Genomic DNA, 72,089 nt, shown 5'->3' with positions numbered 1-72,089 from the left:
AGAATGCCTATTCTATTATTAACAAGCTTCCTGTCATATTAAACACATACCCTCCTCATACCAATTATTTTTTATATTTTTTATATTCATTGATATTTACACATGCTACTCCATCTCTCCACCATCTTAGAACCAAACTTCTGGAGGGTAGGAACTCTTCCATTTTGTTTTTATATTCATAGAATCTGGCACAGTGCCTGGTCGTTAGTAGTTGCTTTGTGAATTGTTGTTGGATTTAATTAATTAATTAAACATGATTTTGTGAGAAAAAACACCTCATAAGCTGTCAATTGCCATAGGAATGTAAACTATTGTTACTTCAGAGCAGCCTCTCTGTGCTATATTCCTACTAATGATACTGTGATGATTGTGATCATGGCTTTTCATCCATGAGTTCTCACTCTCATTGTCAAAATGAGACATAGACTCAAATACATATGATGCATTGTGGTGTGGAAACATGCTTTTGAATTGCAAAGTACTGCGAGAAGACTAGATCTCTTTTGGTGGCAGCAATCAAAGAAAACTACATGGAAGGAGTGGCATTTGAAGTGACCCTTGAGGGATAAGATTTCACCTGGTACAGGTCAGAGGGGAATCTAGGCACTAAGACCAGGTTGAGAAAGGGCACGTTTATTTTATTAATTTGAACATAGATATATGTGGAGTTTCTTCAATACAAACTCATAGATAGTCAGATAGATACATTATATGCACAAATGAGTGATTGAATGCATGCATGAAAAGCAAAACAGTGCTTACTATGTGTCAATCACTGGAAAAACACATGCAAATAAATAAACCATTACTCTTCCACAGAGATATACAAATTCTCATACCAACAGACACATAACTATATTTATAAGTACACTCCCAGACATTTTTCTACAGACTCAAGCAGAACTACAAATGGTCCTATATAAACTAGTCCATGAATAAAATGATCACGAATAGAAAACATGTTCTCTCTCTCTCTCTCTCTCTCTCTCTCTCTCTCTCTCTCTCTCTCTCTCTCTCTCTCTCTCTCTCTCAGATACACCCACATGTACAGAAATATACAAGCACTTCTACTTGTTGTTCTTTAGTTATGCCTAACTCTTTTTGTCCCCATTTGTGGCTTTCTTGGCAAAGATACTGGAGTGGTTTGCCATTTTCCTCTCCAGCGCATTTTACAGGTGAGGAACTGAGGCAAACAGGGTTAAATGATTTGCCCAGAGTCACATAGCTATTAAGTTTCTGAGGCCAGATTTAAACTCAAAAAGATGAGTCTTTCTGGTTTTAGGCTTGGGTCTCTTTCCAATGCACCACGCTACTGCCTATCATACTTTTTCACAAAAGGGATTATGTATTCCTATGCACACATCCTCTCCTATTCCTTAACAAGAACACTCCTGACATCTTTTCCTCTTGAGTTCACACTCTCTACCTCTTTTCTGTTACTCTCCTCTCAAGCATCAGTGATCTCATAAATTTTCCATTTTAATTTGTTGCTCAATAACTGATTGATGGAGGAAGACAAACCCAGAGGGCTATTTGTAAGTTATGTTTTTCAGGTTCTTCTGCTCTTTCAGTCTGTGGATAATTGAAAGTTTCATATATTTTCCAATGTTTTCCATCTTCTATCCACTAGAGGAAGCTTACCCTCTACAACCAAAACAGTCTTCAACAAAACTGTGATGAAAATTCATTATTTTTTTGCCTTAATAGACTGTGTCCTTCTTTGTTTTGGTTTTTGTTTTTGGTGATGCACATCCACTTTAGGATTTTCTGAATACTATTGATGGATAACACTGCATCTTAGTAAAATGAGTTGTAAGCTGCAAGTGCTATAGAAAACCCCCACCCTAAGGATTTTAAGTTTTCACCCTATCTCTGACTTTGAAATGAGTGACCATGTTCTCTTGAATGGGTAGTCAGAACTCTATCAGGAGACAGGTGGCACAGGATTGAGACTGAGAGCTGCAGACAAAAGGAATTTCTATTGAGCAAATGGTCATTAACTCTATGAATGTGTAAATCTAGGTATAGATAGACACCAAAGTAAGAGTTATTGGACTCCATACAAATTCAACTATGTTGAGTGATCAATCTCATATGCATAGCTGGCTGGATGCATACATGAGTAAGTGGGGTTATGGCATTTTGATCACTTATTACATCTAAATGGGGCTCTGTCAACCTTAGAGTCCTAAAAAAGTAAGATGTTCCAATCTTACCTGTATATTTCATCCTTTACCCTCTTCGCAGTGAAGTCACAATATGTTGACTCTCATCCAGATTCTGACTGGCCCACATATGTGTCTCAACATTCTCTCTTCCCATTTTCTTCAGAGTTACTTTCTCACGCACACATTTACATGCACATATACACATGCACATACACCTACACAGTCCCTGGACATTTTCTTGGCAATTCACAAGAGGAAGTAATTTTCTGGAGGAAAGGAAATGAATGGTTGGTGGGTAAAGGAAGAAAAGAAAGGAGAGAATGAGTTTGGACAACAATAAATATGCCATTACGTTCTCTCCATCACTCCTCCCCAGGAATTAAAACCTTTGCTTTGCTCAGTCTAGTTCAGTCTCACTGACGTGTACATTTCTTACTTATTAACTTTAAATTGGCTAGGGCTAAGCTTAAGCTCATCAGCCTTTAAGCAGGATGTACTCTTGAGGCCACTTTTATTCTCAAACTAATAGACTGTTTTTTGTTTTTAATAATTGATTATTAGGCACCATTAATCCATTAAATGCAATTTGTTATAGTCACTATTTGAGTTCTAGCCACTGAGCGAATGGCCAACATTTTATTTTTAAAAGTAGTTTGAGCTGAGTTTGTTGACCTAGATAAGAAGATAGTCTTGTACTTTCGTTTATTTGTTCCAGTTCCTAAGACTTTGAGAGGAAGAGGATAGCAAAAACCATACATGTGTCAGTTTAATTGTTTATTACCTTGTATATATCTGCTACCCAAAGGAGAATATTCTGTAAAGCACACTTGACTGATGTGAAATGCAGTTCTCACTGGATTATTGTTGGTTAAAAATCCTAGAAATATAAAAGATGATATTTTAAATTCCTAGAAATATAAAAGATGATATTTTAAATTTTAAATATTTTTTTCAGAAGCTCAGATCTCTGCTCATAGAAAGGCTCATATAAATTGTTACCCTGTTCTACTACTTTCTTGTTTCTGCTTCCTTCTTCATTCCCTGTTGCCTACAGTGTTTATGATTTAAAATTAAAATATAATCATGATATATATTTTTGCCAACCTCAAATCCTCTGTTTTTGGAGCTCCTCACCACCTTGATCTTCCTTCACTGAATTTATTTCATACTCAGGTTCTTCATCACCATCTTCTTCTTCTTCCCCTACCCTACATTACTCATTCATTAGTCTTTATTGCACTCTTTTCCTTTTGTTCTTACCTGCCTTTTTCTTCTTGCCACAGAGTCCACCTCTTCCTTTACCAAGGTGATAACTCTGAGCTCTTATGCTGTCATTTTAAATCCCATGGGTCACCTTGAGTCTTTAATAGACTCTGATCATTCCCTAGATCCCAATCAAACAAAATAGGCCTTTCTTTGCAGAAATTTCTCCTTCTGGTGTACATGACAGGGGAGGAAGAGGGGTAGAAAAACTCATTTATGTGTTGCTTCATTAAAGGAATTTCAAGAGAGCAACAGAGGTTCATAGCCTTTACCCATTTATGATACCCCAAATCTTCTCCCATCATTAGTACCTTCTGTTTTTCTCATCCAACAAACGTATGCAGCAGCTGGAAAAATAGCCTTTCCCTTGACATGTGCATCTTGTGCACATTTATATTACCTCTGTGTATTTATTCTATTTCTATTAATGATGCTTCATGTCATATATACGCTTTCCTAATACAATAAAGGTTTAAAATAAGGAAAATATGAAATTCAGAGTGAAAGAAGAAATAATTTTCCTATGCTCTACTCTGGTTTGAACATTTCTTGAGTTTTGGTGTCAGTTTTGGTTGACACATTTTATTTATTTAAAAATATATATATTTAATTTTTAGCACTCTTTTTCTTAACAATTGAATTTTGTCCTCTCTCCCTTCCTCATGATCCTTCTCTATCCATTGGAAAGGCAAGCAATGTAATAATAATTATACATGTGAAATAATGGACATATGTCCAAATCAGTCATATTGCTAAAAAGAAAAAAGAAAGAAAAAAAAGAAAGTTAAAAAATGTGCTTCAGTTTAGACTCAGACTCCATTGGTTCTTTCTCTGGGGATGGACAGCATTTTCCATAAGTCCTTCAGAGTTGTCATTGCTGAGAATTCCTAAGTTGTTCAGAGTTGGTGATCATATAATATTGCTGTTCGTATGTACAATGTTTTCCAGGTTCTAGTCACTGCACTTTGCATGAGTTCCTATAAATCTTCACATCTTATTTCTGAAACAATCCTGATTCTCATTTTTTTTATAGCACAATAGTATTTCATCACAATCATATACCAAAACTTGTTCAATCATTTCCCAATTGAGCTCATCCCATCAATTTCCAATTTTTTGCCATCATGAAAAGCTGCCATAAAAATTTTTATGCATTTAGGTCCTTTTCCTTTAACATCTTTAGCACAGAAAACTAGCAGTGGTACTGCTGGCTCAAAATGTATGCATGGTTTTATACAAATTCCGAATAAAGTTCCAAATTAAAAAAAAAAGTTCCAAATCGTTCCCCAGATTTGTTGGATCAAAGCACAACTCCATCAACGCTCTATTAGTATTCCATTTTTTCCACATCCCTTCCAATATTTGTCAGTTTCCTTTACCATCATATTAGGCAATCTGATAGCTATGGGGTGAAAAGTATTTTGTAAAAGTGCTCATATACTTCCTGGGTTTATCTTGGCAGGGAGAGTTTCAAAGTATTTAAAATGGAATTTCTCTTTTTATCTCTTGCTCCTGGACTTTGTTAGCAATATAAAGAGCTGTTTTAACTTGTATTTAACTGACTAATAATGATTTAGAGAATTTTTATGTGACTATAGATAGTTTTGGTGACTTCATCAGAAAACTGCCAGTTTCTATGCCTTGACTGGGAAATGACTCATATTCTTATAAATTTGACTCATTTCTCTATATATTTGAAGGTTAGGCCTTTTTTTGTAGAAACTTTTTGTAAAAATATTTTCTCCAATTTTCTGCTTTCCTTCTAGTCATTGATGCATTGGTTTTGTCTGTGCAAAATCTTTTAAATTTAATGTAATCAAAATTATACATTTTATATCCCATAATATTCTTTATCTCTTCTTTGTCATAATTTTTCCCTTGTTCATCTATCTGTTAGATGGGACAGCTAGGTGGTGCAGTAGATAGAGCACCAGTGTAGGAGTCAGGAGGACCTGAGTTCAAATCTCACCTCAGACACTTGATACTCACTAGCTGCGTGACCTTTGGTCAAGTCACTTAACCCCAATTGCCTCATTCTGGGTCATCTCCAGTCATTCTGATGAGTAGTTGTTCACTGTATTTGGATGGCTCTGGAGGAGAAATGAGGCTAGTGACCTGCACAGCCTTCCCTCACTCAAAAAACAAAGTCAAGTGCAAGTCATGTCATCATTTCTCTGATGTCATGGTCTTCAGCAACGAAGGACAAACGCACATACACTAGATCTGATAGGTAAAATTTTCTACTCTCCCATAATTTGTCTATGATATCACATTTTTATCTAAATGATACATTCATTTGGACCTTATCTTGGTATATGCCATGAGAGGTTGGTTTCTATCTACTTTCTTCCAAACTGCTTTCTGGTTTCCAACAATTTTTGTCAAATAGTAAATTCTTATACCCAAAGCTTGAACATTTGGGTTTATCAAACACTAGATTTTTAGGATCTTATGTTACTGTAATCATTTACATATGATTATTATGTTATATATTGTGTACCTAATGTATTCCTTAATCTATTTCTTAGTACCAGATTGTTTTCATTATTACTGCTTTGTAATAAAATTTAAGATCTGATACTGTTATGCTACCTTCCTTCATACTTTTTTCAGTGATTCCCTTGATATTCTTGACCTTGTCTTGTTCCAGGTGAATTTTGTTATTATTTTTTTTCTAGCTCAATAAAACAACTTTTGGTAGTTTACTTGGTTTGGTGCTGAATAAGTAAATTAATTTATCTAAAATTGTCATTTTTTATGTTGGCTTGACCTAGTCATGAGCAATTAATATTTTCAAATTGTTAAGTTCTGACTTTTTGTGTAGAAAGTGTTTTTTTTTTATTGTGTCCATATAGTTTCTAGATTTGTCTTGGCAAATACACTCTCAAGTATATATATATATATGTATATATATATATATATATATATATATACATATATATATATATATACATATATATATACACATATATGTATATATATAATATATAATTATTTTTAAATGGAATTTCTCTTTTTATCTCTTGCTACTATAATTTATAGGTAATATAAAGAAATTCTGATTTAGTTTATTTTATATACTGCAAATTTGCTAAAGTTGCTAATTGTTTAAACTAATTTTTAAATTTGTTTTCCAGGGTTCTCTAAGTATACCATGCTGTCATCTGCAAAAAAAAAAAAAAAAATAGTTTTTTTCCTCATTGTATTTTTTTCTTGCTTCGCCTTCTTTTTGTTTTCTAATTACTTCAGATAACATTTGTAGTACAATATTAATAGCAATAATATACATCTTTGCTTTACCTCTCATCTTATTCAGAAGGCTTCTTTCTATCTTATTCCCATTACAGATAATTCTTGCTAGTCATTTTAAATAGATACTACTCATTGCTTTAAGGAAAACTCTATTTATTCCTCTGCTTTGTAGTGCTTTTTTTTTTTGAGGAATGAGTTTTGCATTTTGTTAAAAAAAATGTTCTGCATCTCCTGATATAATTTTATGATTTTGCTTGTTATATTAATATTATCAATTAGGTTGATGGCTTTCCTAATATTCAACCAGTCTTGCATTCCTAGTATAAATCTCACCTAGTCAGAGGATATGATCATGGTGTATTGATGCAATCTCCTTGCTAGTGTTTCATTTAATTTTTTGGCATGAATATTCATTAAGAAAATCAATCTATAGTTTTCTTCCTGTTTTCTCTTTTCCCGACTGAGGTATCAGCACCATACATATGTCATAAAAAGAAAATTTTAAGACTATTTTGCCAGTGTTTTCAAATCCTCTTCACAGCACTGACATTATTAAAACTTACTTGTGAATTGATCTGGTGGCTTGTTTATTTTTTTTCTGAGATATTTAAGTATTCTATTTAGTGTTCTGTTCATTTTGGAAATTTATATTTTTGTAAATATTTTTCTATTCCTTTTAGATTGTCAGATTTATTGGCATAAAATTGTCCAAAGCAGCTCTTAATAATTACTTTAATTTCATCTTCATTAGTGGCACATTCATCTTTTTGACTTTTGATAATAGTAATTTGGTTTGATTCTTTCTTTTTAAAATCAAATTAACCAATGTTCTTTTTATTTTTTCCATACAACAAGTTCTGCGTTTTATGTAGTGCTTTAATTTTTTTCTTTCAATTTTATTGATTTTCAGGACTTCCAATTGTATGTTAAATTGAGTATTTTAAATTTGCTTCTTTTTCTAGTTTTCCTTAGTTGCTTGCACAATTCATTGACCTATTCTTTCCCTATTTTATCAATGTATGTACTTAGAGATGTAAATTTTTCCTTTAATATTTTTTTGGCTGAATTTCACAAAATTTGGTGTGGTGTCTTGGCTGTCATTTTCTTTAATGAAATTATTAATTTTTTCTATGATTTGTTCGTTGAATCACTCATTCTTTGGACTAGATTTTTTAGTTTCCAATTAAATTTTAATCTATGTTTCAATGGCTATTTATTGATTGTAACCTTACTGCATCATCATTTGAAAAGGATGAATTTAATGTTTCTCCTTTTGCTGCATTTGTTTTTGAGAGGTTTATGCCAGAATATATAGAATATATGATCAATTTTGTGAAAGTGTCATGAACAGCTGAGAAGAAGTTATACTCCTTTCTATTTACATTCAATTTTCTCCAGATACATATCACATCTAATTTTTTCAAAAAATTATTTATCATTAATTTCTTTCTTATTTATTTTTTGGTTAGCTTATTCTAAGTCTAAGAGGGGAAGGGTGAAGTCACCCACTAGTACAATTTTACTGTCCATTTTTTCCTGTAACTCATTAGACTTTTCCTTTAAAAATTTGGATACTATGCCATTTGTTGTATATATGTTCAGTATTCATATCACTTCATTGTCTATGGTATGTTTTAGCAAAATGTAGTTTCCTTGTTTGTCTCTTTTAATTACACTTATTTTTTTCCTTTTGCTTTGAGATCATGACTGCTACCCTTACATCTTTTTTCCCCAGCTTATTTTTATTCTCTGTGTATCTCTCTGTTTCCACTGTGTTTGTTGTAAGCAACAGAAACAGTATCCACCACCATGACCCCTCTAGTTTATCCCTCCTCAAAATTTTGTTTTGCTTCTAACCACTGCCTCCCTTAATCCAATTTCCTTTTTTATCAGCTTCCCTATTTTCTTATCCTTTTCAACTCCTACTTCTCTGGTGGGTCAAATGGATTTCTAATCCTAACAGTGAATATATCATTCACTCTTTGAACCAGTTCTAATGAGAATGAGGTTCAATTGTTGACCATGATCCATCCTATTTTCTCCTCTACTATAAAAGTTCTTCCTTGCACACTTCTTTTATATGAGGTGACTTTCCACATTATTCCTCCTTCTTTCCCCTTCTCCCAGTGCATCCCTCTTCACCTCTTACTTTTTTAGATCATTTCTTCATAATCAACTCACACCCATGCTCTCTACAAGCTCCTAATTGCCCTAATAAGAATAGATTTCTTGGGAGCTACAAATACCATCTTTTCGTGTAGAAATTTAAACAGCTTCAACTTATTGAGCCCCTTATGGGTTTTCTTTCATGTTTACCTTTTTTTTTTTTTGTCCTTCTCTTGATTCTTGTATTTGAGTGAAATTTTCTATTCAGCTCTGATCCTTTCATAAGGAAATTCATCTAAGTCTATTACTAATTAAATATTCATTTTTTTCCCACTAAATGATTTTACTTAGTTTTGTTGTATAGGTTGCTTTTTGTTGTAATCTTGGCTCCTTTTTCTTCCAGAATATACTATCTTATAGCCCATGTGTAGTCTCTATCAAATAATCTATCATTTTTAGAAGAAGGGAAGGAAGGGAGATAAATTTAGAACTCAAAATCTCATAAAGATGAATGCTAAAAGTTATGTTGACATGTACCTGGAAAAAATAAAATACTATTTAAAAAAAAGAATCCACTATCTTATTCCAAGTTATCTGCTTTTTTCTGTGAAAGTGGCTAAGTCTTGTGTGATCTTGACTGTTGATCCTCAGTATTTTAATTCCTTCTTTCTGGCTGCTTGCAATATTTTCTATTTCACCTGGGAGCTCTGGAATTTGGTTGTAATACTCCTGGATGTTTTCATTCAGGGATCTCTTTCGGAAATGTATGAATGAATTCTTTCTATTTCAATTTTACCCTCTGGTTCTAGGATACTAGCACAGTTTTTCTTGATAATTTCTTGAAATATACTGTCTAGGCTCATTTTTGATCATGGCTTTTAGATAGACCAAACATCTTAAATTATCTCTCCTCAACTTATCTTATAAATTAGTTGTTTTTCCAATGAGATATTTCACATTTAACAGAATGATATTTTTTTTTTAAAGGTACTAATGCAGAGACTTTTCTGCTCCAAGTGTTTACATGGACTATGATGGTATCTTGCAAGCTTGTACTGATCTGTTCAGTCACCATTAAACACACTGTACTTTGGTTCCACACAGTGATGTCATTTTGTTCTTTTTCAAGAATGACAGACAAAAACCAACTAAAGGACATAAGGGTGAATGCAGAATTAAGATGGAGAAAATGGTGAAGATGTATACTTGGAACTTTATGGACAACCTCACAGCACACTACCTACAGATAAATCAATGCTGTTTATGAGATGACATTACAAAATGGAAGGTAGTAATAAAGGGTCAAAAAGAGAAGAATATAGAATATATGATGTCATACTTGCTAAGTTAAGGTCTGAAGGTATGAGAAAAAAGAAGCCCTTGGTAGTTTCCTGGGAAGAACAGATGAATAAAATTGAAAAGAAGAATGAATAAGGTCCTATTTTAACAGTGGGTGTATTACTGAATGCCCTATGGGTAAAGAGAGATGTTTTGTGAAGGTCCTTACCTTGGACGTTGTCTAAAGGGATTTGGTGGTTGAAGAATCCAATTATTCTGCTTTGGGAGGAGGGAAAATTGGAATTCCTGGCATCCACTGGTTGGAACAGGAAGGTATGCTTACAAGGGAGAGACTTTGAAGTAAATGGGTAAGGATAGTGACCAGAGAAGGATAGAGAGCAATACTGGACTGCATAATCAGGGGTGGGGTAATTGGGGAGTCCTTCAGTGGGACAATGTCCCCTACATCACCTACTAGAATTGGCATTTTCTGAGCATGAAGAGTACTTTATAAAAGCTTATGTTTGGGTAACCTCTAAAAGATAGTGGTAGAAATTGATTAGAAGGGAGAATAGATACCTTAGAAGTCTTGATTCCAAGAGGAATGCAGAGAATTGAGAAAGATTAGATATGTATAGGGACTATGAACTAGAGAATGAGAGTCGAAAGTATACAGAAAAGGAATAGTGTGAAGAGTGAGAAAAATAATCTTTTGCAAAGTTGCACAAAAAGAATGAAATGTAAAAAACTAATAAGCAAGACTTGATGAAAGGGAGAAAAGAAAAAGGAAAGGTATTTGACTGAGTGAAAAGGGGGAAGAATAAAATAACTAAATAAAAGGAGGAAAGGAAAGGGAACTAACTAATGACCAAAACTCCAAAGGAAAAGGCTAACAAATGTAATGGTATTTCAAGCATGGGAGGAAGAGAGCCATTGGAAACAGGAACAACTTTAAAAGGATTAAGTTATAGTAACTAAAAAAAAATTAAGTTATAGTAACTAAAGAATCATAGTACTGTGTTTACAAAAGAACAGGGAAAAAATCCTAACTTAAAAAAAAAAAGAGACAAATGGAGGGAAATATAAACCTTGTTCTATAAACTTTAAATGTGAAAGGGTTAAACAACTCAATAAGATGAAAAAAGTAGGAGATTAGATGAGAAAATAAAACGCTGCAATTTGTGGCTTCCAAGAAACATTAAAAAAGCAGAAATATAGAGAATAAAATTGAGAGACTAAAATAAAAATCCTGTTCATCCAAATGACTAGAACAAAAAAAAAAATTCTGATGAAGGAAAGAGGAATAGATAAAATTTTGAATTCAATTATTAACATTACCTAACTCTGTTCTTCCTTCATAAGACCCTGCTGATGAAGGAAAGGGTTTTTTGAAACACATATGTCTCTTTCCACTGCTTGATATTTATTAATTTTTTCATTGTTTCTAGTGTGGACTGTGACAAAGGGAAAGTCTTTATTAGGTGGGTAGCCAAAATCAGATAACTGTGTTAAAGGAAAATTTTTCTAATTTCATCTCCCCTTAATTTACTGGGAAATGGGGAATGGCATGGGGATGATGATTCAAATACTTGAAAATTTTATAAGCTCTTGGCTGAATAAACTACATATTTTTTTTAAAGAATGTGACAATATACCATTATTCAGAATAAGACTGCCCTTAACTGAAGGTGGAGTATGTACTTAAATGTTATTATTTGAAGGGCATCAGGAAGCCTCTTGCCCAAAATATATCACAACTCAATTTACATAATAATTGAATTAAAAATTTATCTGTCTGGGTTAGGGAGTTCTCTTCTGCTGAGTTGTTTTAAAATACAGCACCTGAGAGGGAAAGTATTATCTTCGTAATCTCAGATTTAATACTGTACCTGTCATGCAGTAGGCATTTTAAGAAGTGTTTGTGAATTGACTATGTCCTCTGTTAGATGAGAATACTGAAGCTCCAAGAAAGAAATATTTTGCTCATAATCATACTATTATTGAGTAACTAAAGTGAGATTCAGTGTGTTACATTGAAGAACATTTACTTTTGCAAAAGAGTTTAAATTCCACCTCTGAAAAGTTCTACTTTTATGACTGAAGAAATGTTGCTTACCCTTCATATAACTATTTTTTATTGGTAAAATTAAGGGATTGGAGTTAGTGGCTTCTAAGGTTCTCTGATGGCCTCCAATTCTATATCTTTAACTATGATTCCATGGATTTCAAATCTAGGTCTCTTTACTCCAGTTCTCTACTACCTCTATTTCTACTACCCCTTTTCTACTACCTCCCACATTTCCCTGTGGAGTGATGAACAAAACATAAAACTACAAAAGGAGTTCCTACTGATTTCAGAAAGAACATGTAAAGGGAGAAGTCAGGCCACTATTTCCTTGTCTGCAGTTAAATCCTGGGGATGAGGAATGGTAATCAGGAAGTGAGGTGGTGTTAGGGGGGAAATAAACCAGAAGAAGCCAGTGTGCAAGGCATATAAATGGAAGAAAATCAAGAGTCTCTGGCATGCAGTTTGACAGCAAATGTGATTTTTCTTACTATGTTGGAACACTTTCTAGAGCAAGTCTTGTGTTTTACCAATTTTTCCTCCTATTTCCTCCCAGTGTTTTACCCAATACTTTAAATACAATAGGCATTCAATAGCAGCAGGAACAAAATAGAGAGAATCATGAATAAATTATTCACTTTATAGGTATCCCTTTTTATAATTCTATCTGATCTAGTGGCATGCTTTACCCTTGATATGTAACATATATTTTGGAGGAGATTATCTCCTAATTCAAAGACTTCTCTACCAATAAGTACTCTTGTGTGCTGTTTTGCTAACATTGTGCCAGGTGGGTGCCATTTAATATATCATATTTAATTTAACAACTGCAGTAATATTATGAATTCCTTTCATGCTTTTCATACTTATTCCTTCCCTAATGCGTTCCCTTCCCTATATTATTAAACATTTGGTGTAAACTTGAAAAGATCACCACACAGTGGTATTAGAATTGGATAATACAATAAGTTAGAAAATTAGAACATATGATAGTAGATAAATACAATATAGCATACACATAAGCAAATATAAATTATATTTTCAGGTGGAAAGAATAGGTTCTGGCTTGCCCTCCTACCATAAAATCAATTGTTATAGACACATGATTTAATCAAAGATGTCTATGTATTGATTTGATAACAAGGGGGAGAGAGAATCACAGAGAGAGAGAGAGAGAGAGAGAGAGAGAGAGAGAGAGAGAGAGAGGAAGAGAGACAGGGAGAGAGAGAGAGTAACAGAGACAGAAAGACAGAGATAGAAAAAGAAGACAGAGAAATAGACAAGGAGACAGAGACAGAGAGATAGACACAGAGATGGAGAGAAACTAACCAAGGCAAGAGCCATTAAGTGACTTGTCCTTTTTCAAGGACAAGCAGATTAATAGAAGACTCATGACTAGATTTCAGGCAACCTGATTTACAATCCAGCTCTTTCTAATGCAGTAAAATCCTTTCTATATAGACGTTTATTTGAGGATATTTTGTAAATAATGCCATGTCTTTCCACTTTGCATCTAAATGATTTTTTTATCATCATGATGACATAGCTCCCAAAGCAACAGATGCAAGGCATTCTGAGCTTTTGCAGTAGAGAGGCTAGGAATGTTTTCAGTAGCTGCTTGGGCTTATTCCTGAGGGCTTTTCCTTGTGATTCACTGAGTTGTCTTGTGGCCTTTAAAATGGATAAAGTCAATGGGGAAGGACTAAATCTCTCATACAGGCCGAGTATGACTGTTACCACCAGGAAATAGATGATTCTTATCCCAAGTAAGATTCTGAGTGGGTTGGAAGATGGTCTAGAATTTGGGTTCAATGTCTTCCTAGAGGTGGAGGCTGGAAGTGGAGTTGGTGCTGGTTCTAGGGAAGCAGATCTTTAAAAAAATGCACTAAGGAAATAAAGTAAAGTAGGGCTAGCATGTCATGCCCAATACAATCTGAGTGAACTCATCCCGGACTATTATTACCCAAAGAAGTCCACACAGGAGAGAAAAAAAATTCCCAAGACAAAAAACGGGTCAGTTCTTTCAGCCAGATCTTCAGAGTAGTGACCATCCCTTGGAGGCAATCTGGATGAAAATATTCATCTTTGTCTCTGCAGCAGTCTTATATCTTTTGCCTATCCTTCCTTGGTCACCTTAGCTAAGATTAGATATAGACCTGAGATTTCTGAAACATCCTCAACATGTGGTCATCCTGCCTCAGTGGTCAGAAAGTTATTACCATTTAAAGCAACTTGTTTTAGTTCTGGATAACTCTAATTCTTAGGATATTTTTCTGCTTCTGTTGAGTAGAGTTCTGTCTCTGCAACTTTCACTAAGTTTTAATCCTTCCCTCTGAGGACACATAGATTAATCATAATGCCTCTTTCACAAGATATCCCTTCAAGGACTGGAAGAGAGTTATCATGTCTCCTCTGTCTTCTATTCTGCATTTTGGTAAGGAAAACATTGGTATATAAAACCTGACAGCCTTGGATGTAGAAGCAGACATTTTTCCTTGCCACAGAAACAGAGGCTGCGTACGGGGTAAAAATAGGAAATCCCAGCCCCGTTGTGATGATAAAGAATAACTCCCCTTCTTTCTAGAATCATGAAGTAGACTTCTGAGCTATTTGAGCAATCCTGCAACATATGAAAAGGGCTTATTAAGTCCCATGGCCTAAATCAATAGTGTGAAAATCAAATAGAAATGCATCTCTGCAGACCACAACCATTTATGCGGATATTGACTCAGAAAATCATAAATTAGAATTATTTATGTTGTAGTCTATTAACATTTTCCAATTATGTATTTGTCTGGTTTAGGCCACACATGGGAATTTTGCTGGTCATTTACATTTGATAACTCTCGTTGTGTTTTCTTTATGTCTCCTAGGAAAGAGAGGCAATATTAATGGTAATGTTTTCTAGGTAGAAAGAAGCAGTTTATAACTAAAATGGTTATGTCTCTCTGGAACTACCAAAGTAGTTTGGTTAAAGATATGAAATGCTAATATCACCAAGGAAAATCTACAGAGGATGCTTGTAAAAATCCCACTAAAGAATTTTCCCATTCCCAGGACAAAAGCTAGATCATGAGACCTCTACTTGGACTTCATTAACATTGTGATTTGAGGAAATGACTAATCATAGGATCATAGATAGAGAGCAGAAATTGTTTCTCCAACTCTTTCCATTTACAGATGAAAAATCTAAGACTCAGGGATACTAACTGATTTGGACACAGGTAGTAAGTGTCAAAGGTAAGTTTTGTTCAGAAGATATCTGACTATAAAGACAAGGTAGTTTCTCCTTTACTATTTCAGTGCTTGTGGTCTCATTTTTCTCAACTATAAAATGAAGAGGTTGGCTTGGATGATCTCTATAATCCTTTATTATCTGGAGTTCCATTTGCTCAATGGAAGGGAACCCCCACTGCTAACCTGTCTAAAAGGCAATGAGAACTTTTTGCTGTGTAGGCAGAATAGAGTACTATAGAACATGGACTGGGAAGTGGGTATGAATGACACCTTGATCAAGACATGAGATAGTCTACGGAAATGCCCTTCTAATACTCAGGCTCTGGGTAACCCAGAAAAAAAAAGAAAACATAATTAAGAAGTTATTGAGTGAGGTAAATGTCTATCAGAGGAAAGTGGAAATAATCCAAATATTTAAGAAAAGAGAGTAGTTGACTACTATTAGTTGTCACCCTTTTGAATTTGGGCAAAATTGTTCTAGCAAAATTGGAAGAAAGGATATGATTAAGCCTTGCTCACATAAGGAAAGACATAGCTGCAGCTATAACTAGATGCCTTCCCTCCTATGACTGCTCTACCTCTGCTTTTGGAACCACTTTGAATGCAGTAATGGAAAAACATTTTTTTTCTGTGTCTCTGCATCTCACCCTATGTATCTCACATATTTTGACTGAGTTTGGTAGCCAATCACACAGTGAGCAAGGGAAGGCACTTCTGTAGAAGGGTTATACATAGTAAAATAGCATTTGAGTTTCATTCTATTCTTCATGTCTGAAAAGACTGACAGATTCCTTCTGATACCTAAAAGATTGTGCTTGATATTCCAGATATAACCCAAAGCAATGGAAATGGAAATGGCTTACGCTATTTGGCATGATCCTTCACTGGTTGTCATTTTGGCTTCCATCGCAACAGTACTATACTCTGATTTCACTCTTACTAACATAGAAACTTTGGTTTGGAATGACAAGGATGGGCAAATCAGGTTCCCACATGTGGATTTTTTCCTGCTCTCCTAAAAGGGATTGGCAGGAAGGGGTAAAAGGAGAGTAAACCTGCATTGCAAAATATAATGGATCTAGGGAAAGTTAGTGTCCTGTAGAGAATATCTGATAATTCTGGTGAAGATATCAAGTCCGGGAAGAAATATCCAAGGGAATAAGGAAGCAGTTCTATTCTCCTGTCCCTGTGTTTGCCACAGAGGAAGGGTTATGTCTTGGCAGAAGCTCAATATTACTTTAGCACATCAGATAGAAAACTTTGTGAAGATATTTGGGAATCAAGGACAATTTCTTTCTAACACCTTCTCTAAAATCTTATATCCTATGGAGACTCCTTAGAGAGTATATCATGCCAAACCTTCATTTTACATAAGAAAAGCAAGAGAAAGTAAATAGCTTTTCTAAATTAATACTGAATTAATGAAACTATGTTCAGAAAAGCTAAGTGAGTTGCTAGTAAGTGCTAGAGTTAGAATAGATTGCAAATGGATTTCTTAGGATACAATATGGGTTGTGTGTTTGTGTAAGAATGGGGGACTAAAAGATAGGGGGTCTGTGTTGGTGTTAGACTGAGAAAAGAATCTCAATCTGAGTCATTTATTCTGTATAGTATTTGATCTATTTTCTTACATTCAGCTATGCTGACTTCAGAGCTTTTTAAGATATTGATTTGTGAGGCCATAATATTGCATCATTTTTCATGGTCCTTAATTGCTCATCAATTTTTTACTATACCCTTGTTCATTTCTTGTTTTATTTTCCAAAGTTTCTATCCCAAATCTTTGCTTCCTTTTTTCTCACACTAGATACATTCCATTTCCCTAAAAGCAGATTTAAGATTTTGACCATCCTAGACAGAGTCAAGATAACAGAGACAAGACAAAGACTCACCTGAGATAGTCCCCAAACCCCTCTAAATAGCTTTAAAAATGACTCTAAACAAATTCTAGAATAGCAGAGCCCACAAAAAGATGGAAGAAAATAAATTTTCAACCCAAAACAACTTGGAAGGTCAGCAGTAAAAGTCTGTTGCACCAAGGTGAGAGAGAAAGATAGTCCAACACAGGCTGTGTCAGTACAGATTGGGCCCCAGCAAAACTGGAGCAGGACTCAGGGTACTCGAATCAGTGGAAGCAGTGGGGGTTTGCAGACCACTCAACGCAAAGATGATAAGGGATTCAAACAGCTGAGGAGAAGGGTATTTTTGACTAGCACTGAGACATGACTCTGTTGTTTTGCCTATACTTAGATCCAGGTGGGATTCATTGATGGCCATCCCAAGGTGAAAAGGACCACTAGCATAGCAAAGTTTGTGGCCACAGGGGAAATGGGGTCCCTTCATATAGTTCTGGGGCAGAATAAGGTGCTTGTGATAACTCAAAGACCAGAGTACAGGTCAAGAGAGTAGTGCAGGCACTTTCATAGATCCTACCACACTGGAAGAACTGAAAATGTACAGTCTCCTAGAGGTATCTTTGAAAGCAGTTGCACAATAACTTGATGCTTTGGACAGTATGCCCTCCACCCTGGAAGTAGGACCCAACTTTAAGAAAGAGATAAAAGTCAAGTAATGTCTTGGGAAAAGAGAAAAACAATGTGAAAGAAAACTTTGCCTATAAAAAGTTCATTTGGTTGCAAGGAAGATCAAAACACACACTAAGAAGAAAACAAAGTCAAAGCTCCTGTACTCAGAGCCTCCAAGAAAATAAATGAATTGGTCTCAGGCCATGAAAGATCTCAAAAAGGATTTTGAAAAATGAACTGAGAGTTACAGGAAAAATTATAAAGAAAAAATGAGAGTCATGCAAGAAAATCATGAAAATGAGTTAATACCTTGGCAAAGGAGACACAAAAAAATGCTGAAGAAAATAAGGCCTTAAAATAACTGACTAGTCCAAATGGTAAAAAAGAGCTACAAAAAGTCAATAAGGAAAAGAATACCTTAAAAAGCAGAATTGGCCAAATGGAAAAGGAGGACCAAAAGCTCATTGAAGAAAATGATTACTTAAAAATTAAAATGGAGCAAATGGAAGCTAATGAATTCATGAGAAATCAAGAAACAAGGAAACAAAACCAAAAGAATGAAAAAAAGAAGACAATTTCAAATATTTCGCTAAAAAAACAAGTGACATGGAAAATAGATCCAGGAGAGATCATTTAAAATTATTTGACTGTCTGAAAGCCAGGATTAAAAACAGAACCTAGGCAACACTTTCAAGAAGTTATCAAGGAAAACTGTCCCAATATTCTAGAACCAGAGGATAAAATAGAAATTAAAAGAATTAACCAATCATCTCATGAATGTAAATTGCCAAGGATACTATAGCCAAATCCTATAGCTCTTATTTCAAAGAGTAAATATCGCAAGCAATAAGAAATAAATAATTCAAGTATGGTGGAACTACAGTCAGGATAACACAAATTTTAGCAGTTTTTCTTTTAGCAGTTTTTCTTTTTTACACTAAGGGATCAGAGGTCTTGGAATATGATATTCCAGAGGGCAAAGTTATAAGGATGCAGCCAAGAATCATTTACACAGCAAAATCCTTCAGGGGGGAAATGAACATTCAATGAGAAAAAGGACTTTCCATCATTCTTAATTAAAATACTAGAGCTGAATAGAGAATTTGACTTTCAAATATAAAACTCAGGAGAAGCATAGAAAGATAAAAAGGAAAGGGAAATCATAAGAGACTTAATATGGTTAAACTGTATATGTTTTTACAAAGCACATATATGAGTGGAATATGAAGGGATGACATATAAAAATAAAATTAAGGGGTGAGAGAAGAAAGTACTAGGAGTAAGAGAAAGGGAGAGTAGAATGGGATAAACTATCTCACATAAAAGAAGTGAGAAAATATTTTACAGTGGAGGGGAAGAGGGGTGAAGTGAGGGCTAGTAAGTGAATCTTACTCTCATGAGAATTGGTTTAAAGAGGGAATAACATACACACTCAATTGAGTATGGAAATTAATATTATCCCACAGGAAAGTAGGAGGGGAAAAGAAGGAGGGAAGGAGGTGGGGGGCACGGTGGTAGAAAGAAAAGCAGATTGTGTGATAGGGTAGTCAGCAACAAAACATTTCTGAGGAGCAATAGGGTGAAAGAAGAGAAAGAGAGAAGAGAATAAATGGATGGGGGAGATAGGATGAACGGAAATACAGTTAGCAATAGTAGTTGGGAAAAAAATTTTGAAATGAGTTTCTCTGATAAAAGTCTCATTTCTCAAACATTTAGTGTCAAATTTACAAAATGAGAGCCATCCTTCAACTGATAAATGATAAAAATATATTAACATTTTTCAGCTGAAGTAATCAAAATTTTCTTTAGCTATACAAAAATATTCTAACTCACTATTGATAAGAGAAACGCAAATTAAAACAATTCTGATGTACTACCTCAAGACTATCAGATTGGCTAATAGGACGGTAAAGGTAAATGATAAATGTTGGAGGGAATGTGGGAAAAAATGAGACATTAATGCATTGTTAGTGGAGTTGTGAATTGATTTAATCATTCAACCAATTTTGGAGCTATGCCACAAGGGCTATAAAACCATGAATTATCTTTGACCTAGCAATGCCAATATTAGGTCTGTATTCCAAAAGAGATAAGAAAAAGGAAAAAAAAACGACCTCTATGTACAAAAATATTTATAGCATCTTATTTCTGGGGGCAAAGAATTAAACATTAAGGAGATGCCTATTAACTGAGGAATGGCTGAACAAATGTGGTGTGTAGTTGTGATGGAATAGTATGGCACTATAAGAAATCATGAAGAGGATGCTCTCAGAATAAACCTAGAAAGTTTTTCATGAGCTGATGCAAAGTGAAATGTACTTTGTACAAAGTGAGAGCAATATTGTAGGACGATCAGCTGTGAATGACTTAGTTATTCTCAGCAATGCAACAGTCTAAGACAACTCTGAAGAACTTATAATGAAAACTGGTGTCCATCCCCAGAGAAAGAACTAATGGTGTATGAATGCAGATTGAAACATATTTTTTAAACTTTTTTTCTTAATTACTTTATCTATTTTCTTTCACAACATGATTATTATGGGATATGTCTTGCATGCCTACACATATCTAAAATACTGAATTGCTGGCCTTCTAAGGTGGGGGGGAAGAGAAAGGGAAAGAATTTGGAACTAAATCTAAAATACTTCCATGTCTACCTCATATGTTCCTATAAACTTTCTTACTCATGTTTTCATATCACTCTTCTGTTTGAATATTTTCAGTGCTTCCTATGAACTTCCAAGTAGTAGTAGGAGGAAGAAGAAGAAGAGGAAGAGGAGGAGCAGCAGCAGCAGCAACAGTAGTAACTAGCACATTTATAGCTCTGTAATATTTATAAAGTGCGCTACAAATACTATATCCTTTGATCCTCATAGCAACCCTAGGTGCCATTGCTATACTCACTTTACATTTGAAGAAGGTGAGGCAGGCAGACTTGAGTGATTTGACCATAGTCACCCAGTTAGTAAGTGCTTGAGGCTGGATTTGAAGTCAAGTCTTCCTGACCTCAAATGGACTTGTCTATCCACTGCCTACCATTTAAGCACTTCTGGGAGGTGGTGCCATCTGTTCTTTCACCTTATTCCTTTTGTACCCAAGCCAAATTTAACTGTACTCAGCCCTCTGAACATGTACCATATCTTTAAACCACTCTACTTAACCTAGAGCTCTGTCATACACTTGAAATGCTTTACCTTTCTATCTGTACATGTTAAACTATCCTTTAAAGTAAAGATGTCAAACTCAAACATGAATGGGGGCCACTAAATATGCATAAGGATTTCTGAAGCTGCGTGTTAACTTAGAAAACCACAAATTAACATGATCTATGTTTATTTTATTTTTATTTGTTTTATTAAATCATTAATAATTACATTTTAATCTATCTCAGGCCATATTTTGAAGTGTTGAGACATGTGCATTTGACACCTTTACTTTAGAGTATACCTGGAATATCACTTCCTTCAGGTTGTGCTTTGGATTTATTGTATATCTTGTGCTTTTTCTCTAGCAGTGATTTTCAGTCAGCTGTGTAAGTTCTTAACCAAACAAGATTCAATAATCAGATTCAATAATTCAATAATCAGTCATTCTGACTGAAATCTTAGAAATGCCTGACAAAGACTACTGGATGTCCCTGCCACTCTTCTTCCTGTACTGTCACTTTGTTATGCAATTTCTCTAGCTTCATGGTCATCAAACTTCAACAGAGCATTCATGGGTTCATGCATTAATTTTTGACCATGCTGGCTACAACTCTCCTTAGATTCTCCTTACCTTCATTATCAACTATGCTTAAAGTTCACTAATTTGGCCAATTTTCAGGGCCTTTGATGCTTGCATTACCCAGATGCTTTTATTCACACCTTTAGAGGAATGCGTGGAGTTCTGGTAGCCATAACCTTTGACTGTCTTGTAACCATCAACTTCCCTCTGCACTATGCCATCATCCTTACGCATGGAGTCATAAGCAAGATTGTAATAGCTATTCTATTAAGGTGTATGGCTACTGTACTCTCTGTTCCCTTTCTCATCAAAAGGCTGCCCTTTTGCCGTTCTAATGTTTTCTACTATACATAATGTCTTCACTAGGATGCCATGAGATTTGCCTGTGCTGATACTTACATCAATATCCTCTATGGTTTGCTGGCTGTTATCTTCAATATTGTGTTGAATGTTCTGGTTCTTCTGTTCTCCTATATCCTTATCCTTCAGACAGTTCTGTGTATTGCATTATGAGAGGAAAAAAATCAAAGTATTCAATACCTGTTTCTCTCACATCTGTGCTCATCTATGTACCTCTAATTGGCATGACACTGCTTCATCACTTTGGGAAACACCTGTCACCTTTTGTATACACATTTTGTATATACATATGCAAACATTTACCTACTGCTCTCTCTTGTACCCAATCTTGTATTCTACAGTATCAGGAACAGAGAAATCCAAAGGTAAATTGCCTGAGAGTTGTGGGAACTGGTTTCTGAAGGCATCACATTTCATATTCATGGGCATATGACCAATTTAATGAGTTTAGAGAGTTAATTCTACTAGAGATTGGCACCCTCAAAGAAATGTTTTAAGTAGAGATGTAGAAAGAGAAGAATGGCCTTCACATATAGCCATAAACAATATTCTATTTTTTCATATATGAGCATTATATATTTCATCAGGGAATTATCCCAGGTTAATTCTTCTGATTATTAGTGTAAATAGCTGAGTACACACAGGATTACTTTTCTTCTCATTTACTTACTTTTACATATGCATTTGATATGTGTTTGTGTGTATGTGTTTTTATTTCTTTTTTCCCCCATGAGTGTGTATGTGAATAAGTGGCCATTTGAAAAGAAGCTCAGATGATCCAGGTCATAGCTACATCAGGAATTTCTTGAAAAGTTCTCAACTCTCAGAATATGGAATCATGGGGGCAGAACCAAGATGGTGGAATAAAACCGGGAGTGGACAAAGTAAAACAAATTTCCAGCACAAGGCAACCTGGAAGGTCGACAGAAACATAGGTTACACTATGCTAAAAGAGCAGTAAAGTCCAGAGCAAAATGCACCAGCATAGACCTGACCAATAGCAAACTCAGAGCAGCTGTCAGGGGACTGAATCACTGGCAGCTGTGGCAGTTTCCAGACTTTTCAAACCACAAATGTCAAACGCCACTTGGAAGGTCAGTAGGAAAAGTCTGTCAGACATGGGTGAGAGAGGAATAGTCTAGCATCAATTCTAGGGTGCAAACAGCAGCAACTGTTTCTGAAGCTCTCATCCCACAGATGTGGGGATCAAATGACTGATCTGAGGGGGATTGCAGGGATCCCTTTGCTGGTGCTGAGGAAGGATTCTTTTGCTTTACCTGTGCTTGGATCTTGGTTGCAGTCCTGGGTGGCAGTCTTGGAGTGAGGAGTTCTGGCATGGCAGAGTTTGTAACAGTGGTGGAGAGGGAGTCCTCCTCACAGCTACAAGGCAGAAAAGAGTACTTGTGGTCACTTAAAGACCAAAGCACAGGCCAGGAGAGGAGTAAATACCTCTCCTTTGAAGAACTGAAAATTTACAGGTCCCTTGAAGTATCTCTGAAAGCAGCTGTACAAAAACTCTGAAGCTTGGGACAGTACCTCCTCCACACTGGAAGCAGAGCCCTACCATAATGAAGAGTGAAAATGTCAAGTAACTCGTTGGGAAAATGAGCAAACAATGGGGAAAGAAAACCTGCTGACTATAGAAAATTATTATGGTGATAAGGACAATCAGAGCACACACTCAGAAGAAGATTATAAAGTTAAAGCTTCTACATCCAAAATCTCCAAGAAAAATATTAATTGGTCTCAGGCCATGGAACAGTTCAAAAAGAATTTTGAAAATCATTTAAGATAATAGAAGAAAAACTGGGAAGAGAAATGAGAGTGATGCAAAAAAATAATGAAAAATAAGTCAGCAGCTTACTAAGGGAGATCCTCCAAAACTATGAATAAAATAACACCTTAAAAATAGATTGAGCCAATAGGCAAGAGAGATTCAAAAAGCCAATAAGGAGAATAATGCCTTCAAAAGCAGAATTGGTCAATTGGAAAAGGAGGTCTAAAAGCTCACTGAAGAAAATTATTCCTTAAAAACAAGAATGGAGCAAATGGAAGCTAATGACTCTGTGAGAAATCAAGAAATTATAAAACAAAATCAAAAAAATGAAAAGAAAAAGATGACAATGTAAAATATCTCATTGGAAAAGCAACTGAGCCTGAAAAATAGATCCAAGAGAGATAGTTTTAAAATTATTGGCCTGCCTGAAAGTCATGATCAAAAAAAGAGCCTGGACATCCTCTTCCAAAGAAAACTGCCCTGATGTTCTGGAACTGCGGGGTAAAATAGACATTGAATGAGTCCACTGATCACCTCCTGAAAGAGGTCCCAAAATGAAAACTCTTAGGAATATTATAGCCCAATTTCAGAATTCTCAGGTCAAGGAGAAAATAATGCAAGTAGCCAGAAAGAAATAAAGTATTGTGGAAACACAATCAGGATAACACAAGATTTAGTAGCTTCTAAAATAAGGGATCAGAGGAGTGGAATATGATATTAGGGAGGGCAATGAAGTTAAGATTAAAACCAAGAATCACCTACTCAGAAAAATTGAACATAATCCTTCAGAGGAAATATAGACATTCAATGAAATAGAGGACTCTAAAGCATTCTTGATGAAAACAACAGAGCTGAATAGAAAATTTGACTTTCAAATATGAAACTTAAGAGAAGCATGAAAAGGTAAACAGGAAAGAGAAATCACAAGGGACTTCTTAAAGTTGAACTCTTTACATTCCTATATACAAAAAATATTTGTAACTCATGAGACCTTTCCCAGTATTAGAGTAGTTGGAGGGGAATATACATATACATATATACATACATACATACATATAAACACACACACACATATATACATATACATAAATATATCTATACACATATATATGTATATATACATGTATACATGTATTTATATGTGTGCGCATGCATATATGTGTATAGATATATAGATATACCCTATAATTATTGGGTATATCTTACCCTATAGGAAAGTAGAAAGAGTTAAGAGGTGGTTGGCATGACAGAAAAGAGGGTAGATTGGGGATGGGAATAATAAAAAGTATACACTTTTGAGGAGGGACAGGGTCAAAAGAGAGAATAGAATAAATGGGTCAGGATAAGATGGAAGGAGAAATCTTTCACATCATAACTGTTATGGAAATGTTTTACATGACTACACTGATACAACCTTTCCTTGTTTCTCAATGAAGCTGGGTGGGGAGGGAGGAAGGGAGAGAATTTGGAACACAAAAGGTTTTGAAACAATGTCAAATATTGTTTTTACATTTAACTAGGAAATAAGATGTAGAGGCATATAGAAAGCCATCTTGCCCTACAGGAAAATAGAAGGGGAAAAGAAAATGAGGTGATAGCATGGACGGGGGATATTGAAGGAAGGAGTAATCAGACTGCATGCTATTTTAGGGTGAGAAAGTGGAGAGATGGGGAGAGAATTTGGAACTCGATATTTTGTGGAACTGAATGTTGAAAATTAAAAGATACACACACACACACACACACATATATATATATATATATATATATATATATATATATATATATATATATATATAATATGGACTCACATGGGATCAAGATTGAAGTTTCTGCATCAGGCAAAGAGACACCCTTTTTTTTTGTTTTAGGCTGGAGGAAAGTGATTTAGGAAAGGTTAAGAGAATAATTCTTTCTATAGTTGGCAGTTACTTCTAGTATGGTGATTAGTAAATGGACATGCCTCTCGTAAGTAATTAGAAGATAGAGTTATAAACCTAGGAATGATCTTGTGATTCAGAGAAAGCACAGGGAAAATTGAGATTCTAAATGCTTAGGACACAAAAGAGGGAGTGAGGGCATGAAGGTCAATAAGGTTGACCCACTCACAAAGTTGAGGCACTGTCAATGACTCTTTTCTATCTCTGATGTATGGTGCCTGAGGCATCGTAAATCTCCATAGTCTAATTATAGGGGAAGATGAACCATTGTTGCAAGCCAGCCTAGGCATTGTCAAAGAAACATATCAGAGCTAGCCTCCAGGGCTTCAAGGTCTAGGTTTAAAAATCTGATTTATGTACCTTATCAGGGTTGGAATACTAAGAGGAAGAGTTCCTAGGGCAGGTTGAGAAGGGAATGTGTAAATTGGTCCCATCACTCTCAACCAAGCCAGGCCTCATCATTTCTGTTGCCTGGGTAACTCTCCCGAAATCCACATAAATTCTCCAGCCAAGAAGTTTCTCTATCCCATGCATCCTGGAGTCCTGTGGAGAAAGAACTGCTCCCTCTCTTGTGAGTCTGATAAAGAATATGCATATAATAAAGGGAAGGGGGTATGAGGGAGGAGAGGTTTTCTAGAAGAGAGGGACAGGAATGCTAGATAGGAAGAAGAGAAAGGAAGAGGAGAATGGTAATAGGAAGAAGAACTGAGTGGATGAAGAGAGAATACGATAGGAATCAGAGTCAGAACTAGAAGAAACCTTAAAGGTCAATAAGTCTAAACAACTCATTCTAAATGATCATCTGAGACCCAGACATGCTAAATGAGTTATCATAACATAACAGAACATGAAATTAAAAAAGAAAATAAAGTCAGACAGGATTGTGGAGATCCTCTACATTTTTCTCTTCATTTTAAAGATGGGGAAACTGAAGATCATTGGTATAAATGAGTCATGCAAGGTGAAGTAGCACCTGGAAGAACCAAGATTTAAATGCCTTCAGGTCCTTGAAATTCAAAATCAGCATTCTTAACTCTGAACCAAATGTACTTGTTCAAGGTCACACAGGTGACAAAGACAACTGTAAGTGGTAAAGACAGAACTTGAGCTCATATCTTCTGACCCAAAATCTAGGGAAAGAAAACTGGCATGGAAAAAAAATGAAAGAAAAAAAAAGAAGAGAAATAATGAAGAGGAGGAGAATAAAAGCAGAGAGATTAGTTTAGGGTTTTGGTAATGGAGGCATAATTTGGTTGTTGGTGAGAGGTTGTTAGTTTGGTTGCAATTGCAAAATTCCTCTTCCTTTCCTGTATCTATCAAAGGCATATGGTCCAAGTACTATGGTTGGAATCCTGTGCCCATGTATTTGGGTGGGAATGCTCTCCATTTCTCCTCTATATCTTGACATTTCTGACTTATTTTAAGGCTCAATTGTAATTCCTGGAGACCTTCCTGGGTCCCTTAGCCACTTAAGTGTTTCTCTCTATGGTTGGCCTTCCGTCTATTCTGCATGATTCTTGTATATAACTTTATATTTATAAATTGTCTCTTCCAATAGCACAGTAAGCTCCATGAGGATAAGTATGTTCTGTGTGTGTGTGTGTGTGTGTGTGTACTAGGATGCATGCACATGTGTGCATATGTGTATTTGCCTTTCTTTTTATTAGCAGCACCTAGCAGAGGTCCTGGAATACAGTAAGCATTTAGCAAACTGTTGTTGACCAATTAATGAGTTGTGGTGGCAGGTCATCCAGGCAGGTTCTTACCTCTAGTATCTCTGACTCCCCTTTACAGGAATTAGTATCTAATCAGGGATATGAGAGAGAGAGAGAGAGAGAGAGAGAGAGAGAGAGAGAGAGAGAGAGAGAGAGAGAGAGAGAGAGAGAGAGAGAGAGACTGATCTATTTTTAAAGGTTGGTTTTTTTTAAAATGTCATTTCCATATTTTTGGATCTGGGGCTAAAGACTGGGAGGAATAGACTATTGACTCAGTAGTACAGGAAGTCCCTTTGTTTGGTCACTTCAGTCAGCTGATCTATCTCCATTAGACTGCTGCTTGTTGAGCCATTTCAAAGCTGTCATGTATACATGAAAATACAGTTCTTAGAATGATCTTAAAGCTAAGATTCCAAATGAAATCCTTTCAGTCACTGAGCAGCAGCTGATAAAAGTTTTTTAAAAAATCAAAAATCAACTGGAAAAATTCATAGCACAAAATAGTATTTATGTTAAAATTAATTAGAAATGTATCAAATATTCAAAAATTAAGTAATTAACCTTTCAAATATTGTTTTCTTTCAACTTGTAGTACTTATAGCTCTGAACTTATAAAAACTTTTAATTTCATTGTTAGACAAACTATTTTCTGTCCTATTAAATCCAAGATTCACAAGAAACTATATCCTAATCACTTTCTATCTCTGCTGAATCTTAGCACAATGACTTGCATACAGTATGACGACTGTTTGTTAAATGGAATAGTATAGATATTTTGACAATGGAAGTGCTTCCAGTGTTTCATCACAAATTATGGTTTTCTTGGGAAGCCTCTTCTATGGAACCATTAGTCTGAGAAAGTGTCATCCCAGAAAGTGTAAAATAATGTCCCACATTGGCAAAACAAATATTTAAGATGTATTATTCAAAATTGACAAGAATAGATAAGTGCACAAAAAATGAAAGTAAATAAATTTTCAAGTTATATTTATCTGTAAGTTTGTAGCATATATACATCTAATATTATTAAAGCTTAAATTGCACTAAGGCTTTTAGGACAACCTGTATACGTGCATAAATAACCACCCATCTACCAACAGGTTTTAAATACTGGTACTGTGCCAATTACTGTGCTAGGTTCTAAAGGTATAAAAATGAAGAACAAAACAGACTTTGCTCTCATAGAGATCGTATTTTGCAGAGGAGAAAACATGGACATTTGAGTACCTACAAAGGAAATGCAAAGGGAAAAATAAATGAACAACAAACCTAAATTCAAAGAAGCAGAGTTAGAGTGCTTAGGTTCCAACTCTGCTCCTACTCTCCTCCAATACTTCAAAGATAATAAAGCTTTGGCTACTCTTGGGGTTCCATGACAAACTTTCAATACTGTTGCTTTTGTGCTCTTCTTTAAACCAGTTGGTACAAGAAATGAAGTCCTCCACAGTACCAGTCTAGATTGTTCAGTCCTCAGTCACTGGACAGGTAAATACTCAGGTGCTCCCCAAATCATCTCTCCCATTTCACCTTCTCAGTCTTCTTTTGTCAGGATAGGAGGGGGAGACCAATGATAGCACTGTCAAAAAAGAAGATAAGAAAAAAAAGAGCTTCATTGAAGCATTTTTTTTTTATGTACAAAAAGGAGCAGAAGAAGGTTCAGAGGGAAACACATACAAGCAGGACAGCTTTGAAAATAATGCTTTTAATTTATTATCTGCTTTAAGCTGTATGTGATGGAGGTTCATTTTTTCATGTATAATTCTTTGCTCTTCTACTTTGCCCATGAAAATGTCATTTTGGGATGCATTCATTAAAATAAGAATGAAATAGTTATATAAGGCTATTAAAGACTCTCTTATGAAAACTATCATCAGAGATATTTTATGAGAAAATCCTATGAAAACAATTATGAATTGTTACAAAGGATTTGACAAACCAGCAGTACAACACATTTGAGGAAAAAGTAATTCTTATGCTTTTTATTGTGTTTATTAATGAAAGGGCAAAGAGAAAGGCATAATCCTGAAGAAACATGTTTTATAGACTTTAATCATTGACCTGGACTGAGTTGAGTAATTTGATTATTAGTTTCCAGGAAAGTTGAGTAATTTAATTACTAGATTCCACAAAAATAGCAGATTACTTGTATTCTGAGAGTCTGAGGTGACTTTGTGGACATTGGTTACACGATTATAAGTATATATGTTTATCTTTATTTTTATTATTGCATTCATTTGTTAACAGTTCTATGTATCATAATTTTAATAAATCTTTGAATATAGGTAAAGAAAGATAATTACTACTAGAAAATATGGACCATATAATTCATGAATAGGGAACTTTAGATAATTATTTAGTGAAAAGAAATTGCAATGTATTAATAAGAAATAAATTATCCAACATATTCCTATAACAAATTGAAAATATAGTAATGAGTCAAGTGGCAGGCTGAGATTTAGTTATGGAGAGCTTGGACGTAGATCTGTTTTAAGCTGCTATGTGTACAAAGTAGGGAAACCTGGAACAGATTTGAACCTTGTTACATTTCAAAATAACATTTTTGATATAACTTCAAATCATTTAGTGCAATCAGCATTTGTAGAGTTCTATTCTAGTGTAATAAAGTCTTTCTGTACACAAGATGGTCGCTTTCTTTTATTAACTGGAAAATAAGATTATAAAGAAAAAAAGAAAATATGAGAAGTAATGAAATATTTTCAATCTGGAACAGAAAAGGATTAGAGAGATATTATTATTGCCTTGAAATGTTTAAAGGAGTATCATGTGTAATTGGTGATACTTCTATATGTCTAAAGAACCAAATCTATTGACAATCAGTGTAAGTTAAAGGAAGGTTGAGTTTGATCTTCAAGGAATACAGTTGTTTAAAAAATAGAATGGATTCCTTTAGGAGACAATTATTTCTCTGGACATTGGAAATATTCAAGCAGAAACTGGTAGAATGATTGCCATCTTAGGGATCATGTAAAAGGGGTGGATGGAATTCTAAACTTCTTTTAAAACCTAATATTCTAAAAAGCACGGAAGGCAAATTGAAACACTTTTTAAAAATTGTATTATTCTATATGCGTGTGTGTGTTTTCTTTTACAACATGACTAATATGCAAATATGTTTTGCAAGACGTCACATGCTTAATTGATATGACATTACTTACCTTCTCAAGCAGTGAGGGAGGGACAAGACAGAGAGAACATAGAACTCAACATTTAAAACAAAGAAAAATTTTAAAGTATAATTGGAAAGCACTTAATGAAATAAGGAATACATATATGCATATATTAACATCTAACATCTTAATTATGTAAAAATTTAAAATTATGTAAAGTATTCTAATTATGTGCAAAGTAAATTATGATGGTTATAGACAAGTGCAATAGGGATGAAGAAAAGGGAGATGTCATGAGCTGGATTAATTAGTTGGAGAGGAAGGTTTTATGAAGGAAAGAGCACTTGGATTCACTGACAAATGATAAATGGGATTTTATGAGTCAACTTTTTTTTTTCTCTTTCAGACTATAACCTCAGCCTACCATGGTGGTTCTCAATAACACCACATCCCTGTCCGCAACCTTCCTCCTCACTGCCTTCCCTGGACTAGAAGGTGATCATATTTGGCTCTCCATACCTTTATCTTGTCTCTATGCCATTGCTGTCTTGGGAAATAGCATGATCCTTTTTGTGATAATCACTGAGCGAAGCCTACACAAACCCAGATACTATTTTGTGTCTATGTTGTCAGCTGTTGACCTAGGCTTGACGATTACAACCCTTCCCACCATGCTGGGTGTCCTCTGGTTCAATCTGCAAGAGATCAGCCTGAATACCTGTATCATCCAGATGTTCTTTCTTCATCTCTTCTCTTTTCTGGAGTCCTCTGTGCTTTTAGCCATGGCCTTTGATCGTTTTGTGGCCATTTGTGACCCATTGAGGTATGCAGCAATTCTCACTAATTCTACCATCTTGCTTATCGGTCTGGTGATCTTTGTGAAGAAAATGGCCTCCCTAATCCCAATAGCGCTGGCCTTGAAGGGATTGTCTTTCCACAAAAAACATGAGCTTTCCCACCCCTACTGCTACCACTCTGACATGATCAAGCATTCCTGCTCCAACCCCTGGTTCAATAGTCTGATTGGCTTATTTTATCTACTCTCCAACTGTGGCATTGACTTGCTCTTCATCCTCCTCTCCTACATCCTGATCCTCCGCACCATCTTCAGCATCACCTCCCCCAAGGAGCGACGAAAGGCCTTCAGTACCTGTGTCTCCCACATTGCTGCTGTCACCATATTTTTTGTGCCCATGATTAGTGTGTCACTTACACACCGTCTATTTGTCAACGTCCCACGTATTGTTCCTGTAGTTCTGGCCAATATCTACCTGTTACTCCCACCTGTCCTGAATCCCATTATCTATAGCTTGAAAACCAAACTGATTCGCCAAGCTCTGCTCAGGCTGTTCCAAAGCAGAGAAGACCTGAGGTGATGTGACTTTGTAGGGACAGTGTGTGTGAGGTGAGGAGAGGGGAGAGGGTGAGAACAAAACTATGGCATTCTTTATCTTAAATTAAAAGATGCTACATTGTAGTTTAAATAAATAGCTCACTTATAGTAGATTGATGCTAGTCACATCTTTTAGGTCCAAGAAAAATTGGTTTAATCCATCTTCTAAATGAAAGGCCTTCAAATATTTGAAGATAAAGATCATGTAAACCCTGAGTGCTTTAGTATTGTAACATATCTAGACTAAACATGCCAAGATCTATGAGTTGATTTTGTTATAGAATTGGTTATGTTCTTCTCCTCTTCCCTCAATATTTTCTCTCCCATGTGTTCTAGCTTTATCTTAGTGGAGACAGTGCTAGACAGAGTCAGGAAGAACATGATTGAAGTTCCACCATTGCCACTTCCCTGATGACATGTATTATGCGTACGAACAAGATACATAATTTCCAAGACTCTCCAAACAGGTATGAGCTGGCTTCCTAGAGGCATCTAGTTGCCTAAGTGGGTAGAGCACTGAACCCAGAGTCAAAAAGTCACAAGTTTAAATCTAGTCTCATATGCTTCTCATCTGTGTGACCCTGGGAAATTCACCTAACTGCTGCCTGTCTCAGTTTCCTTAACTGTAAAATGGGCATGATAGTGCCTACCTCACAGGGTTGTTGTGAGTCTCAAATGAGATGTTTATAAACTACTTAACATAGGGCCTTGAGCATGGTAGGTAATTAATAAATGCTTATTTCCTTTCATCTAGTTCCCTCCTCTGTGAAATGGGGACAATAATATCTATGTTTCCTATCATAGAGAGTTGTTGTGAAATGTTTAGAATAATCTGCAAAATTCTAAGTGCCATAAAATATTTGTATATTCTTCTCATAACATTGTCAATAGTCTAACAACCGTGTGACCCTCAGAACTGAATGAAATGCTTCATATGTGATCTGCTCAGGTAGGCATTCAATTAGATGATTAAATTTTTGATTCTGGATATTGGAATCTAAATGTAGCTGAAATGCTTTTGTTTTCTTTACTTTGGGCTGTCTTCTGTCATATGAACTTACTGAGTTTCTAGTTTAGATCATTTTCACATGAAAACTATCTAGACATTTCTCTCACTACTTTCACTTGTGTCACTTTTAATTCATAATCATTATAATTTCTTCAATATTTAGGGTCATTATAGGAACATGCTCATAAATATTTAACAAGATCTCCAGAAAAAAATGTACATGACACATTTGAAAGTTTAATCTGCTTTATTTAAACTTTCTTCATCACTTTTTTAAGTCTAAGAAAGTCTTAGACTTTCTTAAGTGTAAACAATCAACAAAACAACAAATTGAGCTTTGATTTGTAACATCTCCTGTTTTATGAGGTGTAAATATTCACTTTGAAAATTTAACAAATGACTCTCTGAACTGGTCAGAATTGACTTTATCACATTCTTAGCATATGTTTTCATCAGTATGGATCCTCTTTCTAATGACATAGGTCAGAAGTCTGGTGTAATTTATTATTCTATGCCAGATTATTGTCATGGTTAAAAAAAATTAAATAAAAGTAAGCATCCTGTGGGAAGGGTGGCAAGAATATGTCTTTTCCTATTCTATCACTAATTTATTAGTGACATAATCTTCCAGGTTTATTTGTCACTGTCAAAGCCTTTATCCTCCAAGGATTTATCTTCCCTCTACTTCTCTGCTCCTTTTGTATACTGTACTCCTTGCCATCCACATCTAAGGGCTCATTAAGTACATCCATACAGAGTACTCCCAAATTCATTACTCCAGTGGTCATTTCTCTCGCAAACTCCAGTCCTGTTTGCAATGAATATTGAACACTACAAAGAATCCATTAAAATTTAGGTAGGGAAAGCTAGGTTGTGTAGTACATAGAACACTGGACCCAGAGACAGGAGGGCCTGAATTGAACTGTGGTCTCAGATGTGTACTAGCTGTGGGACCCTATGCAAGTCACTTAACCCAGATTGTCTCAAAAACAAATAAACAAAGTCACTATAAGAGCAAGCAAAGTGGGACTTTTCTTTTTGGAGTTCATTTTCCCAGGCTCATTGAAAACATTTGAAGGATTGATCTTCTCTGAACCTTGATGGTTCACTGCTGTGCTGAGTCATGTAAGTTTCGTGCCTACTGGCTCTGAGTCAATCAGGGGTCTCTGAGCCAATCAAGACCTGAGTCTTTGTTATATGTACTGGGAGGTTAGTATTTTGCTTTGGGGGCTTACTTATGAGAAAGACCTTTTGATTTCCTGGACAGGATTCTGGGTAGGCTTTTGTTAAGACACTCCCACCCCACTACTCAGGTTTGTGCAACCCCATCCAGTGGTATATGTAGGTGCTAGTATACTTTATTCAGACAGTCAGAGCCTTGTCTATTGAATCTGTGTTAATTTCTCTGCTTGTAATATTCTCTATGTTTTTCTCTATTTCCAGGGTGTTAAACTTTGCCCTGAACTAGTGAATGATTTGTATATGTTTAGTTAAAGAAGGATTATTAACACCTTTAAAGTTGTCTTTCCTTTAGGAAAGTAGATCAAAGAACCTGTGGTAGCAGGCCATCCTGGGTGTGCTAAAGTGCTTGCTAATACACTTTGTGTAGTCAGTAGGATCTGCATGAATTAAAAAAAAGAAAGGATGAGATTTTGTGGGACTGGGATCATTATCTGTTGTTTCCCAGTTGTAGTGCCTATGGTTCTGCAGAGCCCCAGAAGCAGCAGTGGCCTTAAGAGAATCAAGTGAATAGCAGTGATGGGAGCAGTTTCTCAGGTGCCCAGAGCAGGGCCCCTGGGAGATAACCTCTCTTTCCCCCTCTTTACCCCACCAGCACTTCTGAGGAGAGAGGCCAGAGCAGCAGCTGTGAGAGGAAAACAAGTCTATGGGAGGTGGGATGACCAGAGCCAGGGCTCCAGTGGAGTAGCCTCACCCCAGACTGTGCTGGAGGAGTGGAGATTCTGGAAGGGTGCTGTGCCCAGAATCCAGACTGCAGCAACCCTTCACCATTGCTGAGTAACAAGGAGCTGTCCCAGAGTTAGGATTTTGTGAGCCAGAGTCAGTAGAGAGGAGGCCCTGGACCCAGGCAGGAGCAGAGAGAGCTTGGAATGGAGCCATGGAGCAGGAGTGGAGTACTGTCTGCCTCAGGACTCAGGAAGAAGTCAGGAGAAGTTGACCCCTGGACCTGAAAGAGCACCAATCTTAAACCTTGGAAATCAACCCAGAATTGAGCAGACTTTGTGGCAGGGCAGCAGCAGTGAGAATGGTTTCCTGTCACTTCCAGGCTGGGATGGCTTGGGACCCAGTGGGTAGAGTTGTCTATGGTGGCAGGGGGATGTGCCATAACCCAGCGACCCATTCTGTTGACTTTGTCACCCAGCCACCCCCAGGACTTGGAAGTGGGGGCTGCGGCAGGGTTAGGACTTGGACTTGGACATTTTGGCTCATTAGAGCATGTGTGCACTTGAGAGTACCAGGAGGAAGTCTACAACAACAGCATGGAGAAAAGGACACACCCACAAGAGGACTTTATTTGAACATTTTGTTTTGGATTGATTATGACCTCGGGGTGGAGTATGTTGATTTTTCTGATGTCATATACTTTTGTGCTTGTTTAAAGCCATATGGCCACCCTACTAATAAGCTGTTGTGTGGAAATGTATTTTGCAAATGTGAAGCTCATGATGTCTTTATTTTGTAATTATTCCTTGTATATTGTTATGAGAATTATGTTGATCTGATATATATATGTGTGTGTGTACATATATACACACACATATACATAAATATACATGCATACATATATACATATAGATGCATATGTGTGTGTGTGTGTGTGTACACACACATATACATACATACGGAGAGAGAGAGAGACATGCTTCTATTTGTTTCAGGATCCATGGCCATAACAATTTCTTGTTCAAATATGTACATTGCAAGGGCTAAGTGTTAGATCATAAAGGCCAGGATCTTGGAAGAGTGGAGTGTAAGAGCAAGCAAAGTGGGATTTTTGCTTTCTTTTTGGAGTTTAGTTTCCCAGTCTCATTGAAAACATCTGAAGGCTCAGTCTCCTTTAAACCCCAGTAGTTCACAGCTGTGCTGAGTTACCTGGGTTATGATGTGTTCTGGCTCTGAGCCTATTAGTTGAAAACTATATATTCTGGGAGACTGGTATTTTGCTTTGGGAATTTCATTTATGAGAAGGACCTTATGATTACCTAGATGAGACTCTGAGTAGCTTTTTGTTAAGAGCCCCCCCCCCCCATCCCACTAATTGCTCAGATGTTTTTGGTGCTCCCCTATCTGGTGGTATATGTAGATTACTTTGTATTACTTTGTCAGGCAGTTGAAGCCCTGTCTACTGATCTTTGTGCTAATTTCTCTGTTTGCATTTTCTGTTTATGTTTTCTTTCTCCCCCCTTTTTTTTTAAAAAAAATTATTTTTAGTTTTCAACATTCATTTCCTCAAGATTTTGAGTTCCATGTTTTCTCCCCATCTCTCCCCTCCCCCACTGCAAAACACCATACATTCTGATTACCCCTTTCCCCAATCTGTTCTCCCTTCTATCACATCCCTCCCTTCCTTATCTCTATCGTCTCTCTTTTCTTGTAGGGTAGGATAGATTTCTATACCTTGTTACCTGTATTTCTAATTTCCCAGTTGCATACAAAAACAATTCTCAACATTCATTCCTTAAACTTTGTGTTTCATCTTCTCTCCCTTCCTCCTTCCCCACGCATCCCCACTGAGAAGGCAAGCAATTCAATTCTTTTTAAAAAGAAAGACAACTTTTAAAGGGGTCAACAATCTTACTTTAATTACATTCACAAGTTCAGTGGTAAGGTCAGCATCCTGAACATGGAGAATATACAGAGACAGCCCATAAAATGCCTGTGAAAATGGCTCTAAACAAATTCTACAGCAGTACAAACCACAAAATGACTGAGTGAGATTTCCAGCCCAAGGCAGCCTGGAAAGACAGAAAGAAAAGTCTGTCACATGGGGCTTGGCTATATATACATATTCATACATACATACATACATATATATATATACATATATGTATATATATATATATACTTATATATATATACATATATGTATATATATATTTGGGTAGTTGGAGGGATTATACCCCTCCAAATACCAACTACCCTAATACTGAGAAACTTTTCAAGAGTCACAAATATTATCTTTCCAAGTAAGAAGGCAAGCAGTTCAACTTTAATAAGTCCCTTATGATTTCTCTTTCCTGTTTATCTTTTCATGCTTCTCTTGATTCTTGTGCTTGAAAGTCAAATTTTCTATTCAGCTCTGGTCTTTTCATCAAGAACGCTTGAAAGTCTTCTATTTCATTGAATGACCTGATTGTATTTCCACAATACTCAAACTGTTTCTTTCTGACTGCTTGCAATATTTTCTCCTTGATCTGAGAAGTCTGGAATTTGGCCACTATATTCCTACAAGTTTCTCTTTTCATGTCTCTTTCAGGAGGTGACTGGTGGATTCTTTCAATATTTATTTTGCCTTCTAGTTCTAGAATATCAGGGCACTTTCCCTTGATAATTTCATGAAAGAGGATGTCCAGTCTGTTTTTTTGATCATGACTTTCAGGTATTCCCATAATTTTTAAATTGTCTCTCCTGGATCTATTTTCCAGATCAGTTGTTTTTCCAATGAGATATTTTACATTATCTTCTATTTTTTTCATTTTTCTTTGATTTTGTTTGTAATTTATTGATTTCTCATAAAGTCATTAGCTTCCATGTGCCTCATTCTAATTTTTAAAGACCAATTTTCTTCAGTGAGCTTCTGAACCTCCTTTTCCATTTGGCTAATTTTGTTTTTTAAAGCATTCTTTTCCTCGTTGGTCTTTTGGGCTTCTTTTGCCATCTGAGTTAGTCTATTTTTAAAGGTATTATTTTCTTCAGCATTTTTTTGGGTCTCCTTAAGCAAGCTCTTGACTCACTTTTCATGATTTTCTGGCATGGCTCTCATTTCTCTTCTCAGTTTTTCCCAGATCTCTTTTACTTGATTTTCAAAATCTTTTTTGAGCTCTTCCATGGCCTGAGACCATTGCACATTTATTTTGGAGGTTTTGCATACAGAAGCCTTGACTTTAATGTCTTCCTCTGATGGTATGTGTTGTTCTTCCACATTTAAAAAGATGGAAGAAAATACCTGTTCACCAAGAAAGTAACCTTTTGTAGTTTTATTTTTTTCCCTTTTTTTGGTCATTATCTCAGCCACTTACTTGACTTTTGAGTCCTTTGTCAAGAGAAGGATATACTTTAGGGACCAATAAGTTCTCAGTTCCTCTAAGGTGGCACAGTCAAGGGAGAGGAATTTACTCCTCTCTTGGTCTGCACTCTGGTCTGGGAGTTACCAAAGCTTTTCTGCCCGGGATCTGTAAGTAGATTTCCCTTTCCAGAGTCTCTACCAACTCCACCACACCAGCATTCTTCTTCATCCTAGGGTCGCCACTCAAGGCTGAGATCCAGATCAGTGGCTCAATTCCCCCAGGGTCTTTTAAGCAGAGAGCTCCAAAAATGGACCCTGATGCTGCTGCCACCACGTGGGCCAGGGCTAGGGGAAGATGCTGCTCCCTTCTTACTCAGGTGAAAAACCTTTCTCAGTAACCTTTGAAGATGTCTTTGGCATTTGTGAGTTGAGAAATCTGTGAACTACACTTGCTGCTGGGGATTCCACCTGCAAGGCCTGCTCTGGTCCTGTTCCTGCCAGTGTCTTGCAGTCAAGGCTTCACTGGGCTCCATGGGCTGCCCTTTGGTCCATGCCCTATGTGACAGACCTTTCTTGTCATACTTTCAGGTTGCCTTGGTCTTGAAATCTCTTTCACTCTGTTGTTTTGTGGCTTCTGCTGCTCTAGAATTTCTTTACAATCTTTTTTACAGGTATCTTATGGGCTGTCTCTGTTTGTATTTTCTCCATACTCAAGGTGCTGACTTTACTGCTGAACTTATGAATGTAATTAAAGTAATATTGTTGACCCCTTTAAAAATTGTCTTCCTTTCAATAAAGCAGATCAAAGAACCTGCACTAGTAAGCCATCCTGGGTGTGCTAGGGCACTTGTTAATGCAGTCGCATAACCATGTTTTGGCCTAAATTCTGCCTTTTTTGTGGCACTATGTCATCTTTCTATTCTTCATGATAAAAACCTCATCATTGACATTTCCCTCTACTTATTTTGCCTTATCCCAGTATGTTGTAACGTTGTCATCTCTCCATTTATATTTCTCATTTCTGTTCCATTCTTTCCAATTATACAGCTATCATTCTAGTTCAGGGCATTGTATTCTGTTTCCTATGCTATTTTAATAACTCATTAATTGTTCTTTCTGCCTCCAACTTTTCACTTCTTGAATCCATATTTCTGAGCACTACAAAAATAATATTCCTAAAATGTAGGTCTGACCACGTGACACATACTTTCCCCTCCTTCCAAAACTTGAGTGATATTTATTTCCTTTAGAAAAAAATATAAACTTCTTAACTAATATTTAAAATCACCACAACTGACTTATAAATTATCTGTCCTTCTTGAATTCCCATACTTCCATTTCTTACATTCTCCATCCCTGTGCTTCTCCCTTTGATTATATGGCTCTTCCTAGAATCTCCATTTAAGAGAGTGCTCTGGCCAACCATGTTTAATTCCTCTCCAGATTACCTTCAGGACTTTCTCTACCATGTCCCTAGCACTTTATTTCCATCATCCTTCTCCTTTCAATTTCTTTTTATGCAATGTATTTCCCTCTATATTACAATATTAGCTCCTTAAGGGCAGGGACTGGCTTTATATTTCAATTTGTATTCCCACTGATTAGCATGGTGCCTAGTACATAATACATGCTTAATAATTTTTTGCTGATTCACTGACTATCATGTTCCAGCAAAACTGGAATATTAGCTATTCTTTAAATGTGACATTCCATTCTCCATTTCTAATTCTTCCAGGGAGGAGGCCTTCAAATGTTAGAAGAAAGCCATCATCTCCCTTCCCAGAGTCTTCTCTTCCCCAAGCTAAGCGCTCTTATTTCTGTTTAGCAAACCTCACATCATTTGAACTCTGGGTCATTTGACCACTCTCTTTACCTGCTTCTTAGTTACCTTTGTCAATTAGTGACCATCAATTATGTATTAGTTGCCAATATGCCAGCTGGATGTGTGTTTGTTAGATCCTTTGTCAATTTTAGCCATAGCAATAACCTGTCCTGTCAGTCTTGTAGGTTGCTTTTAAGGTCATAATTCAAATACTGGCTTCTCTATTGCATTTTATATGAAATTTTGTGCTTATTAAAAATAAATTTAATAACATCATTAATGGTCCAGGAACCTTTGTGCTATATTAATCTTCCTTAAAAAAACAAAAACAAAAACATAGTTTTGACCAAGACCCTTGGTCCCCTCAGATTGAAGGTAAATTAACTTAATTAAAATGATTGGTAATTGGTTGAGTGACAATACTGTCTATCTATATATTTTTCTTAGTTGGTAACCCATTTCTTCCATGAGTATGCAAGGTCTTGATGGACAGGAAATAATGTTTCTTTTGCCTTCACTGCCTTCCCCAAATCCTTAGTACAGCCTCTTCAGGGTAACATTAAATGACAGTATATTAAGTCATTTCCTCTGGGAAAGAAGGGAATAGTGAGTAGTGAAAGCCCCTGACAAGTCCCCAAAGTCTCTGAATTCCTCATTATCACTGAGTCTATGTTGTAATAACATGTGGGCTTGATGCATCTCCAAATGCATCATGGATTCAGACTAGATGACTGGAGACTATAAAACCCTGTCCATGAATTTCTGTCCTTGGTCTGACCTCCCAGATCCCAAAGAGTTAAAGTCAAAGCTTTAGATTATCTTCACCTTGAATATCAACCAGAAGGTATTTCCCCATGGGAAATAGATTATTGTTTATAGAAAGTGATAAACTTGGAGGAGTAAGAATTCCTGGGAGAGTGAGGAGCAGTGGAGATAAACCCTCATAAAGTAGGGGAAAGGACACAGGCAGATGAGGTGGAAAGCAAAGCCTCCAGCCTGAGCCAACCTCCTTTTGCTTTTTGGTATAACAGGTGAGAGTCTAGAAATTTCTCTAAGGCTTTGACAAGGTCAGCTGCTCAGAACATGGCTGTGGATTCTAAGGAATCTTTGAGTCATAGAAGGGACTAGATTGAGCATGTAGATCTAGGGCATAGATTGAAATGTGGTAATTATGTGTATGAGTGTGTGTTTTGGGGGGTGTAGGGTTGATAAGTTGGAAACAGACTCAGATAGAACAGTGAACGGCGGGGCAACTGTGTCATAATTTTATAAAGATTAAAAACAAACAAAATTATCTATTTAGAAACCAAAGAATTATTCTGGTGACTTTCCCTGAAATATCCTAAGCAACCAGAGCTTAGAAAATAGAACATTCCTCTCTGTAATCAACATTAACCTCTAAGGTCTTTTTTAAGCTTCTCTGATTCTTGAAAAAAAGGAAATATGAATTCTAGATCTGACTCTGCCGCCGAGTAGAGCTGCCTCACTGACCTAACCAGCTTGTTCTGCTCATCGTAATGAGACTTTAGCACTCTTTGTGTGTTGATGTCTGTTCCCTTTATGTTTTTAATGTATCTTTCTGCTCCTGAGGAATACTATAGATTAACATCTGTTGCCTTAATTAAACTACTTTACCATATTTCAGTAAAACTTCAAAGTCTTATAATATTTCAATTTCCCTTCTAGTTCACCAAATATTTACCAAGTGCCTACTATGTGTAAGTTCAACTGTTGGGAGCTGGAGACATACAGATAGATATATCTGACTTTGCTTCCAAGCAGTTTATGAGTTTGTACAATTTATTTATATCTAGATAAAACTTCATACACATATATAATATAATGTATAACATATCCATATATAATAATTGAATATATTATTAGCAATATTAATGCCTTTAATACTAAAGTATTAAGTGAATTTCCAGCTCATATGAGCCCTCAGATTATGACTTTCCTTTCCATGTAATTATTTGGAATAGACTTCAATGATACTGGAAACTTTTTCATAACTTATACTTCAAGGGAGGTTTCAACCTATAAAAGCACACAAAGGAAAGTACAAGTCTTCCCCTAGCTTTCAGTGAAATTAAATATAGGAAATATTCATAGCACTGATATTTAAATTCTAGTCAATTTATAGTTTTTGATTTGGTTTTCATCTGTACAATGACTAGGTTGCTAGATAATTTTTGTAGGTCTTTCAGTGATTCTATGATCAGTCACTCCTTTTCATACACAACAAATTTCTTTCTCCTTGAATTTGTAATGGAGAAGATTTTCTGGACTCCAACCTCAATCAGAGGTTGGTTCTCAAACTCCTACAAAAACAAAAGCCCATATTTTTAATACTCACATTCTTCTAAGGTATTGGAGTGTGGAAAACAACTGTCTATAAAGAACTAAGAGTGAATGCCTTATAGAGAGCAATAGAGAGACTCATGGTCAGTACGAGCCAGCCACTATAATAGACTAATGAGGAAATATGAAGAATAAGAGATGAATTGAAGGGATTTTATGATAGGAGGAAAAGATGGACTAGTCATGTGTCATAGATGAGAGCTCACTACCAGAAAGCCTGAGTGCTGAACTGGTACTCTCTCAATGTCAGCAAAATCAAGAAGGACTAGAACATGTTCAATCAATCTTCTGTGCTGAAATTTTGGAAGAAGGTGGACAAGAAACCCATGAAAGAAGTCTAAAGTCAATGAGATCAAAGAACCATTTGCATATTTGAATAGTGCCAGTTAGCCAGGCAGTATAGTGAGTGTCAGAATCAGGAACACCTTGTTTCAGCTACCTCCTCTAACAGGTACTGGTAAGTAAACTTTCCTAAGTCATTTAACCTGTTCTTTTCCCCTTAGAACTTTTTTTAGACAACAAATGAATGTCTGTTTTAAAAAAAAAGACATAAAACAAAACTTCACTCAGAGTATTAACTATAATTTAAACCAGTTTCTTCTTGTTTTGCTTAAAATGAAACTGGGACTTCATTTAGTTCTCTCCTCCCACATTCTGTGTCCTATATGTCTGGAATGATCTGCCTATTGCCCTCTCCTTTTTCAAATTCTCACTTAATGTTCATTTGCATTCTCCTGCTCCTGTTCAGATCTGAGCCAAATTCATTTAGAATTCATTAGAACATACATACTGATGAACAGGTTTGAAATCAATGTGCATTATTTTGGGGGACTACACCTATGATTTCATCATCTAGGGGAAACTCTAGGTAAGGAAATTCACTCTATTAATGAAGAACAAGAGTATCTCTGAAACATGACTTATAAGAATTGTCAGAGATAAATGACTTGTCAATTTCCATACAACTATTATATGTCAGAAGTGGGATTTCTGACTCCATTCTTCCAATCAATATGCTACAAATTCATATTGTAGTCTGGAATATAAAGCATTCTTCAAGCACTTCTTTTTCCTTTGTGGATAAAATTTGGCCCAAATTTTCAAGTATCCCTGCATCTTATTTCAAAGGGTCCACATTGATTTAGGGGCTGTTTTAATGAATACTTAGGATTTCTCTTCTTCTTTATCTTAAGCAATAGATGTTGTATTTCAATTTATAATTATTTTCATGATCTTTTTTCAAATATTTTATCACAAATACTGTGATATACAGTCACCAAGTACCCCATATACCTTTTGTATATGCATATACATGTTGTCTCCCTGATACCATATCATTTGCTTGAAGAAGTATTTTACTTTTGTTTTTTATCCACAGTGCTTAATATAGTGTCTAATGTATAATGAATGCTAATACATATTTATGAATTGATTGAATTCACAGTCTTTTGATTCTCTGTTGTGGAATATATAATTTAAAATATAAAAATAGTGCATAATAAAATATTTTCAAGCTTACCAATAGCAACACACTAATTGGTCAATGGATATACTTATACTTTCAGAAGTTACTTCAATATGAATAGATAACACCCAAAAAGTTTCATTATTTTCTTTACTCCTTGTCTGACAGTCTGTCACCATCTAAGCAGAAAGGAAAAATGAATCTTATGGGATTGAGGAACAGTTTGTATTTTCTTTATTTCATAGCTACCGTGACTAAATGGTCACTATACCTGTGGAGATAAGCCTCTCTATTTATGTAGAGTGGTCCTCAGAAACCATAATAAATATTTCTTTGGGATAATACTTTATCCATTTCAGCAAGGTAGAATCAATCAGAACTTGTGCTCCACTGGTAAAATGTTTGAGAACTCAGGTCATCTTCATGCCACAATGAGACATCAGAAAAGGATTTTGTGAGGTTATTTTGTGAAACTGTTACAAAATAAATAAGTTTAAATAAACAGAGCTTCTTCAAAATTTGAGATAGATATTATAAATATATTTAAATAAACATTTAATAATTTTTCAATTAAATGGAATTACAGAGATGGAAAACTACCCAACTTTTCCCCTAAAAAAGTTTACAGTCTAGTAAAATACAAATTGTATGTATGTATGCAAACGTAGTTCAAAGTAGAATTTTAAAAGAGCAAAGAATACATATAAGTACAATGTTCTAGGAAACCTTCAGAAATAGAGACCATTTTATTTAAGGGTTATATAAGTATGGCCTTCAATTCTAGGAAAAAGAGAATAAAATAAATTTTATATGATACCTTCTATATACCAGTCACTGTGCTACATTTCTTGAGAATATTTCATTTAATTCTCATTTCCAATTGATCGTATAGCTATTTTAGAAGAACAGGCTTCAGAAGCATCATTTTCCTTGTCAAACTTCTCATCCATCTTTGCTGTCTAGGAGTTAAGTAAAAGCAACTCTGTGGCTGTCTTTTCAGATCTGTGATATCCACTGATTAGTCATGTCAGCTGTTAATGCCTCTGATATTGAGATATCCACCTTCTTCTTGATTGGGATCCCAGGTCTTGAGGGTTTCCATATCTGGATCTCAATTCCTATATGTCTCATGTACCTAGTTGCCATCCTAGGCAACTGCACCATCCTCTTCATCATCAAAACAGAGCCTTCACTACATGAGCCCATGTACTATTTCCTCTCCATGTTGGCTGTATCTGACCTTGGCCTGTCCCTCTCTTCCCTTCCCACTATGCTAAGGATCTTCTTATTCAATGCCACAGGAATTTCACCTGAGGGCTGCTTTGCCCAAGAGTTCTTCATCCATGGCTTCACTGATATGGAATCCTCAGTCCTTTTGATCATGTCTTTTGATCGTTTTTTAGCCATCTGGAACCCACTGAGATACAGTTCTATCCTGACTGGAGCCAGAGTCTCTAAAATGGGACTTGTTTTTGTCATTAAAAGCATGCTTTTGGTGCTCCCATTTCCTTTTACTTTGAAGAGGCTGACATATTGTAAGAAAAGTCTCTTGTCCCATTCTTACTGCCTCCACCAGGATGTCATGAAGTTAGCCTGTTCTGATAATACTGTCAACTTTTTCTATGGTTTCTTTGTTGCTCTCTGTATGATGACTGACAGTGTGTTCATAGCAATATCATATGTACTTATACTAAAAACTGTGATGGGTATTGGTTCACACAGAGAACGACTTAAGGCTCTCAACACCTGTGTTTCCCATATCTGTGCTGTTCTCATCTTCTATGTGCCCATCATTACTTTAGCCTGTATGCACCGTTTTGGCAAGAAGTCACCACTGGCATTGATCCTAATTGCAGATGTCTTTCTATTGGTGCCACCACTAATGAACCCTATTGTGTACTGTGTGAAGACCAGGCAGATCAGGGAGAAAATTCTGGAGAGGCTACGTCTGAAGCAGAGATGATGGAGCTAGATTTGGGCTGCTGTTTATAATGACATCAGAAGACAGTTACTCTAAATATCAATGCCATGGAAAATTCTCTAACCAGCACCAATGTTGCCATCATCATCATTGACACTAACACCACCATTGTTGTGATCATCACTATCATCACTCTCAGTGGCAGAAACATCATAGTTTTTTTCTTGGTAAATCTCTTGAAGAAACCTTGCAGTAAGGGAATCACACAATCATACTTTTGCCTGTCATAAACTATCACTTTTAAAAAGACACAAGCAGTCTTGTGAAACATCAACACGAAATATAATTATCCATATTGTCTGTAATCTAAGGTTAAAGATAGCCATGACATGAAGATGGAATGGAGAGTTTAGAAATTCTCTGAGCAGAATGTATATAGCTAAGGGAAGATATAATATAAAATAGCCATTTCTCTCTTTTGGTTTCTTTCCTGTTAACATAAAAATATGATGACTTCTCAAAGATGAATATTAAATTGCCAAGATTATTAAAAAATTAAAACACATGACAGGGAAACTCTCAAAATCAGTTGAGACAATACAAAAGAAATTGCTTATTTGGAGATCAAAAATGCTAATGATAAATAATGAGGGTGGAGGACAGTAGAGACACACAAAAGGGAGTTGAAAAAGGAGAGGGAGGAGGAGGACCCCAGAGTACCCAGTGTAAAGTCACCTTTTTCTAGGGAGTTGAAATCAGACAGAATGGTAAATGCAGAGTGAAGTGAGTCCAAAAATTCTATTTCTGACTCCCTTAAAAGAAAGCATTGAGAAGAGTTTGGAACTCCATCCTCCAGCATTTTAATCTGAGGGGACAGGAGGCTGAGGCAGGTGGTATCTATCTAGACTGGAGCTATCAACATGATGATTTGAGGTGATAAGCTTAATTTGGGGTGTGTGTATTTGTCCTTCATTGCCAAAGAAGACCATGTCATCAGAGAAATGATGACATGACTTGCACTTGACTTTGTTTTGAGTGAAGGAGTGCTGTGCAGGTCACCAGCCTCACTTCTCCTATAGAGCTGTCTGACCCCAGTGACCAGATACTCATCAGGATGACTGGAGATGATCCAGGATGAGGCATTTGGGGTTAAGTGACTTGCCCAAGGTCACACAAACAGTGAATATCCAGTGTCTGAGGTGAGATTTGAACTTAGGTCCTTCTGACTCCTGCACTGGTGCTCTATTCACTGCACCACTGAGCTGCACTTGCTTAATTTGGGAGGGACATCCCAAATTATATACCACGGAGTTGAAACCAATCAACCAGCAGATGCAGAGTAAAGTACTGGAAAACCACACATAAAACGAAACTGGATAACTGCTGGTGGGGAGAAGGAAGGAGAAGAGATGGAGATACTCAACATGGAAGTATAGTAGATAGAGTACCATGGGGATGAATTTGCAATGTTGATAGAGAAGAATGCAAACATGGTTTGGCGTCTGCCTCCTCCTTAAAATGTAGGTTCTGGGAGGATCCAGCAAATTAGAAAGAGAAGCCATAGGGGCAGAAAGTAATTTCTCATTTGAGAACTGGTTCAGCAATGAATTAAGCTTAGAAACAATTTCTAGTGACTATAGAAAAATCAATGGCATGGTAGACATGTAACCTGAAGAAAAATGAAGATGGGATTCCCTTCTGATAAGCCTAAATTGGGTCTTAATGATCACAACTGTACTTTCTTAGTACTCATAATAAACTTCCTTTAAAATATTCTAGAATTTTTCCATAAATCATATTTAAGTTTATTGGCTTAATGTTTCCTAAATATTTTCTCTCCCACTTTTAGAAAATGAAACAAACAGTGGATGCCCCCAAATCAGAGACTGCTAATACTGACTCACCAATTATATTTGAATTTTCAGTATACATTTGGGCCCCAGTACTTGTGTTACTGATTTCCAACTTTGAGGTGCAAATAAAGAGATGAAAACTCTAGTTCTCACTTCCAGTTTTACCTTCTAACTTGCTTTATAATGTTAGGTGCTTCAGCTTTCCTGGACTTCTGGTATTACTTTTGTAAATGGTAGAAATGAGAAACAGATATTTGAGAGGAACTAGCTTAGTTCAGAAATGACTGAGGGGCTGAGAGAGAGAATGCAGATAAAATGTTTTCTTATATAAAAAATCAAATTACACAAATATTTAGTTATAGATTTTACCTTTATATAGATTATTAAGTCCTCATAAAGACTGTTGACCTGTCAGAGATCAACTCTCTAAGAATGTTCATAGAATTGCTACTCAATTTCAGGCATAAACAAACATGTAAAATGAACCAAGACTAAACCAAAACTTTACTGAAAGTCATTCTAAACTTTTCCATGATCCTAAAAAGAAAGTATCTAATTTAAACTAACTTCTGACCTTAAAAAAAGAAGAGATTAATATCCCTTACTTTGTCCTTGGGCAAACCTTTATCTTTAGTACTAAGGCTGATCATTGTATGCCAGGCAGAAAAAAGGAGGAAGACATAAAATGACAAGGACTACATCAGAAGGGAAGAACCTCTGTGGGAAAGGCAATGGAACTGAGATTTTGGTAAAGAAAGAAGAATACCTGATTCTGAATTGAAGAATTAGGATTGAAACCGGGTTTTCTTGCTGGCTAACTCAGTGGCTTGGGCAAAAATGTTCAAACTTTCTACAGTTTTTCCCTTTATCTTCATACTTTACAACATTGTTGGAAAGGTCAAGTGAGCTGATATATGAGAAAAAAAATTCATACCCTATGATGTTCTAAAGAAATATGAGTTACGGTGGGAAAGGCAGGTGATGAGGATGGGAAAGTAATGACTAATGATTATTTAGAAGTACTTGATGGTATATTACTTAGCAGAGAACACATTCACCTGTGCAGAGACTAAAGAATGGATCACAGGAATGCTTAAGCTCAATTCTGGCTTAAAAAATTTCAGGGGTGTTCAAGAAACGATGTAGTCTGCTGCTGATTACACCTTAATTAGCTGGTGGTGGAAAGATAATGCCATCACAGTCACAAGAATTATCCATATTTATATGTCCTGGGCAAGTCAATTATTCTCATTTTCCACATCTGTCAAGTGGGGATAATAACTTTCAAATTCTCTATTTCACAAGGTTCTTCTTCTCTTTTGTCTCCTTTTGTGGCTGCTAATATTATTTTTAAGAATTTATTTTATTTATATTTTATGGAACGAAACAAGCATTTCTATAACATAGGATAATAAAAAGATGCTCATACATGAGATTTCAAACCTACCATGTATACGTTACTATTTCTTTTTAATGTACAATAAATTAATCATGTATATTTCTTTTTTTTAAAGCAATATATTTATTTATTTTCAAGAAATACGTTCTTTCATTCACTAGGTTTTTTCAAAATCCCAAAGAGATAATATATATAAGGCACTATATAATATATGATTGTCATCATCTCTTTCCTCTTTCTCCTCCTCATCAATTCTACCACCAGCATCATCACTTTTGACGATCCTTAAGATGCTTCACAGCCCCTTGATAAACTGGATTTTGATAAATACTTAAGCACATTAGTGAATCAAATGTATACTTGTAGCTATCCTTTAGGTCCAGCTGTATAAAATTGCAAAATATAAAGCAGTACTCTCCAAAAAGTTGAACATCCCTACTCAACCCTTGTCTGCCATACTCACCTATAAGAATATTAAATCTGTTCCCTTAGGGCCTAACTCAGTCCAGGGATTTATCTCTGGCAAAGCTACATGTTGATACAAAGACCGAGGATATTTCTATTATTCCCCAGAGAATTTCTGAGAGTGGTATGGAGTGGGAGGGGTGGATGAGATAAACTGTGGTCTGCAATCTGTTAGGCACAGAGGCTGAGGAGCCTCTCTCTTAAGCTCCTGCACAATTCTTGGTTACATAGAAGCCTAGAACCTGGTAAGTTCCAAATGTTCCAATGAGCTTCTCCAGAAATTCTCAAACATAGGAGAACAGGAAGAAGAGCTGGGGAGAGTGGAAGTAGTGTGTCTGAGATGTCAGGCCTTAATCTGAGCACCCAGATACATAGGAAGGGACCCATATATGAATGTGTATGTATGTATGTATGTATGTATGTATGTGTGTGTGTATGTGTGTGTTTAGAGAGAGAGGGAGAGAGAGGTGAGTGTATCTATATGTGTATTACGAGTTTTCATTTCTAAGTACATCAATACATTTGTTTATGCTTTCACTAATGCATATGTATGAGTGATGTGTTTGCACAGAAATCCATTTATATATATATAGCATATAATTGAGTATTAACATTTGAGTGTGAATAATAATATTCAGGTAAACATTAGACAGAATGACTGTTCACCTCTGGGACTCTGAGTTCATATGTATATATATATGTATATGTGTGTGTACATGTGTATGTGTGTGTGTTTGAATGTGTTTTTCATATAGAAGCATATGTATGTAGGAAGGAGTATATGTGTACTCAGATATATGAATAAATACTGGATGAATGAGGAAGGAATGTTGGAAGAATGATTGAAGTTGAGTAGAGCCCCAACTCAGGGTAAAAGAGAGAAGGGAGATATGTTCCATTCAGTGACCATGTAGGTCCTGATGAAATTTTTCTCTTAACATTCTCAGAGCCCCAAACTTAGACTCTGAGAGGTGGCTCATACTTTTCTTCAAGATGGAGCAGAAAAGAGGGTACTGGCAGAGAAATCTTAGCTGAGATTTTATGCAAATTTTTCAGGAACCAACTTGTATTGTCCTTATACAACTCTTTGAGAAACAAGTTTTGAACTTTCTCCATACTGTGAAATGTATGGGGCCTTTAATAAGTCCCACTACTGAGCAAGAAGTAGTGAGGCATTTTAGGGTAAAGAATTTGGGACTTAGAGTTCTGGAATAAGTATACAATTCTCATTTTGTGTTCTGACTCCCTCTGTCCAGATCTAGAGTATTGTATTCAGTTTTGAGGATAAAGGGTTCTAACCTTTAAAAGGACATTGAATAACTGAAGAGTATCCAGAGAAAGTCAACCAAGATGGGGAAGCCTGGGGAGTTCATGTTGTAAAAGGATTGGTTGAAGGAGTAGGGTGCTTAACCTACAGGAGTTTCAGGGGGAAAGATAAGGGGCTATAATAGTCATAGGACTGCATTGTGGAAGAAGAAATAGATTTGATGGAAATAGAAAAAATAAATGAAAGTGGAAAATAATAGATTTGGGCTTGATGCAGGGGAAAATGATTTGGGGTCAGGAAATTCTGAATTCAAATCTTGTTACTTACAAATTGTATATACCTTGGCAAGTCATTTAGCCTCTGCCTATTTCAGTTTCTTCATCTGTAAAATAGGGATATTAAGGGCACCTATGTCCCAGGGTTACTTCGGATGAGAGAATATTTATAAAATGCTTTGCAAAACTTCAAATACTATATGTATTATCAATTATTAATATTAACAACATTTAAGCTATTAAAAACCAGAATTTCTCAAGAGTCCACTCATGTCTAACCATATTACAGTCTTCCATGGCATTCTCTTTAGGGACATAGAATAACAAATTTTGGAATGAATGAACTTTAGAAGTCATTCAATTCAATCCCTACATATCTAGTAATTCTTTAATACAACTAATATGTATTTATTAACTTTCTATTTGAACAACTTCATTAATGATGAGTTCACTCCCATTTTCTCATTCTCTGTATCTTTGTCTCTTTGTGTCTCTCTCCCTCTCCATCTATTTCTCTCTCCCTTCCCAACTCCCTCCCTTCTCATTTCTCTCCCTCCCTTGCTATCTCTTTCTCTCAGTTCAAGGGTTCTTTAATTTGCGTGTGTCACAGATCCCTTTGGAATCATGGTGGTTTGAAGACTCCTTTCTCATCATAATGTTTTTAAATGCCCAAAGTATATCCATATATGTGTGTATAATTATATATATTTATATATATATTATATATATATACATATGCGTGAGTAATTATTACAGATGAAATCAATTATATTGAAATAAAGTTATCAAGATATTGTTAAAAGCTCATTTGATGTAAATGATACTGGTACTCCATATTGCTAAAAGAAGCAGAAAACAAATCTCCATTCATGTCATTTTAGATCTGGGAACCGAATTTATCTTCTTTCTCATCATGTCAGACGTCAATACCTCTGAGGTTAAGCTGTTTTTCTTGATTGGGATTCCAGGATTCGAGCATACTCAAAGACGGCTTTCTATCCCTATCTGCCTCACGTATTTGATTGCCATCCTAGGAAATTGCACCATCCTGCTTGTGATCAAGACAGAAACCTCTCTCCATGAGCCAATGTACTATTTCCTTACCATGTTGGCCCTCTCTGACCTGGGGCTCTCCCTCTCCTCCTTACCCACTATGCTGAGAATATTCTTGTTCAATGCACCAGGGATATCCCCTGATGCCTGCTTTGCTCAACAATTCTTCATCCATGGTTTCACTCTTATGGAATCATCTGTGCTTCTCATCATGTCCTTTGATCGTTTTATAGCCATTCACAACCCCCTGAGATATAGTTCAATCTTAACTACTGCCAGAATTTCCAAAATAGTGCTAGTCTTGGCCATCAGGAGCTTCCTTTTAGTACTTCCACTTCCTTTGACTCTAAAGAGGCTGAGCTATTGTCACAAAAACCTCTTGTCCCACTCCTATTGTCTCCATCAGGATGTTATGAAGCTGGCATGCTCTGACAACAGGGTCGATGTTGTCTATGGATTTTTTGTTGCGCTCTGTACCATGTTGGACCTGGCATGCATTGCTTTGTCCTATTTGCTAATCCTAAAGACAGTTCTTGGCATTGCCTCTCTCTCAGAGAGACTCAAGGCCTTCAATACCTGTGTCTCTCACATCTGTGCTGTGCTCATCTTCTATGTGCCCAACATGACCCTAGCTGCTATGCACCGCTTTGCCAAGCACAAATCTCCTCTCATAATGGTCCTCATTGCCAACATCTTCTTGTTAGTGCCACCCCTGATGAACCCCATCGTGTACTGTGTGAAGACTCGGCAGATCCGGGAAAAGATCCTAGGAAAACTGCTTTCCACATGTGGCAGATGATATGTGTAAACACAGTCCTAGGTATCAGGCATTCCTCAGTCAGGTAGGGTAATCTTAATCATATAAAAGTAAATATAATCTTCATCATATATAATAAATATAATGCACGATGCTACATAGTAAGTGGCTGAGATCAATACTAAGAAATTGCTACTCAATGTTCAAGGAGAAAATGTTATTTCTGACTGGTAAAAATTGAGGAAATCAAATTGATTCCATTGTGTAATTGATTTTATTTTGTATCACTACCCATGTTTTGTGTAACTCCCTGTCATGTTTCATTTGTCTTTGAATAAGTTTGAAAATTCAGCTTTCCTGAAATCCCTTGTTATCTCTCAGTTAAGTTTAGAAGTTGCTTTCCTGTTCTGTTGTTCTTGAAATCTGTTGTCCCTGAAGGATGCAGGTGCATCCCAGCGAGTCTCGTCAGTTACCTCTGTAACATAATCGTTACAGCAAGTCTGGTCTGTTATTGTTGCAACAATAACTAGGTATGCAGGTAGACATCACCATGAGTTGCCCAGAGGACCAAGCAGTTAGTGTCTACCTAGCCCTGAATTCTGAATTTCCAACCAATCACATTTTCTCAAATCTATAAACTTCTGACTTTGTAACAAATTTGTTTTCCCCATCTGCGATGCTAATTTCTAGTTTGGGGATGCTCCTCCTTTTATCCATAACAGTGATCTATGAGCCCTCTTTCAAGATCTTAGTGCGCTGAGGAAGCTGAGACTGTTACTTGGAAAATTTGTTCTTTGCTAATAAATTGTGTTTAGAGCTGTGTGCCTGAGTTTACTTAATTTCATTTGTGACACTGGATTTATCAAAAGCTTCATAAAAGGTATTATAGCTAGGCATAAAAAGATGAATATAAAAGTGGAGAGGTAAAGGACATAGGGAGAAAATTCCAAGTAAAGGGAACTAAATGAGCAAAGATATGGAATCAGAAAATTATTGACTTCTGGGGATAATGAAATTGGGAGGAATCTTTGATATTATTCCAATCCTAAACTCTGGTCAGCTCACTTAATTTATTGAACTCTGTTTCCTCATCTATAAAATGAAGATCATAATATTATCTACTTTATAGGGTCAGGATTATTTTTTCTGGATTAAATGAGACTATTTGCAAATTGCTTTGTAAACTTCAAAGCCCTATGTGAATATTAGCTATTATTATGTGTATGTGTATATATTTGCGTACATACACATATTCTTACACACATACATACAAGCATATATGCAAACATACATATTTGAACAGTTTTTGTCCTTAGGTTTTCCTAGTCACCAATGGGATATGTGCTTGCTCCCACCCTTTTTTGGCATGATATTTTCAGTGATATTATCAGATACCTTCAATGGGAATAAAACAGCATCAAGGTGAGATGTCTGTCACACTGATGGCAAATTACTTAACTTGACAAAACTGTAAGTCAAAACTATAGTGGAGGGAGAATTGGTATGTCACTTTTTGTTCATAGATGGTTGTGCACTCAGTGCAGTCTCAGATTGAGATACAACTTATTATGGATTGATCCTCTGCTGTTTCTGCTCATTTTTGCCTAACAATTAATACCAGTCATCCTATACTTGAATCCTAAATGTGAAATGATGAGGGGTAGTAAAATATAGTTTTTATAGTGTTTCCAGGAATATAGACATAAATACCCTACTCTTTCTCTGCTCTCTGTAATCTCAGAAAATAATAAAAATTGAGGGGAGTGAATTTAGCAAATTAGTTGGTCACAGTTGCACATTTAAAAACACACACATTTTCCTCCAGCTACATATGTATAAACTCCCTCCTCACAAACATAGAAGCTCTACTTAGACAACACTAGGCCAGGGACTATGTAGACTTAGTGTCACGTCATGGAAAATTATTCAACATTATTAACAATAAGAAAATTTCTCATAATTTATTTGATGATCCAATACTTTTTTTGGTTTACCCTTTCTTATTCAGAAGTGGCAAATCATTGGACTCAGAACATTTATTCATTCACTGAAGGATTCATTACTTATTTGTTTAATCTTCTATCTATCCCTCTATCTATAGATTTATCTATAGATTTATCTGTTTATTTATCTATCTGCCCACCTTGGTTTGTCTTTAATGTCTGTGATGGACTGAAATATAGTTATTTAAAAAGAAAACTGTAACAACAGAAGAGCCAAATTATAAAGCTTACAAAGAGCAAGCTGGGGTGAAAGTACTTTGCATAGTAACCTCCCTTCCCCCTAAAACTGTTCCTAGTCAGTAGATACGGAAAAGAACAACAAGAAAGTTTTCGAGTTCTTTTGTTTTGCTTTTGGACTTTATAGCAGCTCCTCATGAAGTTAAAGAAATAAGAGGAAGTTGGAATTCACCCACATTTCCAATATGGTGTAAATTTTTTCTGACTGTGGTTTCCCAGGTAAGTGTCACCATTCTGTTAATAACTATTCCTGTTTTGCTACTCTTTTATCCTCCTCTATTTTTTTCCTTCTATTTCCTTCTTTTGTCTTCTTGCTTCCACTAGTATTTCTGAAACTATGTCAGACAAATACAGTGAATGGGCAATTCCTTGCTTTACTGCTATATTTATTTGAAATCTTTTAGTTTCATGATGGCATACTCACATGTGTTCTGGATAGTAGACAATGATCTTATGCTTTCCTAGTCACCATTGGAGTGAAGCAGGGATGTGTACTTGCTCCCACATTTTCTTAACAACATGTTTTCAGCGGTGTTGTCAGATACCTTCAATGTGGATAGAATACCGTAAAGGTCAGCTATCCCAACAAGGGTAAATTGTTTAGCTTGAAGAGTCTGCAAACCAAGACTAAAGTGAAGGGAGAATGGATATGTGACTTTTTGTTCACGGATGATTGTGCACTCAGTGCAGTCTCAGAGACTGAGATGCAACAGAATATGAATTGATTCTCTGCTGTTTCTGCTAATTAGACATTTTATATAAAATATATAGATTCCCACAGACATTTCAAACACGAAGTGACCAAAATGAAATTAATTATTTCTTTTTCTTCCAAACAACGCCCCTTCCAAACTTTCCTTTTTATGTCAAGAATACATATTTTCAAGAAGCTTCAACAATAGAAAACAGGGTAGGGATAAAAGAGAGAGAATGTAATATTCTTAAATCCTTAAGATATCAATTATCACATATGGGTTTAGTCAAATATTAGAAAGTATCTACTGTTTCTGACTTAAGAAAAAGCTATGCTGAATATATATATATATATGTGTGTGTGTGTATGTGTGTGTGTGTGTTTTACATTTGGCATATAAATATAAGCACTGTATAGAACTTTTCAAAAATCTCAGTACAGTTTAAACTTCAGTGGATTCGAATAGAATCTGGGGACACACTGCATATTTTTTATATATTGTAGGTTATGCTTTCAATTATTTGACATATGGTACTTTTACAGAGCTTTTCACACGTTAAAATAACTATCATTTGCCTAGTACATGTCACACATTATTTCCTTTAATCCTCAATGCAATATTGAGGGATAGGTACTATATGAAGTATTATTCCACTTTACAGATGAGGAAACTAAATCTGGGAGAAGTTAAGGGACTTTATTCTCATGGAGACAGCAAGTGTCAGAAGCAGGACTTGAACAAGTATTTGCTTTAATCTGTGTCTGCCACACTGTCTACTATATCATACTAATACATATTTCATCTTCACGTTGAAAACACATACTTCAAAGATGGATGAGTGATTAGATTGCTGTATTTGAAGTTAGTGACATGTAAATTCAAATCCTCCTTTCTGATATTTGACATTTGCATTCTGTAAGTAAATAATTTGACCTCTCTGAGCCTCATTATCCTCATATGGAAAATGGAGATGGTCATATGTACTGGGCTATATCAAAATGTGTTTTTTTTTTATGCTCCATAAAAAAGTATTTGAAAGTGCTACAGGAACATACTATATGATTATTTATCTGTTTCCCATACTTGTGGGTACTCCCCCCAAAGATACAGGGATACCCTTCCTAGCCTGTATAATTCTTCTTCATGTCCTTCTATGAACAAGTCTTGTTGGTGATATTATTATCATTGTCACTGTCCCTGTCATTATACAAAATTAACCATCTCCAAGTATACATAGATGCAGGACACACACACACACACACACACACACACAAATAAGTCATGACAAGGAAGTAAATTATTTAATTATGATTCGAGAAGGGCTCATTAATGATCATCCTGTTAACATGGATGCCTTTCTAACTGGGTCGTCTTTTTCCCTCATCGCTAAGCACCCATTCCTCCCATCCTACAAATCTCATGAATATGAAAAGCTGAAGGAGCATTTTCTATCTAGGGAATAACTGGTTCCAGTTTTAGCCACTGCTAGCAATGGAGGGCTTGGATAATGCGATCCCTGCTCTGCTTGGTCTTCACACTGTAGACAATGGGGTTCATCAAAGGTGGGACCAGAAGGTAAACAAACCCCATGACCACCTGAATCAAGTGAGGAGCCTGCTTCCCAAATCAGTGAATGACTGATAGGCCTATCATGGGTGTGTAGAAGAGCAGTACTGCACAAATGTGGGAGACACAGTGTTGAGGGCTTTGAGGTGCTCAGTCTGGGAGGTAATGGCCAACACAGTGTGGAGAATCAACACACAGGAGAGAAGGATGAGCATGGAGTCCACTCCCACAGTGGATGCCATAGATGATGTTGGCAGTAATGTCAGCACATGCAAGCTTCATGACCTCCTGGTGCAGGCAGTAGGAATGGGTGAGGACTTGGGATCCACTATAGGGGAAGCAATAGAGTTTGAGCAAGAAAGGGAGTGGGAAGATGAGTGCCACACTCCAACCCAAGGAGCCCAGCCCAATTCTGCTGACAACCTTGTTGGTAAGAATGGAGGCATATCTCAGAGGGCGGCAGATGGCAACAAGACGATCAAATGCCATTGAAAGGAGCACTGAGGATTCTAGGAAAGACAGGCAGTGGATGAAAAAGAGCTGAATGAAGCAGGCATCATGGTCAATCTCTCAGGCTCCAAATAAGAAAATGCTCAGTACTGTGGAAAGGGTGCATATGGACAGGCCCAGGTCTGTCAATGCTAGCATAGACAGGAAGAAATACATGGGTTGGTGGAGTGAAGATTCTGTCTTGATAATGAAGAGGATCATGCAGTTCCCCAGGATGAATACAAGGTACATAGAAAACATAGAGATGGAGATATGGATATGCTCTAGTCCAGGCAGGCCACTTAAGAGAAAGGTATAAGGTCTGACAGTGCTATTTTGAAAGGATTTCAGCATCATGTTGGATGGTGGGAGGAGGAATATTCACATTTCCACTCTCTATGCTGAACTGAATAGTCACTATGATCAGTACAAGCCTGGACAGGAATTAGATGGGTCAATTAGGTAGCATCATAAGACTTAGAGTTTCCAAGAAATCTTAAAAATCATCCAGCCTAATTGCATAATTTTCCAGATAAGTAGACTAAGGTCTAGAAAAGCTAAGTAATTTCCCTAGTGTCACACAGATAATAAATGGAAGGTTCAGGATTTAATCCTAATCTTCTGCTGCCAGATTTTGGGTTCCTTCTACAATATAATATTGCCTTAATAAACCTAACGCTGGAAATGTTCTCCCGAAGTTATCAGAACCATCCCCATAACTCTCGATAAGACTTCATTTGATCCAAACCAAAATGAGGGCTACATTTTTCCTATTCTGAAGAATTTCAAAAAAAGCCATTCCTCTGTATTTCTAGATTTCTCATTTCTCTACTTTTTGCTTCATTTTCCTCACTGGAAATTTCTTGCTAGTATCTAGCCCTAATTACTCTTGTACACATATTACTAGTCTAAGGATGACTTTATCACTGACAAAAAATGTTTATGAGGCAAGCAATTAGACCACGGCACTTGTGAGACCAACAACATAGGTTTAATCGCAGTAGATACTTGACTTCCCATAGAGGAAAACCATGTTTTTCCATTAAAGAAATATTCCTAACCCTGACAATAGATTGCTCCTTAACCAAGGGCATAGATCAGCTCTACATCTGGACGTAGACTGTGCTCTAATCCTAGTCAAAAACTAAGCCCAAATGCTAGTAAAGACTAAATTCAACCCTGCTTAAATACTGATTCCTTGTCATACAACATCATCAGTATCATCATCATCATCATCATCATCATCATCATCATCATCATCATCTTCATTATAATTGCTTTTATATAGAAGTTATTATGTCCCAGACACTGTGCCAAGTGATTTATACTTATTTACCTCTTTTAAATTCAATTACAGCAACCTCAGTGTGAAGTACTCTTATTATCCCCATTTTACAGCTGAAGAAACTGAGGCAAACACAAATAAAGGGGTTTATCTAGGGTAACACAACTAGAAAATGTCTGATCCCAAATTAGAACTTAAGTCATCCTGATGCCAGGTTTTGACACTCTCTTCACTGGACAACTTTGCTGTCAAAGAATGAGCCCCTACCCTACCCTCAGACCTACACTTAACCATAAGCTGATAGCTCACAAGCATTTACCATTATGACAAGGGGAAGTGGGCAAAAACTATTATATTGTTCATTACAGGTTACCCTTGCTGCTGGGGACAGAGTCTATAGAATATAGAATGTTTAAAACAGGATAGAATATAGATTATAAAATAAAGAATAAGAGAGCAAGATGACAACTTGAAATAGAGCACAAAATGACAAAACTGAAAGGAATTTTTGAATATAGAACATAGAACGTTAGAGAAAGAAAGACCCTTGGAACATGGAGCATTGATTGTTAAAATTGTTAAAAAAAAAAAAAAAGAGAGAGAGAGATACCAGAGGGTATCTTGCCCATTGGTGACTTACCCATTTTCACAGACCATATAACACAGTTGAAGCCTCTGGATTCCCAGCACAATGCTCTATCTATTTCCCATACGTGTTCCCTGTGAGTAGGATTATTAATTCCCACAAAACTTTTTTTCCCCAAATATTGGTGCATGCACAGTTACTTAACTCTCAAAAACCTGCTTCTTCAATAACTGGTTCTGTAAGGATACAGCCATCTTTCACAACCTCAGAGTTACCCTTGAATCTTCACTTTCCCTCACCACACATTCAAAAAGTTGCCAAATTTTCATCTCCTCTGACTTCTCTGGCAGCTCCCCAGTCCCCACGCCAACCCTACCACACCAATATTCACTCCCTCTGTCTATATTGCCTCTACTTTCTCCCTCACATTCACTCCTGAAATCTTTGTACTCAGAAGACTGACCTCATCACCCAACTGAAATAGTTTTCTCCAAAGTTAGCAATTATCTCCTTATTTCCAGATTTTATTGCTTTGTATTGCCCAGAAGTAGGCATCTGTATCACTTTCCAGTTCTCTTCTTACCCATGGCATCTGCACTTTCCTCATTATCATTATTATTCTCTAGTGAGGAGAAATCTGGACTGTGGCCTGGGGAGACTAGGCTCAGCTAAATCAGCTGCTGCTCTACCTTGTACATAGTGTGTATCCAATTCTCAGTAATCTCAACTCCATCTTTCTCCTTTTCTTCTTTTCTTTCTTCCTTCCTTCTTCCCCATTTCCCTCCCTCTCTCCCTTCCTTCCTTCTTTTCTTTCTTCCTTTTTCTTTTTGTCTTCCATTCTTTCAATTCCTATTCATTACTTTGTCTCTTACAACTTTGAAGGAAGTAGCTTCTTCCAAAACGCAGTTCAGATATTAACTCTTACATAATTTCTTTCTCAATTCCCTAGATGCTAGTGTTGCAATGGCCTCCACATATTATTTTGTATGTACACAATATGTATTTCATTTAGACCTTTACATTTACACTTTGCTTTTCCAATAGAATGTAAACTCTAAATATTTCCTTTTGTCTTTTTATCACAAGCACACAAAGAGCACTTGGAATAGTAAATATTTATGAATTTCTTGTTGATAGTTAAATCATCCAACAGTCAGAGAATAAGAATTTGAACAACACAATATTTTTCTAAAGTTCTTCTCAAGTATTTGTCTTGGTCTCTCATTTATTTTTCAACCAGTAGTATATCAATGGTTGTCAAGAATCACCATCCATGATATACTAGGTTCTGAAGAACAGTAATATGCACAGCACAATCAGATAAAAGACAGAAGGAGTTCAGATATATTATAATGATCAACAACATCCATCTGGGACAGAAAACTAATCTCAAGTTCAGAGTGATCTCTAATAAAACACTGAGAAATGATATGTGGTTGTTGGTGAAAAAAAATAAAACTTGTTAAAAGAAGTCATATATGTCAATCAATTGGGAAATCTTGAATTTTTTCTCTCTCATCATTGATCATGATGTGAATTTCATAGGCTAAGATACTGAAGAGGTACAAAGTCACAGAGAAATGAACTAGACTGGGAAAGGACATCTAGTAGGAAATAATACGAAAAAGATTTGATAAAGTTTGGATAATGTAGATGGTGGCTGTTACATAATCTAGGGTGTGTCTGGAAGTGAACTACACAGATTGGTGACCCCTCTTTGAGGCAGGTTTTGGGCATCTTGACATTTTAATATCTGTCCTGGTTTCACGAATCTTAGTGTTCAAGATCCAATAGTACCTGATAATTGTTTCACCAAACCTCACACAAATTTAGACTTCACCAGAAATGAAGCTAAAGTATAACTGCACTTTTGTCAAGCCATTTTCGGTTCTGTCTGACTCTATATTTGTAGCAAAATCTACAAGGAACTGTAGTATAGGAAAAAGACCACTAGGCTCAGAATTGGGAGATCTGCTCCCAGATCTCCCACTATTTCACTCTAGGAGATCACTTAGCCATCACTCAGTTCCATACCTTTTTTTTTTTTCACTCATGAAGTGGAAATGATAATACTTGCTCTTGCTCCCCCTAATTACCATTGTGAGAACACTATTCATCTTATCCTTTAGACATGACATCTGAAGTTGACTCTAAATCTGAAATTTTGGGAAACTATTAAACTCACATAAGATAAAAGGACAAAACCCCCCAACAAACATTTGGAAAAATGAAAGTTCTAGTAGGTATCATACGATACCTTATGAAGCTTTCTCTTCCCCAGGCAGAGAGAGGCATGGAACAAATGAGATTTGGATTGGAATGATTGTCAGTGTTTTACACATTCTTGAGTTTTTGGTCCTGAACTTTTTTTCTTGGCCGAGTTGGACCATGGTTTTATCCTTGAATGCCAGTCCTTTGTTGACCACTGCCACCTTTTCATTTTTGTTGTTGTTTTTCAATCATGTCTGACTCCTCATGACCCCATTTGAGGTTTTTTTTGCAAAGATCCTGGAGTGGTTTGTCATTTCCTTTTCCAGCTCATTTTACAGATTAGGAAGCTGAAGCAAACAGTGTTCATTGACTTGCACAGGGTCATCCAACTAGTAAGTGTCTCAGGATAGATTTGAACTCATGAAGATATCTTACTCATTCAAAGCCCAGTGCTCTTTCCACTATCCACCTAGCTACCCCTAAATAGACAGTATTTCATAAATAAAAGGAGATTAAGAGGGGCATTAAAACAGTTTTTTTTTTCCTACAACGTGACAGGTAAGTAGTCTTCTAAGTTCTACCTAGAAATTTTTATGAACAGAAACTAGCAGTTTGGATTGCTTTAATTGTGAAGAAGGTCCTTTAATTCAACTGAAATATACCTCTTTGCAACCTCTAGTTTTTAGAATTAGTTCTCTTTGGAGCCACAGAGAGTAAGTCTAATCCATCTAACCATCTAACTGTGGTTCAAATATTTGAAAAAAATGATTATTCCCCTCTTTCATTTCAATTTTCTCTTCTTCAGCTTCAATATCTCTAGTTCCTTCAGTGGTTCTTCATATGACACATCTGATCTCCTCATTATATTAGTAACCCTTTTCTAGCATTGCTTTGGGTTATCAGTACCATCCTAGAATGAGACATCGAGAAATGAACAAAGTACTCCAGGTGTGATCTAATAAACAGAGTATAATATGACCATCACATTAGTTACCTGATCACTATGCCTCTCAGTACCATTTGAGATTATGTTAAGGTTATTTGGCTTTTAGATCATGGTATACTATTGATTCAGTTTTTAGATTACTGAAACCATCTTTTAAAAATTTGTTTTTAATATGATTTGTGGGTCTAAACACACCCCTCCCTTTCAACACTTTAGCATTTTATTTTTCAACATGTGTTTCAGGATATTGGATTTAGCCCTTTTACGTATAATTTTCTTAACTTTCACCCTGTCAGGATAATTTTGGATCATATTTATATTAATTAGCATCTTGTTCTCTCTATTGTTTTTTTTGTCATTTGCAAATTTGGAAAGTTGGTGTATCTATCCCTTCATTTAGCTGGTGTAACTACACCTTCATCTGAGTCATTGATTATGCACACACACACATATAATACACCTATACATATATACATAAAAGCACACATATATGCATAAATATTTTACATGAATCTATGCTTTATATAAAAGATGCATATATATATATCTGTATATATATGGAGAGAGAGAAGTAGATAGATAATGATAGAGATGGACAATAGAGAAAAAGAGAGAGACAGAGAGTAGAGAAACAGAAACAGATTGTGACAGAGACAATGTGAGAGAAAGAGGAGAGACAGAGAAGAGAAACAGAGTCAGAAGAAGGAGCTAGAGATGGAAACAGAGAACAAAACAAGTTCCAACACTTAACTCATAACTCTACCCACATAGAGTACCATGACCTAGGTGCTGACTTCTTCCAGAAAGAACCCACCCCTCCCTTTTCATTGCTCTCTGTGATCCCATATGAAGTATCTAAATATGGTGAGATAGCAGCACTGCTCTGTGACTTGCAAACCTCCTTTGCCCAACACAACTGACCAGAGGCGAGGTGAATACCTCAAAAAGAATTCTTGAATACCAGGCCAGAAAATGAAAAAAATAATCAGGATGGAGGTCATGGTAGATGGACATGGTAGGGGATCACAAAAGAATGTCTATCCAATTTGCATGTCTGACTAGGGTAAATTCAAGAAATGATCCTATGAAGCCTACAGTATTTTTTTCTACTTTTACTTTCATGGTTGTTTGTTTCTTTTCTCTCTACCCTACCTCATAATCCCTCTGATGAAGATCCCCTATGCTTGGAATCTGAAGCACAGAATGGATAGGTCTCAAGTATGGTTCAAAAATCCACAGCTTGAACACCAGCCACTTTATAGTCACTCATCTACTTCCAATCCATAAGTTCTAGTTCACAGAGAAAAAATGGGAATATCCTTGACCTCAGAAACAGGGGAACCTGTTTGAATGAGTGATCACCAATGGAGACTTCTAGAATAGAAGAACTGTGAGTCTGGTAAAAACAGAAGTTGTTGGAAAACTGTTTGCAGTAATTGTCAGAGTGACAAGTGAAACTAATGAAACATGAGCAAGGTAGTCTAGCTGAATGACAGTTTGTGGACTATCACTCCCTGGTCTTTGTTATATTACCAAAGTCCCTGCCCTTCTTACCTTCTAGGCTCACATCTTCAGCATAGCTTTTAACCTTCTCCAAATAAGGTTGCCCTTCACTTTCAGATCTGGGACTTGTCTCTTCCATTGTGTTCTAAATGTTCTTGATTTTTAAACCTCATTCAAATTGCTTAACTTCTTGCCTGTGTCACTTTTGTATCTGTATATTGAGAGCCCTCTATAATACCTAGCATACAGTGTATAATTAATTGAGTCATCCTGATGAATATCTGGTTACTGGAGCCAGATGGCTCAGGAGGAGAAAGTGAGGCTGGTAATCTTGCACAGCCCTCCCTCACTCAAAACAAAGTCAAGTGCAAGTCATGTCATCATTTCTCTGATGCCATGGTCCTCTTGAAAAATGAAGGAGAAAGACAGCAATATAATTAATAATTTGTTGTGGATTGATCCATTCATTTATCTCATTTTTTTGTCAACAGACTCCTAGCATGGAATAGCAAGTTCTTTTTCCCAGATATTTATGTGGTGAGGGAGGCTGGTATGGTGGTTGTAATGGTGGTAGTATTGGTGCTATGAATGCCCCTCCCTGCCCATCAAATTAGAAGGAGTTTGAACAGTATATAAAGCCTTTGCACTGCCACTTCCTATGGATTAGTGGACATTATTCCCAACAAGGCTGGACTATACCTGGTATGGGCAACTACATAACAAAAGATGACTAGGATCTGAGTGGGATCCATAAGATGGTAGTATACTTGATCTACCTTCACCATGCCACACTTCTTATATAATACACTTAGATCTAGCCTTTTCTGCCTTATCTATTATTATCAAGGTCCTTTTCATTTTCAAACTCTGCCATATCCTGCTAGAGAGAAACCTAGATTTCTCCTAAAGATACCATGTCTTGATATCTTTGGTAAGACTTATTGTGGGCAGGTGGGTGGTGGAGTGGATAGAACACCAGTGCAGGAGCCAGAAGGAGCTGAGTTCAAATCTGACCTCAGACACTTGACACTTACTAGCTGTGTGATCTTTGGCAAGTCACTTAACCCCAACTACATCATCCTGGTTCATCTCCAGTCATTCTGATGAGTATCTGATCACTGGATTCTGATGGCTCTGGAGGAGAAATGAGGCTGGAGATCTGCACAGCACAACCTCACTCAAAAGAAAGTCAAGTGCAAGTCATGTCATCATTTCTCTGATGGTGTGAATGCCATAGGCAATGAAGGACAAACACACACACAAGACTTATTGCCACTTTCATCTACTGCCATATGTTTGTGTAGTTTGTTTGAATCACCAATTCTGGTGATTCTTCTTATCAGAAGGAGAACTACATTTCATGGATTCAGTTACTGGATCTATTTATAGAACTTGGGTTTGTATTAAATATAAATGCCTCAGGGATCAGGACTGGCTACTCATCCTGAGTCTTCTACTGACTAAAAGCAATCTTTGATCATTTTTTCTTGCTTATCCTTTACTTAGAGAGATCAGTAAAACTTTTCATAGCATCTACTTTGGGCATGGCACAGTTCAACATACGATTAAAGCTATAAAATTGTTTAAAATAATGACTTTTCCTCAAGGGATTTCTATTATTTGGGAAGTAGATCAAAGCTATGAAAAGATAACAACGTAATACATGATAAAGTACAGAGCAGCTGCAAAAAAAAATGGTGGCTGCTACTGGTGTTTGAATCAGTAAATAACAGTGGCAGAGGAAGCCAAGAAAGAAAACAGGTGAAATATGAACAGGAGTTTAAATAGTTAATAGGGATACAGGAAGGAACTCAAACATTTGTTTTGTCATTCTGCTCACTGAACTAATTGTTTTATGAGAGCTAGTCCTCTGGTATTAGGGAGACTCTCCTTGAAGGACATAGGTTTCCCCTGTTGACAACTGGGCTCACAGTGCTCTACCCCACCAGTATAGGTGTGGCTACAATAGGTTAAGTTCTCGTAGAGATATTCAGTTGGTGTCTAAGGAAAGGCCTCTGGACCAACTGGAGATGTCCAGGAAAACAATCTCTTAATAGGTTCAAGGGCTGAGAATAATATGGAAAACAATGTGAATTTGTTCAATGAAAAGCTTTAGTGCAAGCAATAAGAAAAGTGGGAAGAGGAAATAGAGACGGAAGAGAAGACAGGAAATGGGACCTTACATTCAACCTAGGCATACACAACGCAAAGTGTAACTCACATAAATGAAGTGCTGCTTTGGGGAGCACAGAGACACGGGTCCACTTAAGTTTACAAGACCTTAAAAAATTACTCACTATCCTTTTATCCCTTTTATTTTTCAAGTTAAAGCTACAGTTTCCCTTAAGAAGAGACTGCAATGGTGGTCTCTAGACCACAAGGACCAATCTTATAATAACTATTAAATAGGAAAAAAAAATGACATGATGGAAAACTCATGTGTTTATTCATCAATCAATTAAGCATCCAACATTTCTTAAGACTGATTCTATGCACGCCACTGTGCTAGGCCCTGGGGATTCAAAAATGAAATAAAAAAGTCTTTGCCCTAAAGATTACACACTAAATTACCTAGAGGAATGATGATAGATGAGATTAGAGATATTAGGCTATGTTAGAAGAGTTTTTAATATCTAGTGTAAGGAATTTAAATTTGACTCATTAGCCCATGAATACTCATTGAATTTGGAATCAGAGAACCCAAACTAACATCTCAAATTTATGATTTAATAGGGGCAGCTAGGTGGTGCAACGTATTGTGTGTCAAGCCTGGGGCAGAATGTATGTAAAGAAAATCTTCATATGGAAGGTAGCATTTAACCTGTGTCTTGAATAAAACTAGAGATTCTAACAGACACACATGAGGAGGGAATCCATTCCAAGCATTCCAAGCATAAGAGAAAGGCAGTTCAAACTTGTAGGAGGGGGAGTGAAATGCATAAATAACTTAAGAAAGGTAGATCATATTCAATACCGGGAGTGTGAAGTGAGGCAAATATAATCTGGTTGGAAATATAAATTTAGGTCAAGTGTGAAAGAATTTTGAGTAAAAAACTGAGGAGCATGTGGAAATTATTGATTAGTGGAGTGATTTCATCTGACAGGCATCTAAATCTCTTAAAAACACCATTGGAATAGCACCTATGGAACTCAATGTGACCAGTTTTAAAAATAATGCTATTCGGAGAAAATTTGTGGATTATAGGTCTCTGAAGGAATTAATAGCAAAAATAAAATTTCTAAAAATCCAAGAAGTATTTGAAACAAGGGACCAAAACAAGCTTAATAATCTCCACCAGGTAGGAATAGATGGGAAAAAATCCATTCTACTCAATAAGAAATGTATTTCATAAAATTAACACAATAAATATTGAAAACAACAAAGAGTACCCCCTTCAATATCAATGAAAATCTATATTTTTCTCAGAACCGCAGTCTATATGAGAAATAGTACATAAAATTATAATATGACCCCTTGAGCAAAGAAAAAAATATTTATATATCAACATAACTCCTCAAGAATTGAAGCTTTAGAGGCAATAAAAAGGAATTTGGGCAATTCATTTAGAAGAAACCAGTGAAGAACGTGAGCAGAGTATTGAATATGCTAACATTTTTAATAGGAGAAAATCAAGAAAGTAAATAAGTGGATTTAAAATGAAATACTACATAATTAAGTGAATGGTCTCATACTTAGTGTAAAGCCATTGTATAAAATACATTCATGTGCATATACGCATGCATGAACCCACACACATACACTCATCCCAAACAACCTGTCACATTAAGTGTTAAAGAGAGAAGAATGAATACTTAAGGGCAATAGAAGTACAGGGGGAGATACCTGAATGGATTGTTGGTAAAAATAGATATGAATAATATGTTTAATTCTGAATAGAAATATTTTAGAATATATATGAATTCAGAATCAATGGCACAGTTATAGTAACTGATCATGTGATAGGCATAAAATATGGAATATTAAACATAGATGTATTGAAGATTTATACACCATACTTCAATAAAAAAAATGCAATTATGGAAATTAGCTGGATTGAGTACCTCTATTTCAAAACTGACCTACCGATGATTCTTTATGGAAGTAAACATATATTCTAGACCTTTCACATCCTCTTCTGTATCCTCCTATACCCAGGAAGCTGTTGTCTATCTGTTGAAACTAGTTAAACTGAAGTCATCCTTACGTAATCCTTATGTCATTCATACCCTTAACTCAGTTTTTATTTTATACTGGAATATGTGTACAGAGAGTTTATAAAAATCTATATAAAACAGATAATATATAATTATAATATATACATACAGCATATGTATATATGATATATATGTTTATATAAACAGAAAATATACAAAATGTTATATAACCCTTTTAAGAGGAAAATATAACTGAAAAATGAAAAAAAGTAAAAGGAACAAAAATGTAATGAACAAAGTGATTTCGCAACAGTGAAGAAATAAGGATACTTATCATAAAATGTACAACCCAATCATACGTCAGTTTCCTAAGAATTTAGAGGAATTAGGCAACTACTGAAAAATAAATACAGAGAAAAGATCAAAATAAAAAATAACATTCTTTTTTTTTTTTTTTTTTTTACAAAATCCAGTGTTAGTATGAGACTTCAAATTACTCATCATCTATATGTAAGTGACAAATGGGAAAAAAGACCTAGATGAATTTATAAGCAAATTCTATCAAAATATAAGTGGTATCAAAATAAATTAGTATCTGCTCTCCTGAAATATTTCTAAAAATTTTGCGGGAGAAATTTCTGTATAAAACTTCTTTTGTGAGAGAAAAAAGAGTCTAACCAAAGAAAGAATAAAGCCAAAAGAGGGAACTATTAATCATTTTTTTCTAATGAAAATGTATATAAATTTTAGATAGAATCATATGTATATACATATACACACGTACACACATATTACATATGTGCATACATATATATATATATATATATATACACACAAATTTTTAATCTTACAATCCAAGACTTCCATTTTATTCAGCTTTATGTGGACTGCAATTTTGAAAGTAAGAAAATATGCTGATTATAATTTCTTGAAGGTCATGGATGACTACGTAAAATTGATAGAATCAAGTACAGAAACCCATCATTTTCCACTAGAGATTTCCTTCCAGTTTGACAATGATCAATTAATTATTCTTCTTTGGGCCAACCATTCCATCAAATTTGAATCCACTTTAATCTATTGCTCTCTTGTCCATATCATTCTATCTTGTTTATACTAATTCATGGAAGTTATTATTCTTTGATGAAATCCAGGTATATTATGTTTATGGAATTTCATTTGATTGACCAATCTCTAAAGAAAAAATTAATTGAGTCTAATCACTGTCAAATCAACAAATATTTATTTATCAATTACTGTATTCCAGGCACTGGGCTAAGTACTGAAATGCAAATACAAGCAGAAAGAAAGACAACCTCTTCCCTCAAGGAGTTTGCATTCTAACGATCCAATCCAAGAAATATCCAATAAAAATATTAAGCCCTTACTCTGTGCAAGACCTGATATCAGCAATGTAGATAGAAATAATAAAAAGAAAGATGGGCTTTGCACTTAAGGAGCTTAAAATGTCATGGGGGTGGAGAAGAGTACAGACAGACAAAAGGAGGTTGGAAAAGGAGAGGGAGGAGGAGGACACCAGTGTACCCAGTGTAAAGGCATCTTTTTCTAGGGAGCTGAAATCAGACAGAAGGGCAGATGCAGAGTGAAGTGAGTCCAAAAATTCTGCTTCTGACTTCTTTAAATGAAGACATTGAGAAGAGTTTAGTACTCCATCCTCCAGCATTTTAATCTGAGGGGACAGGAGGGTGAGTCAGGTGATATCTATCTAGACTTGAGCTATCAATATGATGATTCCAGGTGATAAGCTTAATTTGTTGTGTGTGTGTTCATCCTTCATTGCCAACAGAGACCATGCCATCAGAGACATGATGACATGACTTGCACCTGACTTTCTATTGAAAGAGGGAGGGCTGTGCAGGTCACTAGACTCACTTCTCCTCCAGAGCCATCTGAATCCAGTGACCAGATATTCATCAGAATGACTGGAGATGACCCAGGATGAGGCAATTAGGGTTAAGTGACTTGCCCAAGGTCACAAAGCTAGTGAATATCCAGTGTCTGAGGTGAGATTTGAACTCAGGTCCTCCTGACTCCTGCACTGGTGTCCTATTCACTGCACCACTTAGCTGCGCCTGCTTAATTTGGGAGGGACATCCCAAATTATATACCACGGAGTTGAAACCAGTGAACCAGCCGATGCAGAGTGAAGTACTGGAAAACCACACATAAAAGGAAGGCAGATAACTGCTGGTGGGGAGAAGGAAGGAGAAGAGATGGAGATACTCACCATGGAAGTATAGTAGATAGAGAACTATGGGGATGAATTTGCAATGTTGCTAGATAGGAGTGCAAACATGGTTTGGTATCTGCCTCCTTCTAAAAATGCAGGTTCTGGGAGGATCCAGCAAATCAGAATGAGAAGCTATAGGGGCAGAAAGTAATTTCTCATTTGAGAACTAGTTCAGCAATGAATTAAGGTTGGAAACAATTTCGAGTGACTGTAGAAAAATCGATGGCATGGTAGACATGTAACCTGAAGAAAAATGAAGATGGAATTCCCTTCTGAAAAACCTAAATTGGTTCTTACTGATCACAACTGTACTTTGCTAGTACTCATAATAAACTTCCTTTAAAATATTCTAGAATTTACCCATAAATCATATATAAGTTTATTGGGTTAATGTTTCCTTAATATTTTCTCTCCCACTTTTAGAAAATGATACAAACTGGATGCCCCCAAATCAGAGATTGCTAATACTGACTCACCAATTATATTTGAATTTTCGCTATACATTTGGGCCCCAGTACTTATCTTACTGATTTCCAACTTTGCGATGCAAATAGGGAGATGAAAACTCTAGTTCTCACTTCCAGTTTTACCTTTGAACTTACTTTATAACGTTAGGTGCTTCAGCTTTCCTGGACTTTTCATATCACCTTTGTAAATGGAGAGAATGAGAAACGAATGTTTGAGAGGAACTAGCGTAGTCCAGAAATGACTGAGGGGCAGTGCAGATAAAATGTTTTCTTATATAAAAATAAAATCACACAAATATTTAGTTATAGATTTTACCTTTATATAGATTATTAAATCCTCATAAAGACTCTTGACCTGTCAGAGATCAACACTCTAAGAATGTTTATAGAATTGTTACTCAATTTCGGACATAAACAAACATGTAAAATGAACCAAGACTAAACCAAAACTTTACTGAAAGTCATTCTAAGCTTTCCATGATCCTAAAAAGAAAATACCTAATTTAAACTAAATTCTGAGCTTAAAAAAAAAGAAGAGATTAATATATCTTACTTTTCCCTTGGGCAAACCTTTATCTCTAGTACTAACACTGACCACTGAATTCCTGTCATAAAAAGATAAGGACTACTTGGGAAGGGAAGAACCTGTGTGGGAAAGGCCATGGAACTGAGATTTTGGTACAGAAAGAAGAACACCTGATCCTGAATTGAAGAATTAGGATTGAAACCTGGTTTTCTTGCTGACTAACTCTGTGACTTGTGCAAAAATGTTAAACTTTCTACAGTTTTTCCCTTTATCTTCCCACTTTACAACATTGTTAGGAAGGTCAAGTGAGTTGATATATGGCAAAAAAATTCATATCTTATGAC

At 36.1% G+C, this 72,089-nt stretch overlaps 3 protein-coding genes and 1 pseudogene across 3 annotated transcripts; 3 read left to right on the top strand and 1 right to left on the bottom strand.

Annotated features, from left to right (window-relative positions):
* The first annotated feature begins 30,947 nt into the window (after window positions 1-30,947).
* Window positions 30,948-31,916, top strand: OR51T1 (olfactory receptor family 51 subfamily T member 1). Its single transcript, XM_072616671.1, has one exon. The coding sequence runs from the start codon at window positions 30,966-30,968 to the stop codon at window positions 31,914-31,916; it is 951 nt and encodes a 316-aa protein (XP_072472772.1). The 5' UTR covers window positions 30,948-30,965.
* Window positions 31,917-44,859: 12,943 nt separating this feature from the next.
* LOC140508799 (olfactory receptor 51A7-like) lies at window positions 44,860-45,798 on the top strand. The gene has a single exon (XM_072616670.1). The coding sequence runs from the start codon at window positions 44,860-44,862 to the stop codon at window positions 45,796-45,798; it is 939 nt and encodes a 312-aa protein (XP_072472771.1).
* A 6,130-nt stretch (window positions 45,799-51,928) lies between these two features.
* On the top strand, window positions 51,929-52,867 carry LOC140508798 (olfactory receptor 51A7-like). Its single transcript, XM_072616669.1, has one exon. The coding sequence runs from the start codon at window positions 51,929-51,931 to the stop codon at window positions 52,865-52,867; it is 939 nt and encodes a 312-aa protein (XP_072472770.1).
* Window positions 52,868-57,245: 4,378 nt separating this feature from the next.
* On the bottom strand, window positions 57,246-58,172 carry LOC140508795 (olfactory receptor 51G2-like; annotated as a pseudogene).
* Window positions 58,173-72,089: the final 13,917 nt, after the last annotated feature.

Source organism: Notamacropus eugenii, chromosome 5 (genome assembly GCF_028372415.1).
Source record: "Notamacropus eugenii isolate mMacEug1 chromosome 5, mMacEug1.pri_v2, whole genome shotgun sequence".
Classification (NCBI taxonomy): Eukaryota; Metazoa; Chordata; class Mammalia; order Diprotodontia; family Macropodidae; genus Notamacropus; species Notamacropus eugenii.
Note: the sequence above shows the minus strand (reverse complement) of the source record. Positions and strands in the feature narration are given on the sequence as shown.

Coding starts and splice junctions, on each gene's coding strand:
- LOC140508799 (XM_072616670.1), top strand. CDS start 44,860: ATGTCAGCTGTTAATGCCTCTGATATTGAGATATCCACCTTCTTCTTG.
- LOC140508798 (XM_072616669.1), top strand. CDS start 51,929: ATGTCAGACGTCAATACCTCTGAGGTTAAGCTGTTTTTCTTGATTGGG.
- OR51T1 (XM_072616671.1), top strand. CDS start 30,966: ATGGTGGTTCTCAATAACACCACATCCCTGTCCGCAACCTTCCTCCTC.